Genomic DNA, 72,089 nt, shown 5'->3' with positions numbered 1-72,089 from the left:
AGCAAAGTGAGACTCATTTTTTAGGGTTGGTGGAGATGAGTGTGAAGATCCAAACAATCCCTGTCAGTGATGGAGAAGCTTTGATGGAAATATTTGGTAAAAAGTTCACCAGCATGAAGGAAATGAAGTTTCAAACTTTCCTTAGGAGGAGCCCAGCACGCCTGCTTAAAGAAAAGTGAGTGTGGCGATGTGGATGCTTGCAGCGACTGCTGTATAGAGGCCATCCTGCTACACATGAAACACATCAGAGTCATAATTGTTATTTTAGTCATGTGTTTGTTTGCTATATAAATAAAGTTTTGGTTAGATGAGTCAGGCAATTTGTTTTTGTCTTACATCCCTTTCTAATACATTTTAAGGACAGAGAATATAACTGTCAAAATAATTAGAATTAATGTTACAGTAAAAAATATGTAATCATTGATGAACACAGATCACAGCTGCTTGAAATGAACTGATCCTCTGGATCTCTCTGCTCAGTGATGCAGCAAGAAAAACAGGATGAAGACAAGGCAGACATGATTCCAATAAAAATGGTAATGTTGTCAGACTGTTATTATGTTATACATGGGTGACAGCAGTGTTGGTTTGTGTGTTTGCAATTTAGGAACCAATTTACCTGCAATTACACCTGTCTACTACTCGAAGGTTATTGGCTTGTCTGGTCAGGACGCTCCAACGGCTGATTTAGACTTCCGCTGTAGAGCCTTCGATGCGGCCAATGCTATTACCAGCACTGATGGTTGTGTGCAGTGCATTATGGGCTAATAATCTTGTGCCTGAGTCCAAGTGTTTTATATGTAGCGCCAGCCACAACAGAAGCAAATAAAATGCTGAAAAACATTTTCTTCTTCTTTGTAAATCTGCTTACATCCATCTGATGGTTTTGGCAATCCTCCATGAATTTGCTGACATCTGTGATTCCTTATATTGAGGATATGTTTATTATTAAAAATCTTGGCCAAAATTGAGTAATATAAAAATCAAAAATCATTTAATATTGTTTATATAATTTTTAGACTGTACTGGTAATCTCAGGGTACTTTAAATGTACTGTAACACTCTGCTTTAGCTAACTGTAGTACTGGTAAGCTAGCTTGGATAGCAAGTTATAAACTTTGGGAAAAGCCAGAATGGATGAACTGGAAAAACTAGAAAGCTGACACATAAAATACAGCTGTGATGGATGGATCGAAAACTAACCTCTATGCAAACTATCGAGATCACAACTGTTTTGTACGAGGTTGTAATTATGTTTATGTATTTTTATCCATTCACTTCCACTTATCAGGGGCGCTGGAGCCTATCCCAGCTGTCATAGGGCGAGAGGCGGGGTACACCCTGGACAGGTCGCCAGTCTGTCGCCGGGACAGACAGCCATTTGCGCTCACATTCACACCTATGGGCAATTTGGATTGATCAATTAACCTATCCCCACTAACTGCATGTCTTTGGATAGTGGGAGGAAGCCGGAGTACCCAGGGAGATCCCACACTAACACGGGGAGAACATGCTCCACACAGAAAGACCCCGGCCTGATGGTAGAACTCAGGACCTTCGTGCTGTGCGGCAACAGTGCAAACCACCGTGCCACCGTGCTGCCGTGCTATTTATTTTCAGTCATGCTAAAATCTTCAACATTTTTTGGCACTTCTCCCAATTTTAATGGACTGTAGAGAGGTTTTAATTCAATTCAGTTTTATTTATTTAGTGCCAAATCTCAACAGCTTGCTTTAGAAAGTAATGTGAAATTACAATAATAGGTGGACACAAAAGCATTTTGTAAAGTGAGTGGACAGACCTCCATTATAACGGTAAACACACATACACAATGGGAAGTAGTGCAGTGCAGCCTGTGACAGGAGCTCCTCCTAGCAGTGAGGAACAGTGCTGCACACACAACAAGATGTGTGAGGGAAAGAGAAATATCTATAGTCACCAAAGGGCTAAGATTACAGAAGCAAGCACTTTCCACTCTAACCAAACCGCAGGGTCCAGTGTCACAGACGACAAGACTCAGCATCAATATGGATGAAGAGGAGAGCTGTTGTGGCGCTGGAGCTGGAGCGAGGCCACCCGGTCACTGCAGCAGCAGCAGTCACAAACTTTCCTCGGTAGCCACCAGTGCAGCCAAATCAATCCACTCAGTTGAATACAAGGACTGTGTGTGTGTGTGTGTGTGTGTGTGTGTGTGTGTGTGTGTGTGTGTGTGTGTGTGTGTGTGTGTGCGTGTGTGAGAGCTCCAGCTGGTCGATTTGTGATGTAGAGAGTGAGACTTTCAAACAATGACAGTTATTAGCCCAGCTGACTAGCAGGGTAATGACTTCAACATCGGTTGGCTAATCTGGAAAGTGAATGCAATCAATCAGAACTTCAATAAACTCGATTTTTCACCTGTTCCTTTTTACATTAATGTGACGACAGCACCATACCCCTTCATGGTACCAGGGAGTTTTGTTCCTCAGGTAGAATGCTGGGTAAGCAGTTGCAATATTGACATATTAATAAAAATGTGAAGATTTCTACCAGCTGAATACAGCAGCGAGGAATGTATGTGTATATCTGTAAACCTTCAACCTCATTACAGACTTGACTCCTTTGCAGTCTGTGTCTGCGACCTTCCTGTTTCTCTCCATTTATTTCATGTATCACTGCCTCAGAAGTGACTACAGTCTGTAGGACATGGAGCTTCTCTGGTTACTGGCTGCAGCAGTTCATACTCAAGCTTCTTCCTGAATCTGGCCTCAGAGTCACGGTGCTTTAATATTCCACAGCTGGAGTTCAAGAACACACTGCAGGTCAGCTACAAGCAGCTTTTAAACGAAGTAATGTTAATAAAGACGTGTGGCTTACTTATTAAACAATGCTTCTTTATTATTGTGGCTTTTATTTTAATATTAATGAGTGTTCAGCTAGAGAGACTCAGTTTTAGAAAAAGATCGACTGTAAAAACTGTGAGAGGATAAATTGTTCTCAGCACACAGGCTGAAGATGGACACATTTTGGAAATAATGTACCAGGAGTACATATGGGACTGTTCCAGTTATCACTTTGAAGTGTTTCTCTTCACTTTCAACTTTTCTGTTGTACATGTGTCAAGAAATGCTGTCTCACTTCTTATTAGTACAGACGTGATGCTCACTACACCCATGAATCTTCTCTGTGTTTAGGGTTAGGGTATAGAATAGAGTTACAGTACATTGAAACCAAGCACACCATAGTTTTTCTTGTGACCAATAAGTTTGATGTGTCACATGACCCTCTTCCTATTGAAAAAACAAAAGTTGTATCCAAGATGGCCGACTTCTAAATGGCCACCATGGTCACCACCCATCTTGAGGAGTTTGCCCCTCACATATACTAATGTGCCACAAACAGGACTTTAATATCACCAACCATTCCCATGTTATTACGGTGTATCCATATAAATGGCCCACCCTGTACTATTATTATTATTATTATTATTATTATTATTATTATTATTATTATTATTATTATGATTATGATTGACAGTTTTCCGAAACACCATGTGCCACAGAAACTGTCTCTGCTCTCATACCACCAATAATAAGGAATTATAAGGATAAAATTAACAAAGAAAGCACGGGGGTCACGTGACGTCAATGGCGGAGTAGCTGTGTTTCTCGCCCGCTCCCGCAGCTTGGCATTTGTATAGGCCTTTATATGTCTTATTTGGTTAAAGTCTCTGTTTATTTCGACTTTTAAACTTCGTACGATGCCAAGCACCCAGAAGAAGCTCAACCTTGGGTCGAAACCGGGCAAATCCGGAGGAAATCACCCTCCGCTCAGCGATCATGCTGTAGCGGTTATGGCGGAGGCCCAGTCGCTCCCACTTCTCGACCGAATGGACGTCGACAAATTGGTGGAGAGGATATCGGCGGAGGTGCTGAGGGCGGTGGAGGCCTCCTTTGAGAAGAAGATTGATCCAGTTCTGAAAAGACTGGAAACATGCGCAGCTAACATTTCTGCATTGGATGTTAAAATGAAGGAGGCAGAGGCACGTATATCAACGCAGGAAGATGTTACAGCGGGATATGGCGCCAAGATTTCTGAAGTGGAGCTTAAGCTGGAGGCCGCTTTGGATAAGATTGATGACTTGGAGAACAGGAGCCGACGGTGTAACATACGTGTTATTGGGCTACCAGAAGGCAGTGAAGGTACCAACCCTGTGTCTTTTTTCAAAACGTGGTTACCGGAGTTGGTGGCTGTGAGTTTCAAGGGCGGCGCTGTTAAAATCGATCGCTGCCACCGGGTGCTTGCACGCCTCCCTTCCAGTGCCCAGCGACCCCGCGCGGTCATCATAAAGCTCCACAACTTCCAGGATAAAGCACGGATCATGCAAGCGGCTAGGAGGAAGCAGTCCTTATTTCATAATGGCATTCCTATTATGATATTCGAGGACTTCTCCGCCGCTGTTCTGAAGAAACGCCAGGGATTCTACCACGTCAAACAACGCCTTAGGGAGATGGGTGTCCCCTTCGCTATGATGTACCCGGCTGTCCTTAGGATCAAGATCGATGGCCAGGGGCGGGGCCGCGCTCATCCTCGGTGGCTCCAGTGGACTGTTGATCTGTGCTCCTGTCCCATACGTGAGGCATTCGCCAATCCCTCGTCTCCTCCTCCTCCTTTTTTTTTTTTTTTTTTTTTTCTTCCTTCCCTGTTTATTATTATTGTTATTTTTTCTGTTTGGTTTCTTTTTTTCTTTTCGGGTCTGCGCGGAGATAATAACCCCATACACATAGACTATTTTATTTAGCCATTTATAATCCGAATCCTTGTTTTAGCTGCGGGCGGGCAGCTGTTTCACGTTACTGATTAAGAAAAGACTCGTACTCTGGTCCAGCATCGTTCTATGTCCAAGTTGGAAAGTTTGCTTGCGCCCCCTGCTGGGCGTTGGAGACCTTTGTCTGACCTCCATACTCACTGGTTTCTTGACGGTTCTGTTTCTTGTAAATAGTTTTTTGTTAATTGTTAGCAAAGCAGTACGTTTGTTTTTCTATGTGTATTTTACTTGCCACTGGTGTTGTAGAGCAGTGTTTGGGAGCCCTACATATCAGCTATGCTTTGGTCACCTGAGCGTGGTTCCATGCTTATTTAAAATGTTGTATGATAAGTGATAATTCAATGTTAAATGTTTGTTCCTGGAATGTAGGAGGTATACATAACCCTATTAAACGGAAAAAAATATTGAGCTTTCTTAAGAGGGAGAATGTACATGTTGCCTTGTTGCAAGAAACTCACCTGTCTCCTCGGGAGCATCTAAAACTGAAACGTGATTGGGTCGGTCAAGTTTTTAGTTCCTCCTTTACGAGTAAGAGTCGCGGTGCAGCCGTTTTAATACATAAACACCTACCGCTGACAGTTGACCAAACAATTTGTGATAAGTCTGGTAGATATGTTTCCTTAAAAGGCACCCTAGGTGGTCAGGCGGTGTCATTTCTGAATATTTACTTTCCGCCAGTACAGTCTAGCGACTTTATTGCTCATATTTTCTCTTCCTTTTCTGATTGGGTTTGTGATAATTCTGTGATAGCCGGTGATTTTAACTGTTATTTTTCTACAACTAAGGACAGATCCCCTCCTAAACAAATTCAAATGTCTACAAGGGCCAAAGCACTTTTAGATACTTGTAACGAACTTGATCTGGTTGATACCTGGCGGACTCTTCATCCTAACGATAAAGAATTTACTTTTTTTTCCGGTGTTCATAGAACAAGTAGTAGGATCGATCTCGTTTTCACCCCCAAACGATCACTGGGAAACATTTTGAGATGTACAATAGGCGATATTATTATATCAGATCATGCGCCGGTTTTTGTTCAGCTAAGCGATCTAAATCCTGTCCCTCGGTCTCATACCTGGAGATTTGACAATTTTTTGATTCACGACCCAAGGTTCGAAACATTTTTAAATGATCAGCTTGAACATTTTTTAAAGGTCAATGCAACCCCTGAAGTTTCTCCAGGCCTGCTTTGGGACACCCTGAAGGCTTACACCCGTGGACTGATTATATCATATTCAGCAGGCCTGAAGCGGAAAAATCAGATGGAACAACGGAAATTAGAACTGGAATTGCACGAACTGCAAGCTAAACATAATGAATCACCTTCAGAGCAATTAAGGAATGAAATTCAGGTGGTTAAAACAGCTTTGGAGGCACTATTAACAAGAAAGGCTGAGAAATCTCTTTTCTTCATGAGGCAGAGGTTGTATGAGTTTGCTAATAAACCTAACCGCTATCTGGCCAATCTTCTTCATAATAAGGGTGCTGGTTGTAATATCCCATGTGTTAGAGACTCATCTGGTTTACCTAAATATGACAATTTAATTATTAATGATACTTTTAAAACTTTTTACAAGCAGTTATATACCTCCCAGTTTAAATCAACATTGGAACAAGGTATGCATCACTTCTTCTTAGGACTAAATTTACCTAAAGTTACTGAAATCCAAAGGGATGATTTATGTAAACCTATAACGCAAAGTGAAATTTTGAAAGTTATTCAGATGCTTCCAAATAACAAAGCCCCGGGTCCAGACGGGTTCACGGGGGAATTCTTTAAGAAATTTAGTAAGATTCTGACTTCCCCACTGTATAAGATGCTTCTGTCCTCTTTTGAGGCAGGCACTCTCCCCCCCTCCTTAATGGAGGCTAATATTTCGCTAATTCTGAAGAAGGGGAAACCTCCAGAAGAATGCGCCTCCTATAGGCCTATATCTGTTTTAAATCTTGATTTGAAGATACTTGCTAAAGTCCTGGCTGTACGTCTTGAGCCAATACTACCTTCGATCGTTGAGAATGATCAAACTGGTTTTATACGGGGGCGGTATTCCACACATAGCGTGAGGCGCCTACTTAACATTATTCAGCACTCATCTTTGTTCAACCCTGAGGCTCTAGTCATCTCACTTGATGCTGAAAAGGCCTTTGACCGTCTGGAATGGCCGTTTCTTCTTTTCACACTTCAAGAATTTGGTTTAGGTGACAACTTCGTTAAATGGATCCAGATCCTTTATACTTCCCCTCTTTCGGCAGTGATTACCAATGGTTATAGGTCGGACAATTTCAGTATTGAACGTGGCAGTCGGCAGGGCTGTCCGCTGAGCCCTTTGTTATTCGCCCTGGCTATGGAACCCCTTGCCACAGCCATTAGGAAGGATGCTGCTATTGAAGGACTCTGTTTGAACAATTCTCAACATAAGATTTCACTTTATGCAGATGACGTCTTAATTTTTCTAAATTCTCCTGCTCACTCAATTCCTAGATTAGTTGCGTTAATTTCCCAATACAGCTCCTTCTCAGGCTACAAGATCAATTTTTCTAAAAGTGAGGCTATGCCCCTCTCTGTTCTAAATGAGGTTGATCCAAACATTTCTCAGCCTTTTCGTTGGTCTCCCTCCGGTTTCACTTATTTAGGGGTAAAGATTTCACCGAATCTAAAAGAAATGTATAGTCTGAACTACACCCCTATAATTCAGACCATCAATCGCGATTTGGGTAGGTGGTGCAGCCTCCCTCTGTCTCTCTTAGGTCGTATTCATCTGGTCAAGATGAATATCCTCCCTCGCCTCTTGTATTTATTCCAGATGTTACCGCTTGCTCTGTCCAAAAAGGTTTTGTCAAAATTAAATGGTTCAATTATTTCTTTTATATGGCGTAAGAAAAGACCTAGGCTGAGATACAGTTTTCTGTGTTTGCCTGTTCAGAAAGGTGGTCTTGCCGCTCCCTCCTTCCCACAATACCTCTTGGCTGCACAGTTTAAATTTCTTACAGAATGGTTTATGGACGATCCGGATTCCATTTACCTCAGCGCTGAGTCCGCTTCTTTAAAGGGCATTCTGTTGCGGAACCTGCTATATATTTCCTCAGGTAAAGCCACAGTTCTAACACAAGATAATATGGTGCTAAAGAATATGCTCGTTATTTGGCGCAAAGTCAGGCGCCTGGAAGGATATTATAATTGTTTCTCCCTTCTTACTCCTATTCATGAAAACCCTGACTTCTTACCTGGTCTTCGGGCTGGTTTTGAGGACTGGTCTCAAAAAGGGATTAATACAGTGGGTGATCTTGTTCATGAGAACTCTCTTCTTACTTTTAATCAACTGAAAAGCAAGTTTGGTCTGACCAATAAGGATTTTTTGAAGTACTTTCAGGTAAAGCACTATATTACTTCTAAATTGAAGGATTTGAATGGAGGGTTTGGTCTTTCTCCTATAGAATCACTCATGGTAAAAACTACCCAACTAAAATGTATCACTAAAAAGATTTATAACATTCTCTCTGATCTTAGAATGGATAACTCTAACAAAATCAAGGGCCAATGGGAATCAGACGTAGGCGCTATAGATGCTGAAGCTTGGGATGAGTTGTGTTGTCGTCCTTTTAAAGCCTTGGCATCTAATTCTATTTGGGAAAGGCAGTTTAAACTTATAAATAGGCTTTATATTACACCCGAGAAGAGACACATAATGTATCCAGCTTTGCCTAATCTCTGTAACAAATGTCAGTCTGCTGTTGGTTCCTTTTTTCATTGTCTGTGGAGCTGCCCTGTTATTCTACAGTTTTGGAGATCACTTATAGACAAGCTATGTACTATATTTAATTGCCGACTGCATCTGGGTCCAAGGACTTGCCTGTTAGGACTGAACGATGAGCTACCTGCCGGCTTTCGCAGCAAAGATCTCCTTCACATACTGCTACACTACGCTCGAAAGTGCATTATGGTACTGTGGATTTCTGATAAGGCCCCATCTGTCAACCAGTGGCTACAGTCTGTGATATGTATCATGCCAATGGAAGCCTTCTCTACAGCACTTAAGGACAAACCTTTCCTTTTCTATCGCATATGGGACCCTTTTTTGGCCCACTTGAACACTCCTTCTGCTCAGAGGTTGAAATCGGGCTTACGGGATTTAGCCTGGCAACAAAGGGACGATTGTTAACCTTTTTCATTGTTTATGAATATTGCTGTTGGCTTTCTCTTTCTGCCTCCCACGTCCTGCTATACATGTAGATGCATCTTTGTCCTGTGTGTGTATATGCTGGTGACTGCTGTTTCCCTGCTTTGCAATTAAAAGTTCAAAAAACAAAAAAACAAAAAAAACAAAACAAAAAAAAACAAACAAAGAAAGCACAATGTAGCATCCTCAGCTGCCCCAAAGACTGAAGCAGTTAAATGTGGATTAATGAAAACTGTGTCTCTCCTCAGAGTCCCTGTTAGTAGCTCATTTAATAATTGATCAACAAATTGATTTGGTGTGCCTTACAGAGACCTGGTTTAAACAGGATGAATATGTTAGTTTAAATGAATTAATACCCACGAGTCAAACTAACTGAGCTCTGATCAAATTGATGCCTCCGGGCTGTTTACAGAGTTTGAAATCCTGACAGTTGTATTGTTGGAGTCAAATTGTTAAATGTTGTAATTGTGTTACTTAAATTTGTAAGTCTTGGTTCAAACTATAGGATCAAAGACATTCTTCTGTTCCTGTTGACCTCCCCAGCCTGTGTTTTATTATAGGCACATCCTATGTGAGGGTTCTGTTTTCTTGCTTAGTAAACTTCCTGCCTTTATGACCCTTTTGTGGGCAGGAGATCACACAAACGCACCCCTATACACAAACACACACTCACACACACACACACACGTGCTTACACGTGCACACACATATAGGGGGGTTTTATAATGGGTGGTGCTTGTGTGTACTGTACCTGTTTTCAATAAAAGGCAGCAAGCGTAAGCTGGTTCTTCGAAGTGGTCCGACCGAGGGCAGAAGGGCTGCTCTCAGATCCTTGCGCAAGTAAAAAAGCTGGTTGTCTTGGTTGTCTTGCTTCGTTAACGGGAATACGTTCCTAAACCAGCGGGGCCTATGGAAGCGCAGACCCAACAGTATTGTTAAAGACACAAACATTTAAATGGAATCAGCATAGAAATGATATGAAATGTGACCCCAGTAAAAGACTGAATAAAGGAATAATGTAGAAAGAAAATATGAATGGACCCAGGACTGAACCTTGCGGAACACCCCAGCTTAGGGAAGCAAGGTGAGAATATGCTCCCTCTAACAGAGAAACTCCTCTCAGATACTTGAGGAAAAGTTTAACCTTTCAAACATATTCCAGTATTGTAATTTTACATGATCTTAATTTATCTTTCATTAAAAATATCATCACTTGTAGTCTGTTTTCTTAGCACTATCTCATGGATGCTGCAAAATCTGAATCTGTTCCTTGGTTTTTTCCCATATTGCAGTGAATGTTTCTTCACACTCATATATCAACTTTTATTCACAAACTTTTTTAACTTGAGCCACCATGAGTGCTTAAAAAACCCAAAACAAAACCCATCACTCCAGTGGAAACAACATTTTTAAATTTTTTATTAGTTATTTCTTCTTGTCATTGTCGTATCTTATCTTTTTCTGTTCTTATTTTATCTTATTATTCAAGCTGTTTTGGTAAATATATAGACAAATGTGTAAGAGTCATTTTAATGCTCAAAAAGGCACATGCTGCTACTAATAAACGTTTTTTGGCCCTTGTTGTGATATGGTCTACAGGAGTTCATGAAGAAAGATCCCAAAGATCTCACTCATGGCTCAGAGTTGTTAAAATGAAACAAAGGTACTAAAAAGCTGGTGTCCATAAGAGCAAGTCTGAAGATTATAAAAACAAAACACAAAAATACTTATGATCGTCTGGAGAACAAAAAGGCATATTACTACTTTCAGTCTCTATGCTGTAGTATTTCTCTCAGTTTTGAGGACAGGGGAAACAGTTTTCCTTTGACTGACTGTGCTATTTATATAAAGACAGGCATTCTTATCGATTAAAGTATAATAATTTCTAATAAAGAAGTTAAATCACTTAAGTTATAGTAAAATTACAGATTTACTGTAAACTATTTAAAAAATAATGAGTGAAATTACATAAGAACATTTACTTAGGAATTTGGCACAAGTTAATTGTACAGTTTATGCAGCTCTAAATGTAATGGTAACTGCTAAAACTGCAGAACAGCATATTCATGTGTACAGCTCTGCATACAGCACGACACAAGCAGGAGAATAGAGACAGTGGGGAGTTTACTGCTCGCATCAAGCACAGAGAGAAAGGAAAGTGGTTAACAATGAATGAGTTAGCCTTGATTAGTAGACATAACTGGGCAACTATCAGCCAAACAAGCAATAATAATAAATAATAACACATTATATTTGCCGCTGAGTATCTATCGTGCAGTATAAAGTATTTACCGCCAGTCAGCAGACTGGAACAGCAGACAGAGTTTCCTCCAAGCCGAGCTTTCCTTCACAGATTTCCTTGTTTCAACAGATGACATTCCCGAGGCCCCTGGCATATCTATAAAAAAAAGAAAGGTAAGTCCAATAAGTCACAAAAGCGGGTTTCTGTGCATCAACTGAAGGAAAGCTTCAGCCTTATGAAACCTGTGAGTGACAGCAAACTACACAAAGGTAATCAGCTATTAACTTCAGGTGTGTAGGCAAGGAACAGGGAAGGTGGGTGCCCCGGAAAGACTCCACCTTTGGAATGCACGACGGAGCAAAAGACAATAGATTAGAAAGTCGATTGGAGCAGGAGGACCGGGGAACATGAGGTCTCCGTTCTCCATCTAGGTCAGGTTGTCTGCTTTACTAACAGTTTTCAAACTTTAAACTAATAACTCACTTCTTCTCTTTTGTCATTATGTTTTTTCAAGTTATTTTTGTTGATTGTTGTGTAGCACTTTGGTCTGTGTCTGTGAAACACTGTGGGGAAGCAAGTCCTGTGCATATTCATTTTTTTTATTACTTTTAAATTCTTAGTCTGTCATTATTGGCAGGTGTACATTGAAATATGACAGATTTGTGATGTCGACTACATCAAAGTACTTTAGATGACTGTTCTGTATGTGGAAATATGATGTATAGCTATGTCAGTGTAAATGTGAATCAGAAAAAGTACATGTGTTTGTAAATTCGTGTAGTTAAAGATACACAGGCATAGCTACATGTAAAGCATATTTACATTCACAGGCAGCACTTCTTCTCTGTCTCCAACATGCAGGTGGAGCTGATTGTGCTGAGAGTCAGTTCGTTCATGTTTTCTGTGACTGTTGGCAGCTGACAATGTTCTGTTTATCATTATAATTAGTTTTGTTGTCATGCCACAGCCTCCTGTTATGCATCATGCCAATTGCTGAATAATACAGTGTACATGATACAGAGTCTCCACCTTCATCTCCACCATCTGTCTGTCTAGTTTTTAATGATCTCATGATGATGGAATTGGGCCAAACAGGAGAGTGTCTGCAGAGTGTGGCAATGATCATGTTCAGTGAATTTTAGGTGAAAAACAATCAGAAACTGCTTGAGTTATTATCACTGTTTATTATCTGTAATCACTGAATTATTCTGATACAGTTTGGCAGTAATACAATATTTTTTCTTTTTATATCCCTCCCTTCATGTTTTATTGTTTCAGCACTGCTTATATCCTGTTTTATTTTGGTAATTGCTTTTCCTTCTGTGTAGTCTTGTTCCCTTTTCCCCTCCTTCAGTGATCTCTTTTGCCAGTGTAATTAGCTCATCTGTGTCTCCTTATATTCTTGCATGTTTTTTGTGCACCTTTTGTTATTGAGCTGTGTTTCTTTCTGATGTCCAGTAAATTCCCAACACATCTCTTAGTAAAAACATCAGTCTGTTCCATACTCGCTCTACACTCTGTGTGAAGTCCAACTAGGGCTGCTGAAGAGTTTCTAAATTAAGTGGTAGGGTAAAAATACAACAGAGGTTTAAAGCCTGGCTTTTCTCTGACAGAAGTAGGACCTTACAGTCAGAATCTGTGGCAATTTAAAGCTGCATCCACATGTGTAACTAGGACCCAGGTTTTTGTGGCCCTACTGGAGCAGACACACATTCTCTTTCTCTCTCTTCCTCTTTCACACAGACACACACTGCAAGTGCCTAAATAACAGCATATAGCAGTAATCAGTAATATGAATCGCATCACATCAGCTTATTAATGGAAACTGCTCCAATCACAGGTTGGGGAATGAACACATTTATCTAAGCATATGCTATAAACACATACCATCGTCTTAAACTAGGCTAGCACAAGCCCAAGACAAGAAAGCTTTTGTAAAACAACACAAGACAACCATGATGACTGTAAGCATAGAAGAAAAGACAGAAGTCCATTAAGCACAGGTCCTTCCAGACTGATTGGCTTGGATCCCTGAACAGCACTCATTTACAGAATTCCTCATTCAACAATCGATTACAGTGGGCCAACTTCTAGATATCTCTCACACACATGTTACAATATAAGTGCATATTTTCAAGAAATATATGATAACAACATAGAATAGAATAGAATAGAATAGAATAGAATTGAGAATAGTTCTTTAGTGTCATCGTTACAAAAACCATAAAAGACAGTTTGGCATGTGTGTGAAGTACACAATAGCATAAACATTTACACAATAACACAGACGAATTTACATTTACACAAGAAAGATATGTACAAGTTATACATACACCTGCATACATTCGGATACGCCCATGCATACATACACACACATATATTTACACATACACGCTTACATGTACACACATATATATATATACATATATATATATATGTATATATATATGTATATATATATATATATATATACATATATATATATATATATATATATATATAAAAAAAATCCCCACTCGCCCCTGTGGGCGGTCAATCCTTCAAGCTCGGGTCCTCTACCAGAGGCCTGGGAGCTTGAGGGTCCTGCGCAGTATCTTAGCTGTTCCCAGGACTGCGCTCTTCTGGACAGAGATCTCCGAAGTTGTTCCCGGGATCTGCTGGAGCCACTCGCCTAGCTTGGGAGTCACCGCACCTAGTGCTCCGATTACCACGGGGACCACCGTTACCTTCACCCTCCACATCCTCTCGAGCTCTTCTCTGTGCCCTTGGTATTTCTCCAGCTTCTCGTGTTCCTTCTTCCTGATATTGCTGTCATTCGGAACCGCTACATCGATCACTACGGCCGTCTGCTTCTGTTTGTCTACCACCACTATGTCCGGTTGGTTAGCCACCACCATTTTGTCCGTCTGTATCTGGAAGTCCCACAGGATCTTAGCTCGGTCATTCTCCACCACCCTTGGGGGCATCTCCCATTTTGACCTCGGGACTTCCAGGTTATACTCGGCACAGATGTTCCTGTACACTATGCCGGCCACTTGGTTATGGCGTTCCATGTATGCCTTGCCTGCTAGCATCTTGCACCCTGCTGTTATGTGCTGGATTGTCTCTGGGGCATCTTTACACAGCCTGAACCTGGGGTCTTGCCTGGTGTGATAGACCCCAGCCTCTATGGATCTTGTGCTCAGAGCTTGTTCTTGTGCTGCCATGATTAGTGCCTCTGTGCTGTCTTTCAGTCCAGCTTTGTCCAGCCACTGGTAGGATTTCTGGATATCAGCCACCTCCTCTATCTGCCGGTGGTACATACCGTGCAGGGGCCTGTCCTTCCATGATGGTTCCTCGTCTCCCTCCTCTTTCTTGGGTTTCTGCTGCCTGAGGTAATCACTGAGCACTCGGTCAGTTGGGACCATCTTCCCAATGTATTCTTGGATGTTCGTTGTCTCATCCTGGACTGTGGTGCTGACACTCACCAGTCCCCGGCCCCCTTCCTTCCGCTTAGCGTACAGCCTCAGGGTGCTGGACTTGGGGTGAAACCCTCCATGCATGGTAAGGAGCTTTCTTGTCTTTATGTCAGTGGCTTCTATCTCCTCCTTTGGCCAGCCTATTATCCCAGCAGGGTACCTGATCACGGGCAGGGCGTGCGTGTTGATGGCCCGGATCTTGTTCTTACCATTCAGCTGACTCCTCAGGACTTGCCTGACCCTCTGCAGGTACTTGGTGGTTGCAGCTTTTCTAGCGGCCTCTTCATGGTTCCCATTCGCCTGCGGGATCCCCAGGTACTTGTAACTGTCCTCTATGTCTGCAATGTTGCCTTCTGGTAGTTCAATCCCCTCAGTTCTGACTACCTTCCCTCTCTTTGTTACCATCCGACTACACTTCTCCAGTCCGAACGACATTCCAATGTCATTGCTGTATAGCCTGGTAGTGTGGATCAGTGAATCGATGTCTCGTTCACTCTTGGCATACAGCTTGATGTCATCCATGTACAGGAGGTGGCTGACAACTGCTCCGTTCCGTAGTCGGTATCCGTAGCCAGTCTTGTTAATGATCTCACTGAGGGGGTTCAGGCCTATGCAGAACAGCAGTGGGGACAGAGCATCTCCTTGGTAGATCCCGCACTTGATGGTGACTTGTGCTATGGGCTTGGAGTTGGCCTCTAGTGTTGTACGCCACATCCCCATTGAGTTCCTGATGAAGGCTCTTAGGGTCCCATTGATCTTGTACAATTCTAGGCATTCCAGTATCCAGCTGTGGGGCATTGAGTCATAGGCCTTCTTGTAATCAATCCAGGCAGTGCACAGGTTGGTCAGTCTGGTCTTGCAGTCTCGGCTGACTGTTCTGTCTACCAGTAGCTGGTGTTTTGCGCCTCTGGTATTCTTGCCAATTCCTTTCTGTGTCCCGCTCATGTATTGACCCATGTGCCTGTTCATCTTAGCCGATATGATGCCTGACAGGAGCTTCCATGTAGTACTGAGGCAGGTTATTGGTCGGTAGTTGGAGGGGACCGTTCCCTTCTTGGGGTCCTTGGGGTTCAGGACAGTCCGACCTTTGGTTAGCCATTCCGGGTGTCTCTCATCGACTAGCAGCTGGTTCATTTGTGCTGCCAGACGCTCGTGGAGTGCAGTCAGCTTCTTCAGCCAGTAGGCGTGAACCATGTCGGGCCCTGGTGCTGTCCAACTCTTCATACTGGAGACCCTTTCTTGGATATCTGCCACTGTGATGGTTACTGGACCCTGTTCAGGGAGGTCGCTGTGGTCTGCCCTCAGATCCACTAGCCACTGAGCATTGCCGTTATGGGTTGCGTCCTTCTCCCATAAACTAACTTCAGTGTTAGTGCTTCTCAAGGTCTGGGGTAAAGCCCAGAAGTAGCCATGAATTTCCACACAGCCAACATATATCAAACACTTAAGAGCTAAATTTACAACAGAGTGATAGAGCTTCATTCTCCATCTATGCAGTGTACTGCACTCTTCACTGTTGTAGGGCCATCAGCCCATTTAAAAAGTGTAAAACACACTGTTAGACCTCTGCCTCACCACCACATATTTCAAATTGAAGAGAACGGCAAACTCAACATCGAAGTTTACCGGAAGCCCACACACACGGACCAGTACCTCCTCTTTGACTCCCATCACCCTCTGGAACACAAACCTGGAGTAATCAGGACCCTACACCACCGGGCAGAACATGTTCCCTCTAAGCCTGAAGGGAAAAGAAGGAACACACACATGTAAAGGAAGCACTCAAAACGTGCAGCTATCCTAAATGGGCGTTCTTAAAGTCAGCAAAGAGGCACAGAAAAGAAGACCAGACACCAGCGAGGGAGGATAAGAAGGACAGACGCAACAACATTGTCATCCCCTATGTAGCCGGTGTATCAGAGAAACTCAGGAGTGTTTTCTCCAAGCATGACATCCCAGTGTATTTCAGACCCAGCAACACGCTCAGACAGAAACTGGTTCACCCGAAAGACAAAACTCCAAAACACAGACTTAACAATGTGGTGTTTGCTGTACAGTGCAGTGAGGAATGCCCAGACCTCTACATCGGAGAGACCAAACAGCCACTTCACAAGCGCATGGCACAACACAGAAGAGCCACATCTTCATGCAACCTAAAGAAGTCCAGACACTTTTCTTTCCAAGCTCCTTTACAACCCTTTACAGAAACAACGAAACAAACTACACCACCATCAGAACTTTATCTTTCTGATCTTGCGTTCAGTTGAGTCACTGACAAAACTGCTTGAATTATGTAATTTTACATACCTTTTTTGTTTGAGCACCTAAAAGGCAGAGGAAGATGCTAACCATCGCACAAAAAGTTGGACTTCTGGACATGCTAAAGAAAGGTAGAAGCTACCGTATTTTTGGATTATAAGGCCAGTGTTGGGACTAACACGTTATTAAATAACGCGTTACAGTAACTACGTTATTATTGTGGTAACGAGCACGGTAACTAGTTATTATGCCAAAACCAGGAACGCGTTAGTCGTTACTAGGATTTAGAAAGGGTCGTTACTCGTTACTTCGTGTGGTGGCTATCGCGGAGCTTCCACAGATTCAGTAATATTAGCAAGTGGTGGAGGCCAGCAGTTGGAGGAGGGAAAGGGACACAGAAGGAAAAGAGACCCGAGGCGGCCGCCGGTCCAAGTGTGAACTGAACTTCAGGTAAGAAGTTATGACCTGCAGTCTCTCTGGGTCAGATATAAACCAAGTTTAGGTCGAGTTTATTTTCGCTATTCTGACTTTTTCCGTACTGCGTGCTAGCTAGCATGACGGAGTTTCTATACTGCTGGGTGGGTGCTATGTTACTGATGTTGAACTTTATTTTGTTCATAAGTTATTAGAGTTGCCAACCGTCCCGTCTGGTATTCAGAGAAAATATTACGCGTTTCTTATTGAGGTGAAAAGGAACAGTTTGTCCCGTAATTCAGCTACAATGAAAAAGGCACAAAGCTGGAGTTATTCTGTGTCTTTGCTGCACAGCTGCCTCTTCTTCTTTCATTCTCCCCCTCCCTCTCCTGTTTCTACTTCAATCATGAAAACTGATCAATGATCAGCTGATCGGCTCTCTTGTTTGTTTATCGCCCACTTTGCGCCAGAAAGAGGAAACCAGCGGATGTCGCGCTAAACAACAGCAGCATGTTTAAGCTTGATCAGCTGTTGTTAGAATGTTAGAATTTATTTAATATTAATTTCTAGTATCAGCTGATGTTTGCTGGTCATGATATGGTTTGGTTATCTGGTGAGAGGGAAACATGAAGATGAAACCAGGAGATGTCCTTACTGAATCATCAGAGCTGTGATGGAGAAACAGGTTTACCTTTTAGGTGACATGGATGAGTTGAAGTTATGAACTGTTTCTGAGAGACAAATAACACCAGGATCCTTTTTTAGGTAGCTGACAGCTGGTAACTGTGCAGGGGCGGGTCTAGCAAAGTGTGGCCAAGGGGGCAGGTAGGGCATTAACAGGGAGAGGGGGGCACAAAGAAATACTTTTCTTTTTATTCTCATTTAAAATGTCTCGCTTTTAAAAAATAATTATCTGAATCTTACAACAAACAATTGATAGATTGATGCATATATACCATCAAAACAGTGTACATCACTGTCACAACAGTGTTTATTTTCATTCAAAGGCTTTATGATTTTTCCTATAATGGCGGCCGGTCTCTAGTCAAAATGCCCGGGCCGATTTTTTTGTCCCAGTCCAGCCCTGTATGCAGCTCATCTGCAGTCTGGTGTTACCTACATCTTCCTATTCAGAAGGCAGAATTTCCGAGTTCTGAGTACAATTGAAAGCACCACGACTGCAGTTTTTGTGTTGATGTAAAAGGCGCACATGACGCTGTGACGTAGGCTAGAATCATGGCAGCAGTCAATGACGGTCCAGGCGTGGGATTTCTCTCGTGGAAATATGCACGTTATCATATCCTTTCTATTGGTAGATGGCACAGTGCACTGTGGCAAGTAAGCAAGCTAGAAGACTGGCAAAGTTATGGAAGAAACACATTAACAAGAGAATTCTGAGTAAAACCAAAGTTACTTTCCCTAGTAACTAGTTACTTTGAAAGTAACGAGTAACTTGAAGTAACTGAGTTACTTTTGAGAGAAGTAACTAGTAATGTAACTCAGTTACTATTTTAAAGTAACTTACCCAACACTGTATTAGGGAAAACAAAACAGTCCGATAAGTCAAACTTTACTCAACTCATTCTTCTTGCTTCCTCCACTTCCCTACCATTGATTCATTAATGTTGAATTCTCTTGCAGCTGCTCTATTCCCATGTTCTGGGCCTGAAAACAAGGTTTGATCTTTGCTTTCATTCTATAATACTGGACTTAATTTTCCATGAAGGTTTGAACTTTGAGAGAGTTTAAGTAGATGTCATGATCCTGGGTCATTTTGTTATTATGTTTAAGTCCTTTAGGTTTTCTAGGTTCATTCTATCATGCCTAGGTTGTCATTACACTTCTTTGTTTGTTAGTTTCCCTTTGCGTTTTCTACCCCTGTATTACGTCTCCCCTGTCGTATGTGTTTCATGTCTGCATGTCATTTGTTGTCAAGTTCATGTTGTCATGTCTGTCTCAGTATGCTTCCTGTTTTATTTTGAAGAGGTCATGTGTTCCTGTGTTCATTGTGTTTACTTTTACTCTTCTACTGTGATGTCATTATGTTCATTTGTGCCAGCTGTTTTCCCATGTGTTTCCACTTCCCCTGATCACCTCCTGTGTGCTTTTAGTCTGTGTGTGTGTTCATTCATGCCTGGCCCGAGCGTCTGCTATCCTACCTTGTCTCCATGCCATGTCTCCAAGATGATGCATTCATGCCAGGTCTCTATGTTCATGTTCCAGGGTTTTGTTATGTTTAGCTCCCCCAGTTTAGGTTATGATTTAGTTTTGTCTTTGCTAAGATCAGCCTTCAATAAACTGCTCGTTTTCAGTTAATATTAAGTCTTGTTATTTTGCGTGTACGCACTTGGGTCCAACTTCTTCACTCCCTATAGTCTGCCTCTGCCAGACTGTGACAGTAGAAGAGAGAAAAGTGTGAAAATGTTCGTGCCTGTCTGAGAAAAGTGTATAAACTATGTAGTGAGGGATTTACTGCCTTAAAACATCTATAATAATTCGTATTGAAGGCTATTCAAGCTGTCCCATATAAGAAAAAGAACGAAACAGAAAGTCCAGAACAGAAAGGTTGCAGTGAAAACAGAGGACAGAGAAGCCGAAAAGACTCACTCAAAGAAGACCGAGAGACTGCAAACAGCATAAGAGTGCAATTGCTACAACCACACAGAGGTTGTAGCAATTGCACTCTTATTGCACCACACAGAGGTGGTTGTAGCAATGCACAGGTTTTCACAAAACAACATGTGCTACTACAGGTGCTATGCTTATGAGATTCTGTAAGACAGCTACAATCTTTTGTTAATGAGTAGTGAACATCACGACTTCTAAGCACTTAGTAAAGTTCAGGGAAAAACACATGTTTCAAGCTTGCATTTAAGCTTGAAACACAGCGAGCCGTCTGCATTTTATTTGTAAAGGGGGGGGAAGGTGATCTGCAATCCACTGATGCTTGGCTGTCATAAAGCTGTGTCTAAATACTGTATAACACAGCAAGAGCACCATGCTGATAGCCAGACACAGGACCAATGTTAATCTATCGCTGTCAGTGCAGCAATTATATTACACAAATGTGCTATAATGAGCGTTATTAGCAATTCAAGTGTAGGAGGCAGTGAAGCATGCGTGTATGTAATGGTGTATCCGGGATGCATTCCTCCTCCTCATCTGTCTCTGCCTGAACACACAACCCTTACATACATCTCACCACCGACACCAAGATCCGTCACCGAACTGTGCTGAAGCTTAACAAGTCGTCTCTGCAGCTGTTCATTACAGTATCATACTGATGCTGCCGTCCTCCGAGGTACAGAGAAGATAAAACACTCTCAGAACTGGATCTTCCATCACAGGTCATGTCATGTGATGAGATCCAAACACTCGGAGCTGGGAGCAGCCTGGATACAAACCATCAGAAAAAATGGAATATCTACTTCAAAGTGAGCAACTACTCATATTCAGTCCTTGAGCTGCACACATTTGCCACAATTTGGCGTTCTTTCCTGAGGAGCTTCAACCACTGCAACAGTCAAAGTAACTTCCAAAGTCAAACTTCAGCAGGTTGTGTTAGGACAGCATCTTCTCCCCACACACTCAGTCGGTAGTCAGTACTCAAAACTGCACACAATACAAGTGCATGCAGCAGGAACAGTGGTGGTGCACTACTGAGTCTCCTCCTGTGGTCCTTGTTTTCTAAACAGACATGAATCTCTGCTCGCCTTTACATTCATACACTCATGTGCAGATTGCATTTACATTAAGTTTTTAAAATGTCACTGTGTCCCAGCATCGTGAAGCTTCAGTCACTGTCTGACTGATTAAGATTCTGATATGAAATTTGAGGTCATGATGTAACGTGCAAAGTAAGCAGCTGTAATCCATAACAATGACCAAAAACTGGGATAAGAATATTGCAAATAAGATTTAGAAAAAACTCGAATTACAGAAATAAATTAAAGGGTAAATAAAATATAATAAAACAACAAATACATCATAAAATAGGACAAAAACTGTATGATAATGAAAAAGCTCCAATAACAAAAAACATCATCTTTATTAGACATAATAAAGTTGTCAAAACTGCATTAACAATTTTAATATATAAATATATACTATTTATTTATAAATAGTATTTCTTTAAAATCATACACTGTGTTCTGAAACAGGCTTTGGTCTTGAGCCCAGAACTAACCAAACATTTGAGTTTCGAGGCCCCCGTGTTTGTTTTTCATGTCAGTGGTGATCTTATTGGAACAACAGGCTGGATCGCTAACTGATTAGCTAGTTCCAGCTAGGTTGATTGACAAGCATCATCCATAAAATATACTGTGCAAAGTAGTGCAAATTACCTGCAAGTTACTGCTAAAATACTCATAAAATACAAATAATGAGCACCAGCTTCTCAGTTTGGCTGCAGCTGCTTTACAACAGGTCATATTAGTTGGATAAGTCCATTTATAATACTCCACACGACTCCACACGACTTATAAACTAAGTCGAACCCAATAGGTGAACATGTCAGCACACCTGTAAAAGTGATCACACCTCTGACTTTAATCTTAAACACAAAACAAATTATCTGACTCTCAGGGCTGAAAAAAACAAACAAATACATTACAGATTCCCTACAGATAAGATGAAAAACTGGACACTGTGAAGCCTCTAAATTCACCTCTGCAGTTTGGTGTTCACTTGGTCTAAGGGAGTGGCTCATTGATAACAACGTTTGTCACCTGAGTGATGTATGTGGACCTCAGCTATCAGTCTGTCGGCTTCAGGTCATTTGGGTTTCTTTGAATTTTATTTATTGTTCGATTTATTTAAATAGTACATATCCACATCTACACACTACTCACATCACTGATGATCCGATTTCATATGAACTTTTTGATCTCCATATTTTGTCCTGCCTTTGAACTTGAGTCATGATAACATCTATAAATGAGTCATAATATTGAAAAACCATGTAAAATTTTCTGGATGTTTGTGTGTGTGTGTGTGTGTGTGTGTGTGTGTGTGTGTGTGTGTGTGTGTGTGTGCGCCACAGGATAACTACACTGTGTGCTAGAGGGGGGGCTCCATGCCATTTTTAATGTAATATTGCAGCACACACACTCAGGCAGACCACCACCCTGCCTCTCAGTGGGACACTCTGCCTTCCACAGAGGATCAAAGCAGATTCACTGAGCCTTTGCTGTAAAACATGACAGCGCTGTGTGCAGCCAGCTCTCACAGACAAAGGTAAATTTTTTTTGCATTTGTCATTTCCTTTGAACATGCAAACATTGCATTTCATGGAACAAGAACAAGGACACATGTTGAATTTATATTCCAGTTCTATGTCTAACAGTAATATCAGCATTTAAACAAACACATCTCAGTTTGTTGGGGGTTTGGTTTGTGGACACCAGTGTCAATAATACAAGTGTTGCCTCATCTCCACTATTCAGTACTCAGAGAATAAAAATCCTTTAATTTCGGTTTATCTAAACTTCTAACACAGGCTATCCTGTGACATATACTGGTCTTATGACAGCATTCCTCCCACAACTGTGTATTAAATTAGCAGCAAAGATGGATGAGTGGAACTATGAGTTAAACAAAACTGAATCTGAACATTAATGAATTACAGAAAATGTAGTGCAAGCAGCATATAATTTGCAGGCTTGTGCAAAATCTGCTAACCCTTTAATTCTGACATGGTACAGTGAGGGCTCTTATAAACGGCTAGCAGTGCAGCAGTGTTTGTCTTTGTCAGTCTTCAAGTGTGCCATTAATGTTTAGTGGCTGTGGAGGAAGGTCCTTGTCAGCCAGCACTTCTTGCTCTTCTTTGGTCTTCAGTAATTTCTTTAAAGCTTCGAGATTAGTTTGGGGTCCAATATCCTCCTGGACTAAGATTCAAAGCAGGGGTCGAGGAATAAGAGTTTAAGAGAGTAAAAGACCGTACCTGGACAAGAGAATGAAATATTTCTCTCCTAACCAAGCACTGGCAGCGCTGTCAGTGCTTGGTTAGTGGGCTGTATCCACAGATTGTATGTTCGCAACCCACATACCCACATCCTGTAGAGTATTCTGATAACATGGGCTGTACCACAAGGCAAGCAGTATGATTTGTGAGATAATATGATAAAAAATGCTGCAAAAGGTGCTGACACTACAGATATGCCTGAGAGATCCAGTTCAGACACTCATGTTTTCCTATGTTTTTGATCAAAATGACCAAGAGTTCTGGAAATTTTCACCAGTGTTATAAAGGCTTTAAATATAGAGACACAAAACCACCTTTGGTCACTAAAGTTGGGCATTTTAACTTGGGTGTCTATGGGGATGGCCTCATTCTGGAGCCCCCGAGTCATTAAATGCTAACTAGAAACATTTCCTCACTTGTCACTTTGAAATATTGCTGTGTCTCACCTCACTCTGAGCATTTGCACTTGTTTCCCCTCCTGAGAGCTGGAGTGGAGATGCTACTCCTCCTCTAAGACCCTTGCTAGACAGCCAAGTATTGATAGGACTTTAGCTGAAATGTGCCTTTTATTTTGTATTCAGAAAATTCTCTGTCGTGATGAAGTCATTTTTCTGAAGTGGCAAAGCTTTATGCATTGATTTTCTGATGGTGTGCTCTCTTTTGATCTGTGTGATTGCACTTTGTATCCAACTTGATCCAGTTTCCTAAAAGTGGTTTAGATTGCCGAGCGCTGCTTCCTTAGAAACCTTCAGTCTAGCCATAATTTGACACTCAGAAAACCTCCTTTGACTTCTGACGCTTTCCAAGTTCAGAAGCCGTGTTTACTTTGTCAGCAGTTCTGGAGACTTGAGCTACAGACATATTTCTACTAAGAAGGTTCTTAATAGAAAGTGAACTATAGCTGCAAGTTGATTTAGCTGAACAGGCCTCTTATTAATGCCATGAATGATGGAAGGATGCAACTCATGAACTAATGAATTAATATGGTTCCTGCAACAAATCTGATTACTGACTGTATGTGTGTATATGTGTAAGGCTGTGTTTGCCTTTAAGTCTGTGACATAAACTTCACATTTGATGCATCTCTTTGATAATTATGTCAAAAGTGAAAGTATCACACTTATCCTTGTTTGGCTTATTTTTGCCACCAGTATTTTAAACATGCCATTTGTATCATGTGCATCGAGGCTCAGCATACAACACCCACAGTTTGTGATAAAGCCATATATACATCCATAACAGCTTTTCTGAGCTATGAATATTTTTAATACAATGTGGATAAATAACCAGCCCTGTTCCAATCTTTATTAGCACCCAGTAGGAAGAGGGACAGAGAGGGAGTGACAGCATGAGCCTTTTAATAGAGGAGTTATTTATATGGAAGGAAAGGAAGAGCTTTGGATATTTACATGGAGGGGGGAGAGTGGAGGAGGAGGGAGATGAGATTATTTACATAGAAAGGAGGAGAGATTTTTAATATCAAGCTGTTTATGAGTGTGCTGTCTATATCTTGCCTGGCTCTGTGTGTATTAAAGTGCTAAATATAATGTGATACTGCTGCTAGTGTGTGGGCTGCTGCAGTATAGGGAGACAGATATGATTAGTCAGTGTGCTCTATCCCTACGCCAACAAAGCCATTACCTTTGTGAATGAAAATATCCATCCACACATTTATACATCCGTCCATCCTCTGAAACATATTCTGACCGGGATCACGGGGGCAGCAGCCTAAGCAGAGAAGCCGAGACTTTCCGCACCTCACCCACCTCCTTCAGCTCATTAGGGGGAACAACAAAGTGTTCCCAAATGAGCCAAGAAGAACTGTGTGGCATGTGTGGCTCCTTTGAGTGCAGAGGAGAAGTCGCTGTACTCTGAGTTCCTCCTGAATGACTGAAACTCCCACCCGATCCCTAAGGGAGAGATCGGCCACTCTTCAGAGACAGCTCATTTCTGCTGCTTGTATCTGCAGTCTCATTCTTCCAGTCATTACCTCATTCCCTCATGACCATAGGTGGGAGTCGGGACATAGACTGGCCGGTAAATCAGCAGCTACCCTTTTATGCTCAGCTTTTGCTTCACTACAACAGATTGTTATGTATAGCATCTGTATCACTGCAGATGCAGCCCCAATCCATTTGTCAATCTTCAGCTCCCCTCATTCGTGACTGATACCTACACTCCTCCACAGACCCAGAGTGGGCACTTCACCCTTTTCTGGCTGAGAACCATGGCCTCAGACTTGGAGGTGCTAATTCATTTCTCGCTGCTTCATTCTAATGAACTAGGAGGAAGAGGAAACCAACACCCGATGAAGCCAACAGAACCATATTACCCAGCAAAGCAGACCAAGCTCTCACTGTGAGCTACAAGGACCTAAAGGCTCAAAGCAACGTGCCAGATATACCAGAGCCCCTCCCACAGGATGGGGCATGGTCACATGCCTTCTCAGAGTTCACAAAGCACATGTGAACAGCACAAACTCCGATGCAGCCTCAAATATACTCAAGAGCATAAAGAGCAGGTCCATTGTGCACCAGCACATCTAAAACCAGCGTATCCCTCCTGAATCCAAGGTTTGACCAATGGATTCTCCTGAGTGAAAATCCTGCATAGTTCACCAGTTTACCTCTATAATTCACCAAAACATTACCACGTGTTTACGCCACTTGTCTACCACCAGAATTAAGTTATGTTTTATCAGGTTTTACAACTGACACATAACTACTAAGAGCAAATATAATAGTTAAACAAATCACCCTTAAAGGTCGTCAGTTTTATTCAGTTTTTATTTACATAATGCCACAACACAAGTCAGCTGATATTGTTAGGTCGACCCTACAATAATAAATGGATGTCGTAAAGTTCTAATAGTTGTAATAAACAACAGTAGAATTTTAAAATAAAATTAAAATTGTATATCATAAAATTAGATTATAAATGAACCCAAATGATTTTGTCTCTGTAGACATCATTATGAAGCAATCAGGATGTCATTAAATGGTTTTAAGATTTTTTGTGAACACAGTGATCAATTTTTAATCAAATTTGTGGATGTCATGGTGGATGTACATCAATCTGCCTGGGAATGAGTTTTCAAGGGAATTAATAAACTTCATTTAGTCAAATTCTATTCCACACAGGCGCCATTCAAGATGGCGCCTGTGTGTTCGGCACGCCGTCTATCGCTCTCCTTTATTTGTTTTGTTTTATTGTTTTTAGTTAACTTTGTGTTACATGTGTGTTGTACTTTTTCCTATGATCGCCAGACATTATTGGAAATAGGTTTATCCATCCGGATGTCTGACCGGCCTGAATATGACAGCCAAGGCTTTTTTCCTCCCTATCTGGAACCAATACCACCGTACTGGCGTTCCCTACCACCGTCACCAATACCACCGTACTGGCGTTCCCTACCACCGTCACCGGATCTGCGGAAGCGACGTAGGAGACAGGGTAACCGTGGAGGTCGTCTTGTGAAGCTGAAATCCTGGATTGCTCATTTTCCCCATGAGCTCCGCTGCATCCGCCGCTTTTGTCCGCAACTATTGGTGCCATTGCGTGCCTTGGATCCGGTGGACTCCTGGCTGGTTCCTGTTGTTGGGTCTTTCGAAAATGGTCCAGCAAAACTCTCTCCTCTACGGCATATGCGCTGGCGCGGAGTTGACAAGAAAAATCTTCGACCGGTGGATCTGGTTGCTAATACCTCGGAAGTTTTGGACCCAGTCCCTCTCAGGCTGGGTCTAATAAATACCAGGTCGGTGGTCAACAAGACCTTCATATTGAAGGATTTTTTTCTCTCTCGTGTTCTGGATTTACTCTTCTTGACTGAAACCTGGATATCTCCCGGTGAGTTAAGCGCTTTCATTGAACTAGTACCCGCTGACTGTACCTTTTTTAATGTTCCGAGAGCTTCTGGTCGCGGAGGAGGGCTTGCTGTTGTTTTTAAGGCTCACTTGGACTTGAAGCAGCTTTTCCCTTCGTCTCGCTACACCAGCTTTGAACTCTGTTTATGTAAACTGGGCCACTCGCCTTCGTTGTTATGTGCGATTGTTTATCGCCCGCCGAAATATAACAAGGTGTTCTTATCAGAGTTCTCCGAGTTTCTTGCAGATTGTGCATCACGATATGACCAGATCCTCCTGCTTGGTGATTTTAATATTCACGTTTGCTGTCCGGGGAAGCCCCTGGCCAAGGACTTTCTGGACTTAGTGAACTCTTTTAATTTTGTCCAATTTGTTAGTGGTGCCACTCAAGAACGTGGTCACACACTGGACTTAGTTTTATCTCATGGTTTATCTGTTTGCAATGTACGGGTTGAAGATGCAGTATTTTCTGATCATATGCCTATCTTATTTGATATTGCTCCTTCTAACGCTTTTGCAAATCAGACTGCACCTGCTCGATGTTATCGTGCCTTTGGCTCTGATTCTGCCGAACGGTTTTCTATACTGTTTGACAAATTAATGTCTTATGCCCCTGAGTTGCCCACTGCAGATGACCTACTTTTGTATTTTGACTTTGCTTGTAAATCTGTGCTTGATGTTGTTGCCCCTTTGAGAGTAAGAAAATGTAAATCTAAGACTAATCCTTGGTTAACAGATCATACCCGAGCTATTAGAAGACAATGTAGGAAATGTGAAAGACAGTGGAAAAAAGACAGATTGCATGTCTCCCTGGAAGCCCTAAAGATTAGTTGGAAAACTTATCAGAGGGCAGTTAAGGCCGATAAACACTCCTACTTTTCTCAACTTATTTCGGCCAACTCTCATAACCCTCATGTTTTATACAATACGATTAATTCTGTACTTAACTTGGAGGGTTACAACCTTTTGCCGTCCTCTGAGGCTATGTGCAATAAGTTTATCACCTTTTTTGTGGACAAAATTGCTAGCCTGAGGCCTCTGATTCCACCTATTGTTGATCCGGCCATGCATTCTCCTTGCTCAAGCTTATTCCCTGCTTTTGCACCGATTTCTCTGCGTGACTTAGAGGAGTTGGTGCTACATGCTAAGCCCTGTGGCTCCCCAAATGATGTTGTTACTCCCCGCTTTCTCCAAAAAGTATTTCCCATCCTTGGACCTTATATCCTGAAAATTATCAATACTAGTCTGTTAACCGGTCAAGTTCCTAGTGGGTTTAAACATGCAGTCATACACCCCTTACTTAAGAAACCTGGCCTTGATAGTTCTACTATGTCAAATTTTAGACCTATCTCCAAACTTCCCTTTTTAAGCAAGATCTTGGAGAGGATTGTACATACCCAACTGTTGGATTATTTGAGCGACTCGCAATTGTCTGAAATTTTCCAATCTGGTTTTAAGCCCTTTCACAGTACGGAGACAGCTCTTGTTAAAGTTATGAATGACATTCTTGTTGCTACTGATCGTGGTAAATATGCTGTGCTTGTCTTATTGGATATGACAGCTGCATTTGACACAGTGGACCACGACCTGCTGATCTCCCGCTTACATCACTGTGTGGGAATTTCTGATCTGGCATTGTCATGGATAAAATCATATCTTTCCGAAAGGAGTTTTTGTGTCAAGCTGGGGTTGGCCGCTTCCTCTGTGGCCCCTCTGCTTTGGGGTGTGCCCCAGGGACCTATCCTTGGGCCATTACTTTTCTCGCTGTATTTACTCCCCCTTGGTGCGATTTTTCGTAAACACGGAGTGTCATTTCATTTGTATGCCGGTGACTGTCAGCTTTACTTACCTTTTAGTCATTTGGATACCTCCCCATGTCAATCACTGCTTGACTGTCTTAGCGATATTAAATTATGGATGGCAAATAATTCTTTGAATTTTAATGGTTGCAAAACGGAAGCAATTTTATATGGCCCGCATCGTTCTACTGATTCTCCAGATGTTGATTTTGGTGATTTGACCTCTCATCTGAAAAGTTCAGTCACTAATCTTGGTGTTAAACTTGATTCTGCGCTTACTTTTGAAGGTCATGTAAGTGGGGTGGTAAAATCAGCTTTTTATCACCTCAGACGCCTGTCGAAGGTTAAGCCTTTCCTTTCCAAACCCAATTTGGAAACTCTTATTCATGCTTTTATCACCTCACGTCTGGACTATTGTAATTCCCTTTTAATAGGGGTCGGGTCGGGCACCTTGTCACGCCTGCAGTTAGTGCAAAACGCGGCGGCGCGATTTTTAACCGGTAGTAGGAAATTCGATCACATCACTCCGGTTCTGGCTTCCTTGCATTGGCTTCCCATTGATTTTAGGGTTCGTTTTAAGGTCCTTTTATTGGTTTTTAAATCTTTAAATGGTCTGGCTCCTGTGTACTTAACTGACTTGCTGAAGCCACATGTTCCTCCTCGCTCGCTCCGTTCAGCTGAGCAGCTGCTGCTGTCGGTCCCTAAGTCGCGGCTGAAATGCAGAGGAGACCGTGCCTTTTCAATTGCGGCTCCGATGCTCTGGAATAACCTTCCCCTCCAAATTAGACAAGCGTCATCAGTGCAGGTCTTTAAGTCCAGATTGAAAACCTATTTTTATTCCCTGGCTTTTAACTCTGTAGGAAACTGACACCTTCTTATTTATTTTATTGTTTGTAATGATTTTATGGTATTTTTAATTTGGTTGTTGTTTTGATCTGTGTTGTTCAGCACTTTGGTCTGCCTGGTGTGTTCTTAAAGTGCTATACAAATAAACGATGATGATGATGATGATGATGAAATTCTGCATTTTTAATAACCAGGGGAGAAAAAGCACTACTGAATGTTGCAAAGGATCTTCTCTGAGACTCATTTCTGTGCTTATATGCTTGTCCTGCTAGACCTCAATGCAGTCTACAGTACTACTGACCACAATATTTCATTACAGAGATTATAAGGACTAAGGACATCAAAGCCCTCCTCAACAACAAGAAGAGGGCTTTCAGAGGGGGCAACAAAGAGGAGGTGAGGAAGATCCAGGTGTTACTAAAGGACAAGATCAGAGAGGCTAAGGACAATTACAGGAGGAAGCTGGAGTGGAAACTCCAGCAGAACAGCATGAGAGAGGTGTGGAGGGGCATGAATACCATCACTGGATTCAGGCCAACCAACAGCAGGGGAGCTGAGGGAGGTGAGAACAGAGCCAACGAGTTGAATCTGTTTTTCAATAGATTCGACACCACAGTGTCTGCTCCCACCCCCACAACCTCACCTGCAGTCAGCCTGGAATCCAGAGCCACACCACTGTGCCAGCCTCTCTCTTCACATGTTGCCTCCTGTGAGAGTCCTGACACCCCTCCCCCACCCATCACCTTCACTCAATACCAGGTTGAGATGCAAATGAGGAGACTTCACTCAGGCAAGTCTGCTGGACCAGACGGAGTGAGTCCCCTTGTCCTCAAGGCCTGTGCCCCCCAGCTGTGTGGAGTCTTTCATAAACTGTTTATGCTGAGTCTGAGTCTGCAGAGGGTCCCGGTGATGTGGAAGACATCATGCCTCGTCCCTGTACCAAAGACGCCTCGTCCCAGTGGCCCCCAGGATTACAGGCCCGTGGCACTGACCTCCCACATCATGAAGACCCTGGAAAGGCTCATCCTGGACCAGCTGCGACCCATAGTAAGACCACATCTGGATCCCCTTCAGTTCGCTTATCAGCCTCGTCTCGGAACTGAGGACGCCATCATCTACCTGCTCAATCGTGTCTACACCCATCTGGACCAGCCGGCGAGCACTGTGAGGGTCATGTTTTTTGACTTTTCCAGTGCTTTCAACACCATCAGGCCGACCCTCCTGGGTGATAAGTTAGCAGCGATGCAGGTGGATGCTTCTCTGGTGTCCTGGATTGTTGATTACCTGACAGGAAGACCACAATATGTACGTCTCCCACAGTGTGTGTCTGACAAGGTGATTAGCAACACAGGGGCACCACAGGGGACTGTCCTCTCCCCCTTCCTCTTCACCCTCTACACCACAGACTTCAGCCACTGCACAGAGACCTGCCATCTTCAGAAGTTTTCTGATGACTCTGCGGTGGTTGGATGCATCAGCAGGGATGATGAGACAGAGTACCGGGCTGTGGTCGACTCCTTTGTCACGTGGTGTGAGCAGAATCATCTGCAGCTCAACGTGGCAAAGACCAAGGAACTGATCGTGGACTTCAGGAAGACCAGGAAACACTTGACCCCTGTTTCAATCCAGGGGGTCAGTGTTGACATTGTGGAGGACTATAAATACCTTGGAGTACACATTGACAATAAACTGGACTGGGCTAAAAACACCACAGCACTTTACAGGAAGGGCCAGAGTCGTCTCTATTTTTTGAGGCGACTGAGGTCCTTCAACATCTGCCAGAAAATGCTGAGGATTTTCTATGAGTCTGTTGTGGCCAGTGCGATCCTCTATGCTGTTGCATGCTGGGGGAGCAGGCTGAGGGTCGCAGATGCCAACAGACTTAATAAACTGATCCGTAAGGCCAGCAATGTTGTGGGGATGGAGCTGGACTCCCTCAAGGTGGTGTCGGAGAGGCGGATGCTGTCCAAGATAAAGACAATGTTGGATAACACCTCCCACCCACTCCATGACATGCTGGTCAGTCACAGGAGCTCGTTCAGTGAGAGACTGAGATTACCGAAAAGCACCACTGAACGACACAGGAAATCATTCCTGCCTGTGGCCATCTCCCTGTACAACGCATCCACTTAACACACTGTTTGCTGCTACAACTACACATGTTTCTTTTCCAACTATTTATTTATAAGTGACTTATGTATGTATGTATGTATATATATGTATATATTGTACTATTCTTAGTTAGTGTATTGTCTGTCTTGTCTCAATGTTGGTTTATAATGGAGCACTGTAACAAAAAATAATTTCCCCCAGGGATCAATAAAGTATTCTGATTCTGATAGCACACTGCAGGTATTACAGGTTCTGCACCACAGTGATCTAAATGATATGTTTGTAATAGACTCCAATTTGTTTATTTGTAAATGAACAAAAACAGACATATCACCAATTTCTGAAGTAAACATATTACTAAAGGTGGTATTGATGTGAAATTGTCTCCAGATGTTGGTAACAACCCAACCAATCTACACATGCAAACAAATGAAATTATAGATGTCCACAAAATAAGTTATAATAATGAGAAACGGCACCGTTTATTTAAAATTTAATCAATTCAAAGCCTCTGTTGGTGACAACAGCTCCTAGATGCAAAAACAGTTTTGAATATTAAAATATGAACATTTTTAACATACAACTGGCAAATTAGCCAATGCCAATGCAAAACTTTATCTGCCTATTAAAAAAAGAAGATACTCTTCTCACAAACTGGTGTTTGATTTTGAAACAGGAAAAAAGGAGCTCTCTGCTTCTGGTTGTATTTTAGCCTTCTTAAGGAAGAAATTCTCAATATTTTGAGATCTTTTCTGTTCTTTTATCTCTACTGGTTGGCCCTGAAGTAATAAAGCAAAAACTTATGTCACAAACAACAACTTTCCTGATGTATGTACCTTGACTAGAAGTCAGGGATGTCAAATTCTGGCCCTCATGGACACCTATCCTGCACGTTTTAGATGTTACCTATACCAACAGAGCCCGTTTAAATCAAATAATCCCCAAACACCTAGTTGTGCACAAGTCTGTAAATGATTCTTTAAATCAGCTGTTTTGAAGTATGGAAACATCTGAAACCAGGAGGACAGGAGCCTTGAGAACCAGAACTGCACATCCCTGCATTGAACATGGCACAGGGGTGATTTACACTCTATTCATAACATGGAGCTGGAAGATAGGATAAGTAATGAGAGAAATTAGCTAAACCGCACAGTGTAGTGTAAGTGCTGCCTCATGGTAAACTTTGGTTTATTGATGTATAAAGAACAACACTGAAGTACAGTCAGCTGGCATGGTGACACTGCCAGTATTAAGCAACCAAATCTGCAGCTCCACACAGCAATGTTACGACTTGGATTATATCTTATAACTCATAACTCTTGTGCTAGCTCCCCTCAGCAGCCTACTGTCTGAAATATTTGACGGTTGCAATAATTCTTTGAGTGTTATTTTTTCCTTGGTATTCTAATTTCGCCAAAGTTTACTAAACTCAACAAACTTAATATTACTTACCGGGACATTTATTCTCTCCTCATTTTCCTTCACTGAAAAACTGTTTTCTGCGGTGCCGTCTTTCGTGCTTGGCTCTCCTTCCTTTGCTAACGTAATGCTCATAGTGCACAAGCCGATGCTGCATTCACTTGCACTCGAATCCCTGAGCTCCACTGCGAAAACATAATCGTACATTTCACATTTGATTCGGGGTGGCACCTGGGGTGGCCAGTCTGGTTGGGGGGGTGGCCTGTGCCCTCCCAGGCCACCCCGCTGGACATGCCACAGGTATGGAGAAACAAGTAGCATTGATCAGGTGGGATTTTGTCCGATTCTTTCGCACAATCAGTATTCCTGACGGTTCCATCGGCACGTCCTATAGATCTTTAGTTCATTCCATAGATTTTCACTTGTATCCAGGTCAGCTGATTGGCCGGGTCATTCTATTTGCCTCATTTCTCTGAAACCAAGTGAGTTTCATTGAACGTGTGTCTGGGATCAGTGTCTTACTGAAAAATCCACCCTCATTTCAGCTATATCATCCTGGCAGCAGATTTTTTATCAAGGTCCTTTCAAAGTTATAAAGCGTCCCAGTACCATATGGTGAAAAATAGCCCCACACCATGTTGTTCGCACCTCCAAACTTCACTGTTGGTATGGAGTTTTTGGGGAGATATGCAGTGTCTTTTGACCTGCACAACTGATGTGTATTATAACATTAAATCTGTGCCTCATCTGACCAGACTTATATTCTCCCAATATTTTGCAGCTTTGTCTAAATGTTGTTTAGCACATGTTAAACGTGCTTCAACGTGCTTTTTGTTCAGCAATGGAGACTTGAGTGATGCATGCAGGTCTCGGCAGCTGCATTATTTATTGTTTTCTCCGAAACAGTTGTTACCTGCTGATGCCAGATCTTTCTCTAGCTCTCTCCATAAGTGGTCCTTGGCTCTTGGACAACTCTTCTGACAATTCCTGTTCCTGTCTGAAATCAGTGCTGCAAAGGTCTTGAGAGAGCTCACTGATTTTAGCTACCGTGAGATGTTTCTTCTGTAACACCCTGGTAATGACAAACCATCAGCTGGGACTAACATGTGTATATCATCATGGCTGTGGATCTTGACATAAGTAGAAAGTATAAGGTGGCAGTAGCAAGATGCCCTGTACAGAAGAAAGCAGGCAAAACTGAAATAAATCAAAAAGAGTCAGAAAATCAAAGAAGAAGACATCTGATCCCTTATTGTCTCTCTAATCTTGTAGGGCCTTGAAAATGACTTGTGAGTCAGCACGGTATAAATTGAAGTTTTTCTCGTTATGATCTGATTAAGGATCCATTATAATTTTTTGTTTTATTTATTTTAATTTTATTTTTCTCCTTGTTATTATGTGGAGTGGTATATTCTGATTGTAAATTTGTTGTTTGGTTTGGGTTAGGACCGGAGATAAATGTTAATGTTAGTTTGTTCCCTGATTCCCTGAAACAGTCTGCCAGCCACCTGGGTTGGCTGGCAGACTGTTTACTTAGCCTGTTAGTGCGAAGGACACTGTCTCCGCTGAACTCTGGACACACACACACACTTACACTGACAAGCACTCACTCATCCCCCTCCCTTTCCAACGCCTTCGATGCTTGTGCCCTACCGGGGATGATAGCAGTCAACTGGACCAGCGCAGATGCTGCAGGACCGGATGCGCTGTCTACGCTGGCTCTCTCTTACCCTTTACCCGCCCCTGTTGCTTGTCTCGTGTTTCTATGGTGTATTGATAGTCATGTGCTTTTGTGCTGAGGTGTTTTTTCTGTTATCAAACTGTTCTCCCACCAGGAGCTCAGTCTGAGTGGAGTTTTTTTTCTCCTCCTCTTACCTCATGTAGTGTATTTTCGTTGTTTTTTTCCTATCAGCCTACCTTTCTGACATGTCTCCCCAATGTGATGTTTGTGTAAAGTTGGTCAGAAGGTTCCTTTGTGAGTGCGCATGCGCCATTAGCGTGCTGCCTGCTGTAACCCCTAATTTCCCTCGGGATGAATAAAGTATTCTGATTCTGATTGATTCTGATTTTTGGTGCCCACTTGTAATATAAATTGGATTGTAGATAGGGGGCAGGGTTTAATAAGAATATTTTCTTCTTCCTGCTCCTTTTCACACATGGTTGTAGTGCTTTTTGATAGAAAGTGTGGTTGGTTTGTTTGAATTGTTGTACCAAGTGTGAAATAAATAAATAAATGAAATGAAAATGAAATGAAATGAAATTGCCGGTACAGACAACTAAAAATCACGTGAGCCACAATAGACACAGAGATAGTTGAGTTAGTGTAAATCGGGCTTTCATGGCTGGGTTGAACTGTATGAACAGCATTCAGAACTGCTGAAAATCATTTACACTATATTGAATTAAAATCCTTCACTTTTACTCCTATTCATAAAGAGGAGAATAAAATGTGTCAGAGAGCTCCAAAACAACCTTTGAAATCTTCTGACTTAAATAACAGACTAGCACTGCTCTATTCTTAATTATACTTTTTCAGAGCCTCTATTATGGTGACAGAGAAAAAGGAGGCCTTCTTTATATAAACATTAGAGGCCTTGGCAACTCTAAAATCTTTTCTTTTCAGTTTTTGGGTAGAAGCACAATTGAAGGATTTTTCTTTTTGTCTTCCCCTGTAATCCAAAAATGTTACTCCTTGTAGTTTGTGAAACAGGACACCAAGGACGAGCAAAGAAACAGCAAGTGTCAACTCCAGGCTCATTGCAGACTTTTAATTAGGACCACCTTTTAAGAGGAGAACACACCTAATAAACTAATAGGAATGTAATTAGTCAGTGACAGACAGTGCCAGTGAAACCATCCAGCTAATGAGCTGACATTTGGATGCAGGGCTCAGCCCCGATTGCCTGAAAGCAGAGTGTGAATTATATTTACAAGATGTAAGAGCTGTGAGAGTCACCTTGATAAGATGTAATCGCACGGAAAGTTTTACATTTTTCTGCTGACTGACAAATGGCAGTAACACACCAACATATTTTTATTTTTATTTCGGCTGTTCCTTTTAGGAGTCACCACATTGGATCCTTCACCCTGTCGTCCTATTTAGTCCACACCAATGCTCTGCATGTCCTCCTCTGTGGTCTTCCTCTTTTCCTCATACCTAGATGCTCTATCTTCAACATTCTCATTATTTTATAGCACATTTTTGTTTAGATATGCTACAGGCTTTAAAATGTTAATTTGCAGGATGAACTAAAGATAGAAAATGACAATAATAAAGAGGATGCTTCGTATAGTTCTACATCACTATTATCCCTCTCTCCTTGTGTTTCTTTAGCATGTTGTTGGTACTAACTGATGAAGTTGAGCTGATACAGAAATGATATGACTGTGTATGTGTACAAATGTGAATTTCTGCCTCCAGCAGCCAATAAATAAAAAACTTACTTTAGAAAACTGACTTCATGGCATGAATTTTAAAGCGGCAGACTGTTTACTACATGTCAGGCTTGAATTTCAGACTTGCTATTAAGTATTAAAATTTGTGTTGTTCACCACACGATACTTTATCATGAATATTTCTAAAATATACCTATGATTAAAAAATTAGGAAGTAACTGTAACATACGTTCAACATCATTTATACCTGTAATAATGAGTTCAGACTTTTTAGAAAAAAAGGACTTAAATATTTATAACAGATGTTCTCATAAATCTTATCAAAAACATATATATTTAAAAAAAATAACCTGATGAATGGATTAAAAGTTTCATCCTACAGCAGTTAAAAATTACATAATGGAAAAGTTTCAATCAGTACTAAATAACACAAAACCTTATAACGAACATTTATGCCCCGACCTCTACATCGGAGAGACCAAACAGCCACTTCACAAGAGCATGGCACAACACAGAAGAGCCACCTCCACAGGACAAGACTCAGCAGTCCATCTGCATCTAAAGGTCAAAGGTCACTCTTTCGAGGATGCCAATGTTCACATTTTGGACAGAGAGGACAGATGGTTTGAAAGAGGAGTGAAAGAAGCCATCTATGTCCACTGTGAGCGACCATCTTTGAACAGAGGCGGGGTTTACGACACCAATCTCTGCCATCTATAATCCAGCTTTGAGATCCTTCCCAGACGCCTTAACGCCCACTCACATCCTGGGCCATCTGACCTCAGGAAATCACATGATAGGGTGGGGCCAGGTTTCACAATGAACACACCCGAAACTCTGGCTGATTGGGACCCACACCCATCTTCACACCTCGGCTCATGTGATTAGATAGAGGATCATCAGGGGGTCCTTTGTCCCTCTTTGGGGGGAAACTCCCACTGGGTTTAAATCCGGTACTCCCCACCAGTTGACCCTTAGAACTGATGAAGCTCCTTGGATGAGAGGTGAAACGTCTTCAAGCAACTTAATCAAGTCCAGACGCTTTTCTTTCCAAGCTCCTTAGACTACGATGACCTGGATGACTGAGAACCTTCACAGACATCAGAAGACATAGCATACATTTACACTGCTATGCAGATGACACCCAGCTCTATCTGTCCATGAAGCCAGATAACACACACCAATGAGTTAAACTGCAGGAATGTCTTAAAGACATAAAGACCTGGATGGCCGCTAACTTTCTGCTTCTTCATTCAGATCAAACTGAGGTTATTGTACTCGGCCCTGAAAAGCTTAGAAATATGGTATCTAAGCAGATTCTTACTCTGGATGGCATTACCTTGGCCTCCAGTAACGCTGTGAGAAACCTTGGAGTCATTTTTGACCAGGACATGTCCTTCAATGCACATATTAAACAAATATGTAAGACTGCGTTCTTCCATTTGTGCAACATCTCTAAAGTTAGAAATATCCTGTCTCAGAGTGACGCTGAAAAACTAGTTCATGCATTTATTACTTCCAGGCTGGACGACTGTAATTCATTATTATCAGGAAGTCCTAAAAACTCCCTGAAAAGCCTTCAGCTGATCCAAAATGCTGCAGCAAGAGTCCTGACAGGGACTAGAAAGAGAGAGCAGATTTCTCCTGTTTTGGCTTCCCTTCATTGGCTTCCTGTTAAATCCAGAATTCAAAATCCTGCTCCTCACATACAAGGTCTTAAATAATCAGGCCCCATCTTATCTTAATGACCTTGTAGTACCATATCACCCTATTAGAGCACTTCGCTCTCGCTCTGCAGGCCTACTTGTTGTTCCTAGAGTATTTAAAGTAGAATGGGAGGCAGAGCCTTCAGTTTTCAGGCCCCTCTTCTGTGGAACCAGCTTCCAGTTTGGATTCAGGAGACAGACACTATGTCTACTTTCAAGATTAGGCTTCAAACTTTCCTCTTTGCTAAAGCATATAGTTAGGGCTGGACCAGGTGACCCTGAATCCTCCCTTAGTTATGCTGCAATAGACGTAGGCTGCCGGGGGATTCCCATGATGCATTGAGTTTTTCCTTTCCAGTCACCTTTCTCACTCACTATGTATTAACAGACCTCTCTGCATAGAATCATATCTGTTATTAATCTCTGTCTCTCTTCCACAGCATGTCTTTTATCCTGTCTTCCTTCTCTCACCCCGACCGGTCGCAGCAGATGGCCCCGCCCCTCCCTGAGCCTGGTTCTGCCGGAGGTTTCTTCCTGTTTCTTCTCACTGTCGCCAAAGTGCTTCCTCATAGAGGGTCATATGATTGTTGGGTTTTTCTCTGTATTTATTATTGTACGATCTACTGTACAATATTAAGCGCCTTGAGGTGACTGCTGTTGTGATTTGGCGCTATATAAATACTCTCTGGATGCCATAATATACATCATGTCAGGAAGGCAAAAGGCACAGCATATCATCCCAAAACACCATACCAACAGTGAAGTTTGGAGCTGGGGACATCATGGTTTCAGAGAAAGAAATCAAGCTCTTAGAATGGCCCAGCCAGAAATAATTTCTAGTTACTCATAGATTCCAGCTGGTGTCTAGTCTTCCATGTCTTTTTGCATCTCTGTGTTCAGTAGTTTAATACTGTATACTTTAATACTGGGTTGTTACCAGCGTCTGCACACTCACTCCTCTGGTGTGAGTTTCATGTCAATAGCAACTTAAATTGGTGACATCTTCAATGCTTATTTTTGTTTGTGGTGTTTACACTTGTTTGTGAAAGATTCACCTTTGCTTTGTGATGACATGATCATTCATGGTTAGTTTAAATGAAGATGTTTCAGTATACTTAAAGTATCCTTTGCCTCCAGCCGCTCACGTGTCTCTGTCTTCACTCTACAAACTCAGACTTACAGACGGTCCTACTTACATTTCAGAAAAATGTTAGGTGAGTGATTTTTGCATCATGCAAAAATGTATTTGTATCTCTGGTAACACTTTGTGCTTTGTCCTTTTTCCTTTTTTGTGGGGAAGATAGCTAAAATTTGTTTGAATCTTAAGTAATTGATGCCATAAAGAATTAGGACAATTTGAAGGCGCAATGAAGTCTGTCCATTTACTGAAAAGTGAACAGTGAGTGTATAGTCCATAAATTAAAAAGGACAAAATGAAACACTCATCACACTGAGATGAGTTGCTCATCCTTTTCACTATATGCTTTCTGCTCCTGTTGAAGAAATGATCAAATGTAACTCTGCCTTATTAAAGCTTTCTTTACTGCAGAAGCCACAGCTGAGTGGGGGGATTTAAGCCTGACACTTAATCTTGTTTATATTGAATAAACGTCTCCAGAGTACATTTGACTTTTCAGTATCAACCCTCTGTAACTCTGCTAAATGTTGATATAAAAAGAATGCCCCCTTATTACACACACACACACTTAAATATACTAAGCTCTTTGCATTTGCAAGCATTCACATCAAAATCTTCAGCGTGCTTAGCAGAGCTCTTTCAGACCTTTTTCCCCACACATATCACCATTCTTTAGCTCAGCTTTGTAGCATCATTCACACAATACTTTCATCAGCTCTCAACACAATGTGCACCTTTAATCATTCATCCAAATAACAATTTTACACGCTTCATTTATACATTCACACATTTATATAACAGAAACTGCTACTGACTGCCAAGATAAGATATTTCCATTACCATATCACATCTTCACTTCATCTTCAAAACCTTAGTACCGGTACACCTAACTTTTCGACTAATTTAAAAGCTTCTAAGGCCCAGGTTCGCCCACCTTGCTGGTCAATCAACCCGCTTCGGGAACGCCCTCACTGATAGCGGTCAAATTTCTAGGCCCTAATTAATTTATAAGCGCTCCCCGCAGCTTGACAGGAAGCCCCACTTATCGGCGTATAAACTTACGCCTTAAAGCTTTACTTAAGGCTCACCTCTCAGCCATGTTGAATGGTCACGCCCGAGTCTAACTCTTCACTCAAACAGCGCGGTAACACATGCCTCTACTCTCTCCCTCTTATTGAATAGCTGTGGCGAACCCTGACTGGTCCCAGGTGTGTCAGGTTAATGATCAGGAGGGGCGGTGGAATGAGTATCCCCCCGGAACAAATCACATATCAAAACAAAAAGCATGCAATAACCCCACAAAAATAAAACACTACACACTAATAAAAGATCAAAAAATAAAACACAGCACTACATGCAAGGAAATAAAAACACCAAGTTAAACTTCTCCATTCCACCCTGTGAAACTTGCCCCAAGGAGCCACATCTGTTTTAGTGGAATGAGGACAACCTCCACAATATTAAAGCTATTTTTATTTATTTTAGTGTTGCAGATGATCGATTGTGGATGTTTTTAACCCCCAGGCAGTTATTGATTTTTGCTTTTGGAGTTTCCTCCTTTATGGCAGTTGTGAAAAAAAGGTTAAGGTCATGTTTCAGGTGTTGACGCTAAGAAGTACATCTAAGCAGGCTAGCCGGGTGAAACTCATTGCAGAGATTCCTGAACAGGCCATAGAGGAGATCATCTCCATCAGGATTTGTGGAGGTGTCTGTGCATTTTTTATTCAGAAGTTGGAGCTGCAAGTTTGACACCACATGAACGAAGAAACTGAACAATCATTGAAACATGTAGAAATGTTACTGAATCTCTGGCATGTTTATCCCTTAAGCAATTCAGTCTGAAGTTTCTCTGAAAAGAGGAAGCTTGCTTCACTGTGCTCCCTTAAACTAAAAAAATATATATTTAAATATATATATATTAAAAATTCTCAAAAAAGAAAGAGCCTCATATTTATGATAAAAAAATTACTGCTGCAGATGTGCTCTTGACTATGTGTGCATTGGTGGGCCTCATCAGCTCTCACACATAAAGTGATTCAGCGTATCAGGATTTCATTTTCGAGTGTCTCTATGGGTATCAGCCCCGAAGACACAGTGGTGAAGGACACAGATCAGCAACTAGACAACATGGGATCAAACAGCAGTGCAGTGCAGAACTGGAAAGGCAACAATGTGCAAATAAACATAAATATGTATAAAACATAGTTAAAGTTTATGGATATAAATTTAATTGTGTTCTTTTTATGAGCAGGACAGGAAACAGTCGATTAGTGATGTGTCGGTCGCGAACGAAATGGCTCTTAGAGCCGGATCTTTGACGTGAACCTCGCGAACTGTGGGGGTTTTTTTGTCTTTCTCTCACCCTCTCTCGCACTTTTTTCCGCTTCACTCAGCACGCGAGCCCTGTGCTTTATGCTGGGCAGGGGGGGTAGTTACACTCAGTAGCACAGGAACAGAGCGGGAGGGAGAGAGAGAGAGCCAGGGACAACAATGTCACATTAGAAAGGTATAGTAATCATCCACAACTATATTCAGTTGCAGATGATAAAGGATTCGGAAAGTTTATTCATGCAGGCCCATATGACAGAGAATGTGCATGTTCTTTTTGTTTTCATATTTTCATTTATATTTAATTGTGTTGTGGTTTGCAGAGTTTTGTGTTGTTTCACTTTAAATTAGTTTAAAAGGAAAAAGCTGAAAATTTAAATAGTTAAAAGTTGAACTGTGACTAGTTGGTTTTTGTATTATATGATTTATTTATGACATTTTATGTGGAGTGAATAAATAAAAGTATATTTACGGTGGCCCCTACAGACAAAGCACATACAAACTCCAAAACACAACAGAAGTCCTCCAGGATGCTAGGGGGCAGTGTTGAGCTTTTGTTACCTAGTGGCTACACAAGCCAGCAAGTACCAACGACCGGATTTGGTGTGTGGTAGTAACAGGTAAATGAACATTTATTTTTAATTATTTGAATATATATGAGTGCTTGTGTATAAATACACAAACAATACACACATGCTTTCAATTGTGTAATTTAGGTGATCTAAGTAGCTCTGTTTGGAAGTTCAGTTCATGCTAGAAATGTGCTTTGGAGTTTGTACGTGTTTTGTCTCTAGGGGCCACCGCATATACTTATGTATAAACATATATAAATAAAACCACTTTTTTTTACATTAGTAATTCCTTTTGTGCATAATTTTATATTATTGTTAATAATACATTAATTAAAGCAACAAAACAACCTGAAGAGCCGGTTCTCTAAAAACAGCCGGAAATCCCATCACTACGATCAGTGGCGGTCCTAGCCTGTTTGGCGCCCTGGGCGAGCACTCCCTCTGGCACCCCCCCTCCGGACACACACAGACAAAACATATTAATGATTGTACATTAACATAAAACTGTTGTACACACACAGATATGCACTCCAGTATGAACACAAATCCCCCAACTCAAGGATCACCACAACATAACCTAACACACCTACATCTTAGTTCACAGATTCACTTTATCTAAGGTTTATTTCTGAGATTTCACACAACCCAGGATTCAAATCATGAATACATGATGGGCTTGGATTTACAACATTATGAATGAAATGTGCTCTATTTGGAAGCAGCAGGTCTTCCTCCCCGTTCGACGGGTTGTATGTGAGACCTTAAATCATCAAACTGTAAATTTTAAATTGTTATTGATCCTTTACTCTGAGTCCTAAAGTGTATATTTATTTTCTTACTCTTCTTATATTTATTGTTTGTTTACTTGCACTGCTGTAACTGGAGCCTCGTTGTCTCGTCTCTCTATATACTGGACTGTATGTAGCGGAGATGACAATAAAGTTTACTTTGACTTCAGCAGCGAGCAGGTGCACCGAGGGCTCTCGCGCTCACTTTTCGTGTACAGAATTTCGAAAAAACATCGGTGCAAATTATAAGTCTGTATCATGATGTCTGGTGATTTCGTGTTTGTTGTTTTGTTTTTATTTTGTTTTATTTTGCGAGTTGGTTATTAGATGCTGCTCCAGCCAGCCAGTGAATCCCCCGCCGCCCCGCCCTCTCCTCACTGTGCCGCAAGCAGCAGGCGCACCTCGCAAACGAAGGGCGCCCTTACTCCCAGCAAATGGGCGATAGAAAACCGATCGGTGCCTATGCCATTCCCAATATGCGCTGGCTGACGTCGGGGCAGCACGAGTACAAGCATTTTTTTAAATTTGTTTTTGCCGATGCCCGTGATGCCGCCCCCCACCACGATGTTGCCCCAGGCAACCGCCCGTGTCACCCGAGTTTCACCATTTGCTCCAGGAGCTGCACCTGGACGACGGCTGCTTTCAGCGATATCGCCGTCTTTCACTCGCCCAGTTTGAGGACCTGCTGTCCCGCGTTGGTCCCAGCATCGCCCGCCTAGACACCAACTACAGGTGCTCAATCCCACCTGCAGAGCGCCTGTCCGTCTGCCTGAGGTTAGTAATAGTGTTTAATACGGTAGTCCTTTTTTTGATACCTGTGCTAATATGTGCTAATCTATCGTTTATACACTGGTAACATGGATGTGCTATGCTAACAGTGAATGCCGTCTGTGTTTACTGATAGCAAACTGTGGTACAGAGACGACTGCGTATAATATTTCTAGTGATGCTCAGAAGGTCTCATCAAGTCCCGATTTAAATCGATTTATGCTGTTATCTGTGTTTGCAATGACAGCATGGCTGTGGTGTCTATCAGTGTATGCTCTCGGTGTTTGCTGATATCAAACTGGTACGAGGACCACAGGGTTAATCTTTGTAGTGATACTCACTCCTTTTTATTTAGACCTGGTTTGATTCTGGGATAGTTGAATATTTGTATATAATCCCTGCAGCTGTCAGACTCTATAGCAGGGGTCACCAGCCTTTATTAAAACAGAGTTAGATAAAACTGTGAACTGTTTGGTTCATCTCTAGTTACATGGCTCTATCTTGATAAGCTGTCTTATCACAGATTAATTTTTCAAAAATATTAACAATGATTTAAGCAAGGAAAGGGCTACATGTCAACACTCAACTCTTTATTTCTATTAATGTCTTACTTCATTCCTACCTGATTGACATGTTTAGGAATTATGAGTGATTGGCTCACTGTAGGGGTAAAAGTTGTTACCAATCAAATTATGATATGTTAAAGTTAAAATAAAACACAACTGACTATTTTATATTATAACTAATATATCTCATGTAAGATTTATGTTTTGTGATTTAAATCTGACTCCTTCACGACCAAGCATTCAGTTACAGAGTCGGTGTGTCCACGGTGAGCCAGATCACCCCCCAGGTACCAATGGCCATCTGGGACTGTCTAGTGCAGACCTTGCCAAAGTGTGGGGCCCGCCCCCTAGAGGGGGCGCAGAGCCATGGCAGGGGGGGTGCGGGGTGAAAAGAGGGGGGGGAACAAAACACTTGGACACTGCTAGCACGGGGCGCCCACAGAAACGCAAAACAGGAGATGAAGCTGAATATGTTTCCAAACCAACTTCATTCTAAGCCAAAGACTAGAAAATATGGTGAAGCAAATCTTCCCTTTGGCTTCACCTGCACAAGTGCCGAAGTAGGTCTCCCTGCAGGATTGGTTTCCCCTTCGTCGGGAGCAGCGCTGGGCTGTTCAAATCACGGACAAACAGGATCCCACAGCTGTTTGTGTTTTTAAACCCATTTTGCACAGAGAGGCATTTTTTGAAAATGTATTGACAGCAATGTTGAACATTATTACACAGGAAAAAACAACTACATGTAAAATAATGACACCGTGACGCCTCTGCCTTTGTAAATGGAGGGACAGTAACTGCGTGTAAAACCTGCAGACAGTCAGATTAACAGTATTTTGTCTCTATCATTCTGCAGTTCATCTCATGTAAACAATAACGTGGCCACAGCGTGGCGTAAAAAAGGCACATACTTTTGATGTTGTGTGACGAACTCTGTATTCCTCGTCCACACGTAAACGCAAAAAAGGAGTTTTGAAAAATCTCAGTTTTCGGTGATTGGAAACGCCGTTTACGTGGACGAAACAGCTGCGCATTCAAAAATACCCGTGTAGGTGCGGACGCAGCGTAAAAGAGTTAGTAGTTTCTTTTATTACCACCTGTAATTTATTGCAGATTACTTGTATTTGCTTAATTGTTTACTAAATGTTTGAGGTGTGAAATAAATCGCAATGGAGCAAAATATGGGCGTGTGTGGTTGGAGGATGTCTGCGTGCGTGCGCGCGGGGGGCGCGAACATTTTTCTTGTAAAACAAAGGGGGGGCCAGCAAAAAAAGTTTGGGAACCTGTCATGAATCGCTGTGTGGCAGGCAAGCAGGAGTGGTGGACCCAAAATGCAGAACTCAGACACGGAAGTGAAACTTAAGGCGCAGCTTTATTGCTGGGAAAAACCTCGTACAAACTAAACTCACCAAAAGAAAACCAAAAGTCAGAACAGAGGAACCAAGGACTGAAACACTGGAAGGAAACACTAAACTGGAGCCGGAGACCAAACACTAGGGACATAGAAGCAGAACACACAGCTAGTTGAGGGTACGACGCGACACTGACACAGAGAAACACAGGGCTTAAATACACAGACGGCAGTAATCAAGGGATGAGAGACAGAAGGGGAACACACCTGGGAGAAATCACAGCTGACGAGACAGGGGAAACGTAACTGAGCACACTCACATATGACACAAACCTTCACAATAAAACAGGAAACTCAGACACATGGAACCAGGCAAGACATTGAACTAAACAGACAGATTCACAAACAGATGGGGTGACACCATAGACAGAGACAGACTCAAAGGCAGACCAAATATAACACACAGAACTCAAACAATAATAATCATCATCATCATAAACTAGAAAATGATAACTAAAAGCGCTGGGTCACCGACCCAGGACCATGACAGAACCGCTGGTCTAGTGGACAACTTCATGGCTGTGCCTTCATCTGGAGACAATGTTGCCAACTTAGCGACTTTGTCGCTATATTTAGCGGGTTTTCAGACCCCTTAGTGACTTTTTTTTTCTAAAAAGCGACTAGCGACAAATCTGGCGACTTTTTCTGGTGTTATTGGAGACTTATTTATGACGACTTTTTGACATGAAAGGGCGTGTTGCTCTTACTCTCAACAAGCAGCGGTGCTGCCGTGGGCACCTCACCCGTGCTAAAGCGCTCACGGGCAGAGGATAGTCCTCCCCCAGCTGCAGGAGATGTTCACACCTGTGCGTCCAAACTGCAAATGAACAGTGCATGAGCGAAGCCGGTGCTCCCGTTTACTGTTATGCTGTTTTGTGGATCACAAGGTTTAAAACTACTTCTAAACACACACACACACATAACGTAACTACACCAGAGTGCTTATTTCGGGTCACTTTTGCCGGTCCAAGCCCGGGTAAAGGAGCAGGGTTGGAATTGTGACATTAAAAAACAATAATTGCTAAAAGAAATTTAATTTGTGGTTCTAAATAAATTCTAAATGCATTTAGGACATTTTTTGCTCACTTTATGTCTCTTCCACGATGTTATTTCTCTCTCCAACAACGTAGGTTACAATTAGATTAGCATGACCAATTATGCAAATTAGGTGATGACGTCATTTAGCGACTTCTAGCAACTTTAGGACAACCAATAGCGATTTTCCTTACTGAGGAGTTGGCAACACTGCCTGGAGACTGGCGGTCCATCACAGAGGGATTTCAGGAGTGCTGGAACTTCCCTCTGTGCTGTGCAGCTCTGGATGGGAAGCACGTCCAGACAAAGGCACCCCATATATCATATAGGAGACACACACATTGATATACACTAAATATTTATTTCATTTCTTTTTTTTGTGGTGCCCAAATTTATGCAGCTGCTTGATTTTGTTTAAACAATTATTGCACACTTTCTGTAAATCCAGTAAACTTCTTTTCACTTCTCAAGTATCACTGTGTGTGTCTCCTGTATGATATTTAACTGACATTTTTTATTGTAACAACCAACGATTTATACAGGAAAATAATGTCTATTAACAAGGTTGCCCAAACCTTTGCATCCCACTGTATCAGTATATTTTGTCATTAGTTTAATATGAAATAAATTCTACATGTGTCAAGTCGTGTGCCAACATTTGCTGTGTAGTAGAACTGAGACATTAGTCATTATAAAAATTTATTTGAAATAATATTAGAATTCTCAAACAGAAAAACATTAAACATAAATATATAAAATATAAGTATTTACAGAGAGACAGGAATAAAAAGGACCAGCTGCTCTCCAGAGCAGGAACAAGGCTGAGGAGGAAATGCTCCATTGGAGACTGGTGTGGCCTCTTCAGGGACTCCAGGATGGCCAGCTCCACCACCGATGGACCGTCCTGGGACCCGTCCCTCATCTGCCTCGGAGCCGTCCTCCTCTGTGGGCCTGTAAAACAGCACAAAACACAAAGAAATGAGAAGGCTGCTACTAGATTTTAATTTCAACATTGAAAAAACCCCCACAAAAACAGGATATAATCAGATTGGTTGTAGATATTTAGTAAAGGTGATCACAAGGCAATCCCACTGACTAAAAAGGTATCAGTGCTTGCTGTACATACCTGTGGGTGCAGCAGCAGGAGCTCAGGGACTGGGGAGCCAGGAGAAGCAACTGCGGATGCTCTGCTGCAGAATCAGTTGGTTCTATCAATACAGTATTAAATGTTACCAGGTTGGATATAATAATCGTAGAGTAGACAGTGGTCCCTCATTTACTGCAGCAGGGGTTCTCAGAATAACTAGCCCCTGGCCACGCACTTTATACACTTTTTTCCCCACACACACATGAACATTGGTCACAGTTCTCACAACTGATTCTCAAAGTGCAAACCTTTGTAGATTGCAAAACGTAAAAGTATTATTATGCCGCGGTTTGTCTTCATCTGCCTGCCACTTTCGTGCGCCTTTTCCCCTCACGGTGCAGGTGTCTATTTCCGAATGAGGCTCATAGTTATGGGTGTTTTTGTGCTGTTTTTTCTATTGAACGTGATGGTTATCAAAACCAAACATGATAAATTTGGCAAGCGCAGGAGACACGGCACGGAGCAGATTTGTCAATCAGGCTGCAGAATGCAATGCTGTACGGTGCAATAAAAAAATCAGCGAAAAAGCAAAGCAGTGACGGATGAACAGCGGGACCACTGTGTGCTGTTTATTAATAAACAATAAAATATATTCCTAAATGACAACATGCATAAAAGCAGAACGGTATTTGTACATCAGTGGGAAAATAGCGGTGGCTTGCTAGCTTTTGTGAGGCTTCCCCGTGTCAGTGAAAACTTTCAAAAGAGAAATGAATGAACTTACCAGGTTGCCCGATCTCTTCACATATCTTCCTCCAAGCTCGGTCCTTTTTATTCCTGTCTCGGTACAGAAAGCAGCTGGTGTCGTACAGCTCCGAGTTGTTTTCTACCGCGTTGATTAGCCTTTCCTCCATATTGAATGAAGAATGAAGGGCTTTGGCTGGACCTGCCCCTTTGACCTAGGTCAGAGCCACGTCAGCAGGCTCCTGATTGGTTGTCGCGGCGCGAATTGACGCTGGAGTTCAGATTTTTCCAACTCGAGCGGTAGACGCGTAACGTGCGTATGCACAAAATGCAACACAAAACCTGACGCGCGTGGCTTTATTCGCGGGTCAAACACACCAGACGCGGTACACTGACGCACGTTTCACACGTTTTCACGACGCAAATCTGCTTCCGAATTTTCGCGGGACCCGCAATCGCATGTCATCGCGCTTTTCCATTGACAAAAACAAAACAAAACACAAGTGCAATCAGGATTCAACTTTATGATTTGTTTAAGCCTATGCACCTGATAGGAATGTTCTTGTTGATCAGTGTCTCTAATAACGCAACTAAAACTTCAGGCTGGGTCAAAAAACGCATAATGCAAACAGAATATTTAAATGCTGTGAGGAATAACTAAGAAAGTGCATGTGGGTGAGCAGAGAAGATCAAGAAGTAATGTGGTGGGGAAAAAAGCAGGTGAAATGTTTTATAGACAAGTGTCTGAACTATATATACATTCAAAACCTACAAACAGCACAATGACAAACAAAGCAAGCAATGCCAAGACAGGGTCAGAATAACTTTTGAAGAGGCTCTATGTAGTGACATTTGCACTGCAAAGGCCAAAAAGGAGGGAAAAAAGCACAGAGTTTGGCTGAGATCCTGGATAAAGAGGCATGTGGGATTGTAGAGCCTAAAGCGAAACTGGAGTTGAGCCTATTTGGAAAAACAAAGCTCTTGGTTGGTCCAAAAGAGGTAAGATAAGATAAGATAAGATAAGATAAGATAGAACTTTATTAATCCCTCGGGTGGGTACCTCTGGGAAATTCGATTTCCAAAAAAAGCACAGCAACGACCGAAGTTACAGTTACAGAATTGTTATATATATATATATACACACACACACACACACACACACACACACACACACACACACACACACACACATATAAATACAGAAACAAATATAAATAAAATATACAAAGGGGATAAATAGAATAAATAGGAATAAAAAATAAAAATACAAGTGAATTGCACATTTCAAGTATTGAGTCTGTTGACTATTTACAAAAAGTATTGCACAAGGTATTGTACAGTGAGGTGAAGAGGCTCTACAGCTTAGTTGTTCCCCCCTCCTTTGTCCTCCTGTTTCCCCTCCCTCTCCCCTCCAGAGAGGAGTTAAACAGTCTGATGGCGTGTGGGACAAAGGAGTTTTTAAGTCTGTTAGTTCTTGTCTTGGGGAGAAGCAACCTGTCACTGAACAGACTCTTCTGGTTGTTTATGGCCGTGTGCAGAGGATGCCCAGCATTGTCCATAATGTCCATCAGTTTCTTTAGTGTCCTTTTCTCTGCCACTGTCACCAGAGTGTCCAGCTTCATGCCGACCACAGAGCTAGCCCTCCTGATCAGTTTCTCCAGCCTGGATGAGTCATTCTTTGCTGTGCTGCTCCCCCAGCACACCACAGCATAGAAAAGTACTCCAGCAACCACTGACTGGTAAAACATCCTCAGGAGCTTCCTGCAGATGTTAAAAGACCTCAGCCTCCTGAGGAAGTACAGTCGGCTTTGGGCTTTTTTGTACAGGTGCTCTGTGTTGCATGACCAGTCCAGTTTATTGTCCACCCACAGCCCGAGGTACTTGTACTTGTTGACCACCTCCACCTCCACCTCCTCCCCCTCTATCTGAACCGGCAGTGGACCTTCTCTGGACCTCCCGAAGTCCACAACCAGTTCCTTAGTCTTTGAGGTGTTGAGTTGCAGGTGGTTTGTGTGACTCCATGCGACAAAGTTCCTCACCAGACTTCTGTACTCCTCTTCCTGATCATCCCAGATACACCCCATGATGGCCGTGTCATCTGCAAACTTCTGAATGTGGCATAATTCAGAGTTGTAGCAGAAGTCAGAGGTGTACAGGGTGAAGAGAAGAGGGGACAGCACAGTTCCCTGTGGTGCTCCTGTGCTGCTGACCACTGTGTCAGACGTGATGTCCTTCAGCCTGACGTACTGTGGTCTGTCGGTGAGGTAGTTGGAGATCCAAGCCACCAGGCAGGGGTCCACCTCCATCCTGTTCAGTTTTTCCTGAAGCATACAGGGCCGGATGGTATTAAAGGCACTGGAAAAGTCAAGAAACAGGATCCTGACCGTGCCTTTTCCCCCATCCAGGTGTGAGTGGGCTCTGTGTAGGAGGTACAGGATGGCATCCTCCACTCCGACACCCGCCTTGTATGCAAACTGTAGTGGGTCCTGGGCATGTTGTACCTGTGGTCGGAGGAGGTTGAGGAAGAGCCGCTCTAGAGTCTTCATAAGATGTGACATCAGTGCCACCGGTAGGAAGTCATTCAGCTCATTGGGCCGGTTCTTTTTGGGGACCGGGACGATGCAGGATGTCTTCCATAGGGCGGGCACTCTCCCCAGTCGCAGACTGAGGTTGAAGACTCATTGTAGCGGCTCCCCAAGTTCAGCAGCACACGCTTTAAGCATCCTAGGACACACCTTGTCTGGGCCTGCTGCCTTTCTGGGGCGAAGCTTCCTCAGTTGCCTCCTGACCTGATCCACTGTGACACTGGGAGATGTTTGGGAGGAGGGGAGGGGGGGAGATGTCTTGTTGCTGAGAGAGGGATTGGAGGAGGGGGGTGTCATGGTGTCAGGAAGGGGGGGAAGCGAGGGAGGCAGGAGAGTGGGGAGAGGACTCTGTAGTGAAGGTGAGGGTGGGGGGGTTGTGGGCTGGTCAAACCTGTTGAAGAAGTTGTTGAGTTCGTTTGCCTTCTCCACAGTCCCCCCCACTGTGCTTTTCTTGGTGTTGTGGCCTGTGATGGTTTTCACACCATTCCAGACCTCCCTCATATTGTTCCTCTCCAACTTCTGCTCCACCTTCCTCCTGTAGGTGTCCTTTGCTTCCCTCAGGCAGCGTTTCACCTCCCGCTGTGCTGCTTTCATCTCCTCCTTCACTTTGCTCCTGAAAGCCTTCTTCTTCATGTTGAGGACAGCTTTGACTTCCTGTGTTACCCACGGTTTGTTATTAGGATAACACCGTACCGTCTTAGCAGGGGCGACCGTGTCCACACAAAAGTTGAGGTAGTCTGTAAGACAGTGTGTCGCCCCCTCTATGTCCTCACCATGTGGGCTCAGGAGCACATCCCAGTCTGTGGTGTCATAGCAGTCTCTCAGAGCATCCTCCTTTTCTGGGGTCCATCTCCGGATGGAGCGCGTTGTGACCGGCTGCCTTTGGACGAGGGGTGTGTATTGTGGCTGTAGGTAAACCAGGTTGTGGTCTGACTTCCCTAGTGGGGGGAGGGGGGTGGCTCTGTATGCATCTCTCACATTAGCATACAGTAGGTCAATTGTCTTGTTGCTCCTTGTGGGACAATTCACAAACTGGTGAAAAGCAGCCAGAGTAGAGTCCAGTGTGGCATGGTTAAAGTCTCCAGATATAATAATGAAAGCCTCGGGGTTTTGTGTCTGAAGTCTTGCTGTGACTGTGTGTATTTTCTCACAGGCAGCTGTTGCGTCGGCCCTCGGAGGGATGTAAACACACACACAGATCACATGACTGAACTCCCGAGGTAGATAATATGGCCGCAAGCTAACAGCTAGCAGCTCCAGGTCCGAACGACATACAGATACTTTAACGGAAACGTGTCCAGGGTTACAGTATCTGTTGTTAACGTAGACAATGAGTCCCCCACCTCTGCTTTTTCCGCTGGCCTGCGTGTCCCTATCGGCTCTCACGGATGTGAAACCACATAGGTCTACGTTAGCCTGCGGCGTTAGCTCGGTTAGCCACGTCTCCGTGAAGATAAACAAGCTGCACTCACGGTATAGTCTGTGGTTGTTCAGAGCGCACAGTTCGTCAATCTTATTCTGTAACGAGTTCACGTTGCCCATGATCACTGTCGGGATTGATGGTTTGAATCGCCTCCGGTGATCCGCTCTCCTCGCTCCAGCTTTGCAGCCTCTGTAGCTCCTCTTTAGCTCAGCCGGGATGTTGTGTCGCATGCCGGTCTGTCCCTTTGTTCTTAGTGCCAGCAGCTCCACTCTCGAATAGATGAAGGAGCTGGTTCCAGAAGTTTTGAAAAGTGCATTATCCATCTTGTATCGCTATATCTAAGAGGTATAAGTAGAGGAAGGTGAAAAAAAATTTGAAAAGCCTAGTCTAAAAAGTTAAAGTTAACAAAAAAGGTGCGGTGTTGCAGAGCTACTTGGAAAGGCTGCCGTCTCTCCAGCGCCATCTTGTACTGGTGTGAAGGTGTGAAGCTTGTGAAGCTTTGTGTTTTTAAAATTCAAACAAAAACCTGTAAAATGTTAAGTCTCCTCCTGTTGGCCCTTTTATATCATAGCTAAGTGATAATATGCACCGTAGTCCAGTAATTGCACTGTAAGTCTTACTCTTCTGTTTTATGATTTTTCTTCCTGATTTTCTCTTCTACTTTATTTAAATTTAGATATATACTAAGCTTTTTTAAATGAGCTCTGTAAGTAAGCCCTGAATTCTTGAGCATGTACTGAGTGCTAATAGTGTTAGTAGTACATTTCATGAATGTATGTATTACTATATACAGTGTGACCTCAGATTCTACAGGAGCCACTCTTCCAGTTTGGATTTTTAATCGCTAGCTGCTAATACCAGTGGAACTACTTTAGACATTGCTTTCCACATATGTTCCATTTGTTCTTTAGGCCCCAGAGGGCTGGAGGTCAGTGTGAGTGATTTCACCACATAAAACTAAAGCTGCCAGGAAAAAAACAAAATTGCAATCTCCTCAATCTTGTGCTCGTTCTTTCTGATATTGTTGTCATCTGGGATTGGCGCTGCTGTCTTTTTCTCCTTGCTAACCAGCACTATTTGTGGTTGGTTAGCCACAAGCTAGTCAGTCTGGAAGTTGTCAGCTGGAACTGAAAGTCCCAGTGGATCTCAGCCCTGTCATTCATGACTACCTTTGGGCATGTGTTCCATTGGGACTCAGAGTTTTGTAATCCGTAAACGGCACAGATGTTTCTGTACACTATCCCAGCCACTTGTGTCTGTGCAAACTGTCCAAGCTTGCATGTTGCATCCTGCTGCGATGTGCTTGACCATCTCAGAGGTACAATGAAAATATTTAATTGTATATTCATCCACCGAGACTGAAATCAAAAGAGATTGCAAGTGCAAATGTTTTTTGTCAGAAATGTGATTCTGATTTTTGAAGCTGCTTCCATTAACAATTATTGGAGTGTTCATTTGGGATGGACTTTTTATTGAAACAAAGGCTCTGTGGGCTTTGTGGTTATTTTTCCCATGATCTGATTGAGTGCATTGCATGACTTCTTTTTCATCATCAGCTGCTATCTGATCAAAGCTTCGGCCAGAATTACACTGTATCATATACAATGTAGTGTCTGTGCAAAGTAATTCAGGTAAACTGAATGCTGTTGAATATTTAGAGTGCTCCTTCAAAAGCATCCTGCAAACAGTGGCCAGGATGAAGAGCCTTTTTTCCCCTTAACTTTATTGGTACTATTATTTACTCTAATAAATCATCTGATTACTTCCACCACTAGAGCTTACGCAGTATTTATTTATTTTTTTACATAAAGTATATACACAGGATAATGTAGCTATTGCTTTCCCATGGCCATTTTCTAACATATTCTATGACTCCAGCTGAGACTGGAGCAAATTTATTTACTGTCAAATGTAGCTCGTGGCTTTATTTTGGATGTGTTGACATTGATTATAACCTTTAAATCTCCACAGCACAGCAGCATAGGTATTACACTGGGCAGACAAAGGCAAGGCAGAGCCAGACCAGGTAATAAACATTGTGCAAAAAATTCAAGTCAGGCAAAATAAATCAACAGGTACAAAAGAGAGATTTGCTTGTTCCAACCAGGAGCTGTAGGTCGACTCTGCTTCCACACTTCAAGCACTGTTTGATGGAAAATCTAGCTTGAAATGGCAACTATGAACGTATGCTGCTCATAGACACACACACACACACACACACACACACACACACACACACATACATACTGGCTGATTTGGGTTGTCACCGTGACAGAAGGATCACCTGTGACAGGGGCCACCTGAATTAAAGCTTAACAGGCCAGCAACCTGAAGTAGACACAGAGAGAGGTTGTGTCACCTATTGTAGCCAACCTTTATATGGAGAAAGTGGAAAGGAAGGCTCTTGGCTCTTTCAAAGGGAGAGTACTCAGCCACTGGTACAGGTATATAGACGACACCTGGGTCAAAATCAAGACACAAGAAGTGGAATCCTTCACTGCGCACATTAACGCTGTGGATAAAAACATCAAGTTCACCAGGAAGACACAAAGGACGACTGTTTGCCTTTCCTGGACTGCGCTGTGCACATTGAAGAGAACGGCAACCTCATTCACCTCGACCCTCTTGGAAGACACTCCCACAGGGCTTAAATCTGGGACTCTCCACCATTTGACCTTAGAACTGCAGAAACTTCTCGAATGAGAGGTGAAACATCTTCAAGCAACTTAAAGAAGTCCAGAGGCTTTTCTTTACAAGCTCCTTAGACTAGTGTCAGGGTTACAATTAGGTTATGGTTAGGTTTAGGGTAAGGGGTAGGGAAACCATTATGTCAATGACGATCCTCACTAACATAGCTGAACGGGCTTGTGTGTGTGCGTGTGTGTGTAAGCGCATGACAGAGATACACAGTGTGTGTCTCACAGTCACAGGAGCCCCCCTCCTTGCTTTACCCCCTCCTGCTACTGTTTGACCAAGCTTGTAGTGATCTTCCCTCGGGGACAGCAAGGCTTCAGATGTTGCAGGTCTCCTGTTTGGTGTACTTAATTATACCAAACTGCTTCTGTAGGATGGAATAACAGCCGCAGTATTGTAATGTCGTGCACGATAAACTGTTATGTGCATTAGCACAGCTCTTATTTCACAGGCAACGCCAGAGCCTTGTCATTTCAAGAATTTTAAATACTGCCAGTCTGTTAAAGGCGCTGGCTTGTCAGAGATGAGAATAAAGTGTCCTTTGGTATCATGTCAGTGACATGACAGATTATGGAAATACTGAGACAGTTTTTAGTCACAACTCATCACACATGGATGCTTTAGCATTAGCATCCCATTTAAACACACTATTTTGTGTTGGACTGATGTTGTTTCCTAAACTTAGTCAAGTTATTTTTGGTTTCTAAGTATTAATGAATCAAAGCAAATGTAAAATGTGAGTCAGAACAAAGTTTAAAACAGAAGTCCCAATTGGGACATGATGCATGGTCTCCCAATGCCTCGTAATATCGACTGTTATTCTGAAACAGGACTGTCTCACTATCCAAAAAATCAGTGGATGCTGTACCAGTGCATTAATGCCGAACCACACCTCATGTGTTTTTCTGTGACATCAGGGTCTTGTCCTATGAAGTGAGTCCACTGTTCCTGGTAATCAGAATCTGGCCTTTAAGTGATGACGTGATGAATCCTACTTCCGGGCCTAAAGTAGTCTGCGTTTAATATGGCTTTTGTGTTGTTAACATGTTTAATGTTTTGTATCTTCTTCTATTTAATTTCAAAAAGCCCCTAAAATCAGTCAGTGATCACTGTCGGCCTCTCTCGGTTTTTATTGCCGCTGTTCATTTTACAGCTCAGTTTATAAAACCTTCCAATGTAACTGCAGCCCAGCCCAGCAGCAGTATATGAATGACTAACCTCGTATTGTGGATGGATTATCTCAGTTGTTCTCCTGGCTGAAGTTTGGTCCTTTTACAGCATCTTGCCATGCGATTGCATTTGTTCCTGACCACCGAGAACACTCACGTTAACTTTTATCGAGTGTATTCAAACCTACCTCTGGCGCCGGTGCCCACCTCTCAATTTTAAATCCATGTAGACATTGAGGGTTCTCGGGAGTGGCCGTGCTAACACCTGCTGCTCTCTGGCAGCAGCACCATGCTCTCCCTTGTTTTAAATGCACTTTAGAGCAACACGCAGCAACACTACACATCAGCGGGAGGAGGGAGGTATGGGGTCTTCACACACCCCCGTTCTCTACTAGCCATCGGGGCGGGGGGGCTGGGAGGAGATGTTGGGAGATGTTTGCTGTCCGATTGGCCTCCCTGCTGCTGCGGAGCCTGGGATGGTCTGCTTGCCTCCACCCTGGGGGGAGGGGTAACATCTCTTGGGTCTGGGTTCTGGGGGCGAGGGTACCTGGACCCGGGGTATAGAGTATGTTTGGGGAGTGTGATTGTGTGTACATGTCCATTTATGTCAATCCTTACGTTGGGTGAGTGCTGAGTGTTTGTATATGTGTGCATGAGGGTTCTTGGTGTCCGGGGCTGGGCACTCAGGTATGTACCGGCTCACTCCCAGTGGCTACTGGCGCCTGTTGCTCGGTCAGGCCTCCTCCGGGGTGCGGGGGGCCCTCGGGCCTCCGGCCTCTGGGCCTGCGGCTCGGTTCACTCTGGCACAGCTGGCTGCCGGCAGAGCCGGCGGGCACGCCGGTGCAGCCCCCTCTAGCTTCTGCTCGGTGGCTACTGGGTGACGCCTCGTCTGGGGATCCTCAGCCCTTCCCATGAGGGTGGCACGGATGCCCCTCCGGTGGTCCTCCTTGGGCTCTCGCACTCTGGGGCCTCTGGATGTCTGGGGCCTGGATCTCCTCCATGCCTGCTTCATGCCCTGGGGGGCGGGGCTATGGCTCTCTACATCCTCTTGCAGACCATTACATGTGGAAACCTTTTGAATACAAGCGCACTGATCCACACAGGTGTGCACACGGGTGTTCACTGTCCGTAGACTTAAATTACACCTTTCTTGGCTGCTACTTCAAAGCACATTGTGCGCTGTCTGTCCTGCGTGCTGCACAACAACATTGAATATTTAGTATTTACTGCTGTTTACACTTAGCTAGATTAATGCGATGGTGTTGTGTTTAGTATGTTGCTTTGTTTTCTTTTTTCGATTCTTTTTCTCTCAACAGGTGATCCAGGAGATTTTTTTTCCCTTTCTCACTGTCCCTCTCCCCTTCTGTTTTTCTTTTCCTTCCTCTTCCTCTCTCCCTTTCCTATCCCTCACTCATGTCTGTCCCGTCTGTAACAACTGAAAATAAAATTAAATAAATAATAAAAACAAAGGTCAATCAAATGGACCAATACGGCAATGCCACGATGATCCATTTGGCAAAATAAATCCATTGGGTATCCTTGTTGGTCTTCAGACAACAATTCTGACAGCTAAAGAACCAAATGGGACAGGCAAAAAAAACAAAAAAAACAAAAACAAAAAAAAAACTTTTATCGAGTGGAAAAAAAGTTAGTGTGTTTATATTATGCTAACATAGTTGTGTCGCTAGCGGTCATGTAGCACATCGTTATATACCTGCTAGCCAAATTTCAGTAACCCTACAAACGTCACTGCTGTTTCTGTCTTCATTTATGTCGGTAGTGATAGCAGAGCTGTACATTTGAATTTTTTAGAAATCCATCAGTCAGGACATGCTATATTCTATTTAAATGGAAGCTAGCAAGCTAACTTCCTGCTAACTTCTAACTCCGTTAAAGGTAATAAATCCTGTTTTCATGGATGCCTGGATGTTAAACTTCATAGTTACACCTGGTAAAGCAGCAACGCTGATCATTTTATTCCAGATGAAAGACTTTAGACAGTTTTTAACTCTCAGTGATGCCGCAGTGATCGTTTGATTTATGGACCTGCAGCGGAGTTTGAGCCCAGACAAGGCTAGTGACGTCAGACTTAAAGACCGGATAAGTGGTCACACAATGCCAGTTATCTACTGGTTACATTAATCCAGGGTTTCCCTAGTGCATTCACTTAAAAGTTATGATGTTAGCAGCATCTAACCAAGCCAAAAGGGACATTACACAAATCACAAGACTCACAGAAAATGATCCCTATGAGTGCTACCTATTCAAATTACAGGTTGCTAAGAAAGGTGGGATTAAATGAGATTGAAGTCCCTTCGACTGTGAAAAAGGGCTATAAAGCCCCTATTCTATTAGTGCCTACTTGGACCGACTCAGCATTGTTCACCACGGTTTTCCATTAGGTCAGAGTACCTGCTTGCCCAGGGTTCCAGGTGATTTGAGCAGGTACTAAAATGTGATGTCATCAGACTGCATGCCACTGATTGGCTGGTCAGTAGTCTCATTCAATGAGTCATTAGAGCGGCTCATTTACGAAAATTTAAAACCCTAACCCACCAACAAGGAAAATGGCTACAACCCTGTGGTCCCGGAGTCTGACGAAGAGCCAGAGATCGAGCAGCAGGTATATTCTCGCCTTGACGTCCACCATTTTTGTAGCATTCGTTTTGCATATTAATTACGTCACGGGATGCACGTTGCTACAACAACAACCACGCAGGTTAGGTAGTACTGGATTGCAATGGAAAACCAGTCGATCTGTGTCGAAGTGTGGCGATCCGTGGTGAGTTGATCCGAGTAGGTACTAATGGAAAAGGGGCTTAAGTTACCATGGCTACATATATAGCGAGGGTTTATCCTGATGTTACCTGGATAAGACAAAATCCAGCTTAGTACAGGCCTCAGATGGTAGTATAAGAGTTCTGTGGTCATGTTCTTCATTTAATAGCTGGTTTAAAAAAATGATGTGGAAGCTTGTCCATGAAATTTCAAGTGGATCTAAATGATCTTGCATATAAAATACAGCTGTAATGTGAACGTTCAACCATTAACCCTTTACAGCCGATCGGAGCGGGCACGCTCTGTTTTGCGTAACTATTTTTAAATCCCGGTAGCTCTGCAACCAAGTAAGCTAGCGCAATAATTTTTTTTTGCATATGAAACTGGAGGAGTTGTACTTACATCTTATGCCATCAGCTTGTCCTCGGTCACAGTTTCCTTCCACATATAGCTTTGGAAAAACTGCATAAAAATCACTTGCAGCAACAAAAACATGATATTCCAGAAACACGCTTCGCCGATCCATCAACTGTTTGTAACACTTCCTACGTCCATCAGCGCGAACTATCACATGACCGCATGACCTGCCCGAAACCGGAAGTGACGTCATTTTGCGGAAATGTAGTTTTTTACGATCGGGGCCTTATGAGCTTGTGTTTTACTTGTTATGTGTTTTAAAAAGTTATGTTTGACTTTATGACTTTCTGTGTCGTTTCTGGGATGCTTAAGACTCATATTGCACTGCTGGAAATAGTTTATTTTGATGCATATGCTGTTATTTTGCAAATTTGCACTATAATATTTATTTTCGTTTTTCCTGCAGTATATAAAAATTGGTGTATTTCAAAAATAAAACTATGAAGACACTCAAAATAAATTTCCTGTGGTGGGAAACTAGTTTGTGTAACTTTTTTGTATTTACAGTTTTGAGGGATAAGCCTCTTAAATTTCTCTAACTAGAAATATATGTTAAAAAAACAAAAACGATTTTCAATTTTTTTGTAGTTTATTGCACTTTTTTGCAATTTATGTAATTACTATGCACCTAATGCAGACATATTATTAAAGTTTGGGCTATAATGGTTGTATTGATGTATAGCAACTTGAAATGCTCCCAAAAATGGCTCCACAGCATGTAAAAATATAATATAAGCTCTGGCGAACTTGGTTCTATGGTAAGGCAAGGCAAGGCAAGGCAAGGCAAGTTTATTTGTATAGCACAATTCAACAACAAGGTGATTCAAAGTGCTTTACAGAGACATTAGAAACAAGAACAAATAAAAAGCATGATTTAAAATTGAATAAAACAAGCAAATAAACTAACTAACTAATTAACAAACAAACAAACAAACAAACAAACAACAGTATATAAAATCAAAACAGATAAAATCAGAACAGTAGATAAAATCAGTAGTTAAATGTAAGTTTTGAAATTTAAGCTTAAAAGTGTGGATTTGGTGTTTTATTCAAATGCAGCTGAGAACAGGTGAGTCTTCAACCTGGATTTAAATAAACTGAGTGTTTCAGCTGATCTGAGGCTTTCTGGGAGTTTGTTCCAGATATAAGGAGCATAAAAGCTGAATGCAGCTTCTCCGTGTCTGGTTCTGACTCTGGGAACTGATAAAAGACCGGATCCAGATGACCTGAGGGATCTGGAAGGTTCATACTGGGTCAGGAGGTCACTGATGTATTTTGGTCCTAAACCATTCAGAGCTTTATAGGCCAGCATCAGGACTTTAAAGTCTATCCTCTGACGGACAGGCAGCCAGTGTAAAGACCTCAGAGCTGGACTGATGTGGTCCACTTTTTTGGTCTTAGTGAGGACTCGAGCAGCAGAGTTCTGAATGAGCTGTAGTTGTCTGACTGATTTTTTAGGTAGACCTGTAAAGATGCTGTTACAGTAATCAAGCCTACTAAAGATGAATGCATGGACTAGTTTTTCCAGGTCCTGTTGAGACATCAGATCTTTTATCCTTGATATATTCTTGAGGTGATAGTAAGCTGACTTTGTTATTGTCTTAATGTGTTTTTCTAAGTTTAGGTCTGCATCCATCACTACACCCAAACTTCTCGCCTGGTTTGTGGTTTTTAGATGTATAGATTGAAGTTCTCTGGTGACCTGTAATCGTTTTTCTTTGGCGCCAAAGACTATTACCTCAGTTTTGTTTTTGTTTAGCTGGAGAAAATTGTGGCACAACCAGTCATTGATTTCCTCAATGCATTTACCAAGAGCCTGTACAGGGCCTCGGTCTCCTGGTGACATTGTGATATATATTTGTGTGTCATCTGCATAGCTGTGATAGTTTATTTTGTTGTTGTTTATAATCTGTGCCAGTGGGAGCATGTAGATGTTAAACAGAAGGGGTCCCAAGATGGAACCTTGGGGAACTCCACATGTGATACTTGTCTGCTCAGATGTGAAGTTACCTATTGATACAAAGTATTTCCTGTTTTCTACGTATGTTTTGAACCAGTTTAGTACAGTTCCTGAAAGACCTGTCCAGTTCTCCAGTCGTTTGAGTAATATGTTGTGGTCAACTGTATCAAATGCTGCACTGAGATCCAGTAAAACTAGGACTGACATTTTTCCACTGTCTGTATTCAGACATATGTCATTAAACACTTTGGTCAGAGCAGTTTCAGTGCTGTGGTTCTGTCTAAAACCTGACTGGAAGGCATCGTAGCAATTATTCTGTTTTAAGAAGTAACTGAGCTGTTGAGAAACTGCTTTTTCAATGATCTTACTTAAAAAATCGGGCGATCGTGGCTCAAGAGTTGGGCGTTCGCCTTGTAATCGGAAGGTTGCCGGTTCGAGCCCCGGCTTGGACAGTCTCTGTCGTTGTGTCCTTGGGCAAGACACTTCACCCGTTGCCTACTGGTGGTGGTCAGAGGGCCCGGTGGCGCCAGTGTCCGGCAGCCTCGCCTCTGTCAGTGCGCCCCAGGGTGGCTGTGGCTACAATGTAGCTTACCATCACCAGTGTGTGAATGTGTGCGTGAATGGGTGGATGACTGGATATGTAAAGTGCTTTGGGGTCCTTAGGGACTAGAAAAGCGCTATATAAATACAGGCCATTTACAGGCCATTTTAAAAACGGGAGATTTGAGATCGGCCTGTAGTTGTTCATTTGTGTCTTGTCAAGATTGTCCTTTTTCAGTATAGGTTTGATTACAGCAGTTTTTAGTGATTCTGGAAACACACCTGATAATAAAGAAAAGTTGACGATCTGTAACAGGTCTGACTCCAAAGTCTTTGAGACCTTTTTGAAAAAACTTGTTGGCAGGACATCTAAACAGCAGGAGGAGGAGTTCAGTTGACCTAAGATGTCCTCCAGGTCTTTGCTGTTAATAGGTTGAAACTGTTTCATGGTGTTTAAACAGTTTTTTGGTGGACACAGTACATATCCTGGATCTGCTGTTGATGTACCAATTGCTTGTCTAATTTTTTGGATTTTTTTTGTGAAGAATTTGGCAAAGTCATTGCAGGCCATGGTTGAATGAAGTTCAGCTGCCACTGACACAGGAGGGTTTGTTAGCCTGTCAACTGTAGAAAATAAGACCCGAGCATTATGGCTGTTTTTAGTGATGATGTCAGAGAAGTAGGACCTCCTTGCATTCCTCAGTTGTAAATTATAATTGTGAAGTTTCTCTTTATAAATGTCATAATGAACCTGGAGGTTTGTTTTTCTCCATCTGCGCTCAGCTTTCCTACACTCTCTTTTTTCATTTTTCACCAGTGTAGAGTTTCTCCATGGAGACTTTTTCCTTCCAGAGATAACCTTCACCTTAATGGGAGCAATAGTGTCCATTACATTTAACATGTTAGCATTGAAGCTATTGACGAGCTCATTGACTGACCCTCTGGACAGGTCAGGTGTTAATGGGAAGACCTGGTTAAAAATTGCACTACTGTGTTCAGTTATACACCGTTTTGTGATCACTGTTGTTGATATATTTGTGTGGGCTGAGATTTTACTTTCAAAGAAAACACAGTAATGATCAGACAGGCCCACATCAGACACAGTAACCTTTGAAATGCTCAGGCCTTTGGAGATCAGTAGGTCAAGAGTGTGTCCTCTATTATGTGTGGCCTCTGTTACATGCTGAGTCAGCCCAAAGTTGCCCAGAGTGTTACTCAGGTCTTTAGTCCCTTTGTCCTGAGGGTTGTCCACATGAATGTTAAAATCCCCAGCAATAATTACACAGTCAAAATCAACACAGATCACAGACAGCAGTTCACTGAGGTCATTAAAAAAGTCTGTGCAGTATTTGGGAGGCCTGTAAACATTAAGAAACACAACTTTGGATGGGGCCTTCAGCTGTAAAGCCACATATTCAAAAGACTGAAAACTTCCAGGAGATAGCTGCTTACATTGAAATGATTCATTAATAAGACAGCAACCCCTCCTCCTCTCCTGCTCGCCCTGACCTCACTGATAAAACTGTAGTTAGGAGGGGTCGTCTCGATGAGAACAGCTCCACTGTTACTTTGGTCCAACCAAGTTTCAGTTAAAAACATAAAATCAAGGCTGTGCTCAGTGATTAAATCATTAATTAAAAATGTTTTCCCAGCTAGAGATCTAATGTTTAATAAAGCCAACTTAAGTGTTTTAGAGGTATTACTTGTCCCCTCGTGTTTGGGAGCAGTCTGTGGCACACAAGGTATGTTTACTATGTTTAAAGATCTTTTAGAGTGCAGCTCTCTGTGTTTTGACCAGGCCACATGTCTCCTGTCACCTAAAAGTACAGAAATTTTAAAACCTTCTAGTAAACAGGGTCCCAGCTTCTCCTGGGAAAAGTCACCACTGCCATAATCCTCGCAGCCCGGACCCTTCACACATCACGCATCAGACTGCGGAGACAGGGCATGAAGAGGAGCTAAGGGGGGCGAGGCTGGGCAATGTGACTTCGATTGCTCTGTTGAGGGTGGGGCTCGATGGCGAACCTTTGGCCGCTCTGGTGGGGGGTTTATGGGGGACAAAAAGGGATTGGGATGGGGGGTAGATCTGAGCCCAGCATTGACCCGCTCCATCATCTCCTCAGTGAATTTCAGGTGTGGGGAGGAGGGAGAAAGGGAGGGGGAGGAGGGTGATGGCCTGTCAGGGGTTTGGGGGACTGGGGAAGGTCGTGGTCCCTTGTCCTGGTCGTTGGTGTTGTTGAGAGAGTTGGAGGCAAATAGGGACCCCTCTTCTTGCCTTAGATGTCTCTCCTTTCTGAGGCTCTTCCTCAGATGCCATGGATGTCTCTCCTTTCTGAGGCTCTTCCCGGGTGGGGGCAAATGGAGCTCCTCCTCAAGGTTTCTGCTGGGCTTTGTCTGTTCTTGGAGTACTGTTTGTTCCTCTTTATGAGATAACTCCTCGTTTATCTCAGCCTTGGCACCAAGCACGGATGGATGACGTATGGAATAAAACAAGTTGGAGGTGAACAGTTTCACCCCTGACTTGTTAAAATTAAATCCATTTGCTTTGAACAGATGCCTGCGTTCCCAAAAAATATAAAAGTTGTCGATAAAGTGCACTGAGTGGTCAGCACATGCTGATATAAGCCATTTATTCAGTGTAAACAACCTGCTGAATCTCTCGTCTCCTCCTCTGACCGGCGGTACAGGTCCACTGATGAATACAGCTGCATTCAGAGAGTTTACAGTGTTTAATAATCCAGTAAAGTCCTGTTTCAGAACCTCCGACTGTTGTTTGGACACATCGTTTGACCCTGTATGCAGAACAATGTTTGTCACAGTTGGATGTTCATCTGCAATTTGAAGAATTCTCTCCTTCAGGTTGTTGACCATATCGTTAGGAAAGCAGAGGACTTTAGTGTTCTTACCGCACATCCTTTGTACATCCTTTACGGCAGAGTCACCCACAATCAGAGTTTCAGACCTAGCCTTTACCTTTCCCTGTGGCCTTTCACTTTTCAACAGATTTTCAGACCTTATTTCGCTGCTTTTAGATGGATGGTTGTCCGATATAGATCCAGGGTCCTTTGATAGTGGAGCAAATCTGTTCTGCAGGTTCACATTCAGTTGTTTTGAAGGTTTGTTGTTAACCTTCCTATTCACGGTTGTCCAGTCCTGTTTCCTCCCGTATACAGGGGTAGAAGAGCTTCTCTGTCTCGTAGGAAGTGAAGGCCAGTCGGTTTCAGAGATTTCAGCTCGCTGTGCCCTGCCTGTGATACGTCCTCCCCCTTCCAGGAGACATGATTTATGTCTTGGTTTTGCACCAAGACAGTCTAAGGGGGGATTATCACTTGAGGATTTATAATAATGCACAGAGTCTACTTTCTTGGTCATGTTATCTGTGCTCCTTAGCTGTGTACTAGCTTGCTCATCGCCATTGTTTTGAATCAAAGGCAAGGTTGTTTCATTTCCACACAGTCCATTTACCTCCACGTTTACTTCTAAGCGATGAATTTTTGTCTCCAGTACTGCAATCTTCTGCAGGAGGCTGTGGTAGTCATCTGTGGAGAGGGAAGGCATCTTGTTGCTAGTTAGCCTAGCGGTTAGCACCTTTCCAGGCTATTGAGGCTGCTCGGTGCCCAGACGCTGTAATCAGGCTTCAGCTGTGTCTAGGCCACAGACACACAGAGCGCTGAGGATAAGGTAACCATAAAATGTTGCTGTTTCTGTTAAGAACACTCTAGTCCTAATGATCTACAAGTGTCCAGAAGTTATCGCAGGTAAGCTCACACGGAAAAAAGGGAAAAAATCAGCATAAAAATCAATAAAAATCAATATAAGAAGCAAAGCATTCAAGAGCAAAGAGATGAAGCGTCCACAAGGTTAAAAGTAGTAATGTAACAAAGGTAGGTCTTAAAGGGTTAAAGCTACCATGACCACTACAGATAAAACCACATTAATAAGCTTCCCGTCACACATAAAAAAAACCCTCAACACCGACAGTTGGAGACTGAGTGCCAGCAGAACAACATTTAAGCGTTTTTGTCCATTTTTACTGTTTGTCTCGAGCTTCTGCTCCTGCCTGCTCGTCTGCTGTGCAGGCAAGTTGCAGCTTATCTCAGAACAGCGTTTGCACCATAGCAAAGGCTAAAAGGAGATGGAAGTTTCTGTCAGGTCTCGTAAAAACATCATTTTGTTGAATTTTACAGCTAAAATAAAAAACTCTGTCTTCTGCACTTTTGTTAATTGTCCAGTTTATTTACTTTCTTTTTACAGTTTTCCTGTGCCAGGTTGCCTTTATCCAAACTGAAAGCCCTACAGGGAGTCAGGTATTCACTGTTCATTTACACTTTGTATTTTTGTCTTCACAGGTGCAAAAGCTACACCTACATTAATGATGTTGGTATCAGTGCAGCATTCAGAAATCAGCTCTGCACCTGTGAACTCACATTGAAGCCTGATTTAGTCACGGTGCCAGGCATGAAGGAAAGTGAAGCAGAAAACGTCTGTACTGCACATGTGTACGTATACACAATCACAAGCTTGTTTTTTATATACACCTGTTCAACTGCTCCTTAACACAAACATCTAATGAGCCAATCACATGGTAACAACTGTCTGGGGGATATTTTCTTGGCATACTTTGGACCACTTAGTAATTGAGCATTGTTTCAACACCACAGCACACCCACAGAATATTCTTGTCAACAATACTCTGTGGGTACTACTGGCTACTTGCAGTGTGATAATACACCATGTCACAAAAATCATCTCATGGTGGTTTGTTTGAACGTGACCGTGACTTCACTGTACTGCACTGGCCTACAGAGTCATCAGATCTCAGTCTAATGGAGCACACTCACAACTGAACTCAATCGCTCACTTGATACTGGGGTGGTGTAATGTCTAACAGAGGTTTCACCCACTGGCCCCTGTGGCAGTAATAGCCCCGTCCTTTTTTCAGTCCAGTTGTTTTCTGTCTAACAGGGTTAGATTTAGCAGGGAAATTGTTGTGTGATTGAAAAAAAAAGCATTTAAAAACTAAACTTTTGCCATCTGCCTCCATCTTCTCCAACATTTCCTTGGACACCATGGTTACGCATCGTTGGCTACCATGGATACACATCCTTGGCTACCATGGTTATGCACCCTGCAACAGCGAGCTGGACACCAGCTGAACACTTGTTGGAGTCACCTTGTCTATTTTAGATGCTCAAGGGCTCCTGCTGATGTTATTGGACTGCCAGTGTACTCAGCTCTGCATAAAAAGGCGCACTGAAAAGGAGTTCTAAGATGGTGCAAGACATTTAAATCACATCGAACTAGTCTGAACTTCAAAAATGACTAAAATTAGAACAATAAAAAACTAGACCTAATCTTTTCCCCTTGTTTATTAAAACAATTATTGAAGTACAAATAATTATTGTTTGGGTAAATAAAACAAAGAGAAATTTGACTTACTTTGCTACTGTGACACACTGTAACGTGTGTCACATTATATGATTTAAATTTTGTTTTTGGATAAGTTTCAGGTGTAGTTTTGTTGAAGAAGGGCCTTAATTTGTGATTTTTGTTGGAGATCATGTCGTGTGGGCCCTAGTTACGCCACAAGGGGGCACCCTATTGAGATGGTTTAGTGTGATGCTACCGCTTGCCTTCAGATATGACAGAAGCAAGAGAGGAAAAGACACTACCTGTCGCCCATCTCATCATTTACCTGTTTTTTTCCCAGGATAGTAAGTAATAAGGCCACACATGTGGGCCACATGATTAACATGCCAAACGGGTAAAACCCGACCAGCAGTTTGTCTTGGTGGGATCTGTATTGGTTTGTTTTGCTTGTTGAAATGTGTTATGGTTAAGAGAGTAGGAGCTAACTTAGCTTCCCGCATGCTGGAGTAGCCTTCGGCTTTGCCTTTTTCTAAACTTAAGGCTCGCTCTTGTAACAACAGTACACTATGGCTCCTGTATATTTGAGTTAGTTTGTTCGCAGAGACACTTTGATGTCACTGTAATTGACTATGTTAGTGTAATAACAACTCTGATCGCTCTGCAATGTTGATGTGGAGATTTCCACTACACAAATATGCCATTAGTATATGGTACAGTGCTGGGATGTTTGTTTTATTAGTGTGGGCATGAAAGAGTGCGATTTGTAGCTCTGAGTAACAAACAACAGAGATGACTGTTTAGATTTTTGTTTATATTATTTAAAGTTTATTCTGACTTGTGAGAAAAGGAGGTTACGAAGTTTTTGAAGCTATTGTGAACACATGAATGCGTATAAATAAAGATATTGCAGAAGCAAGAGAGGAAAACACACTACCTGTTGTCCACTACCGTCAGTTACCTGTTTTTCAGGACCAGATATCATCTGTTGGCTGCTTTTCTACTAGGGGCTTGTTACACGACACTTTGGGAAAAAAGTGTTTTGAGTAGCGCATTTTTTCTAGGAAATGGGAGATAGGTGCAGAGATTTATTGAAACATGCAAACCAGCTTTATTTGCAAATTGCTACAAATGTGGCAAATAAAAAAAACATTATTTATAATATCTGAAGATCTATATGTATCATTATCATTTACTCACTGGTTCCTTTGCATACTTTAAATCCATTATACTGGCTGAGGAAAACTGCAAAAGAGGCAACTTCCATGAGTCAAACATGATACTAGATACAAACGTACTTCCCTCCTAGTATTAAATGTTTATGGTCTCATATCTATAATTTTCCCTTCTCCATAATCAAACTGTGACTGAGACCACTGACAGATTCCAGATTGCAAAGCATTCTAGGTGTGTTTACAGCAGCATTAGCATTTATTTTTCCTGATCCAGGTAAGACATGCAGACATGAACTCTATATTAACATAGTAAAAAAGGAAGCTCAATCAGAATGCTTATCTCTGCAATTAAACTTTATTCTGCAGAACAGCTAAAACATAATACAGCAGCAGTCACTAAGACTGATAGGCAAATTATTCATCATCCATGATAATGCAGACATTGTCAGAGGTGGATTGTTACAGCAGCACGGGTAAGATGTCTTTGTGCTATGAGATACAGGTTTGAAAAGCAGTCTCATTAGCGGAAGCAGTTGCTATGTGAATGAAGGTCAAGACACGGACTGCCTGCATGCTGAGACGCTGAAAAGACAATAAGGCGCGATTACCAGCCTGTTGCTCCCTCACACATTCCTCCAAGGCTGCTCATCTTAGTTGCTTGCGTGCCACCGTTTCCAAACACTGACCATGTAAAATGAAAAAGAGATGCAGTTCAGAGTTTTAGCTTGGCTGCACTTAAATTTCAATCTTCGTGTATAACCTGGAGTCAATAAAGTAGTCAGCATAAGCCCTGAATCAGATCACAACAGGGTTTCCTTCTTAGTGGCACAATCAGTGACTGCCTGTGCCTTATAGCACTCCGAGCAGGAATACGAGCCCCTCCCTGCTGTTTACCTCACAGTACTCATTTTCTGTGACGTGAAGAAATATGAGGTGCAGCCTGTCAGTCGTAACCACTGGCTGTCAGACTGATTAAGCATTCTGCTGACACTGCTGAGATTGTTTATGCACTTCAGTAAAATCCATGGCTTTATGGCAGCATAAAGATAAAGTTATAGTATCAACACATCTTTTGCGTCCCAATCAAAGAGTTGCATCATGTAAAACTCTTCATATGTTTAAACAGCAAATCTTCACATATGTTCAGTGGCAATAAAAACTAGCTGTGCATACTGTGCAGCTGCCTCACTACTGACTTGATACACATCATCAAAAACTGCCTGATAGCACCTGTAGAGAGGGACAGAAGCATGTTTTTATTAATAAATCTATGAAAACAAATGACTATCACACGGCAAGCATTGCTACATGAGTAGAAGATGATTGCAATTGCTCTCATAAATCACAGTGACTTATCTATCCAGCCCCTTTTTGCTACCTTGACAAAAATGTTATTGTGGCCATTTTCTGTGTTATTTCAATACCTGATTCCAATATTAAGAAACTGTTGTGGAACTTGAAGCCGACCACTAAAACCCAGAAGTAACCAAGATCCTGCTGCTTAGTGTGTTCAGAACTGCACATTTACATTTTGCTTCTAATGACTCACAGCCAGATTTTAGAAGTGCAATTCTGATGCTTCTCTGAGGTCATGACGAATCTGTCATTTGTGAAGTGATGGGTGTGTGGAAGATGAAATTTTGTGAGACCAAGAAAGAAACTGCATACATGCTATTTTATTAGAAATATGGAGGACATAATTCTCCATTCTTTATAACTGCTATTAGAATTAGATTCTTCAGCTTAAGTGAAAACAGTGTTTTCCCTTTTTATAAAGACCTACAGGCTCCTCTAAGGTCAGGACGCAACCCCAGAAAAATGCTCCATAGAGAGTTACATCATGCAATTATTGTTGGTCCTTACCATCAATCTGCAGAGTGTGTCCTCAGGTGTAATCAAAAAGAAAAAAAGTACAGCTCTTCAAAAAACAAGGAAGGAAGGACAAAAGGACAAACCAGAGCAAGAAAGAAAGATAGCCATCAATCAATGGCAGCAGAAAGCAGTGCAGTCTTCCCCTGCTCTGCTTGCACAGCACAAGCCACCGAGGCATGAGCACCGTGAGTAATGGCCATACTGCCCACTTATATATTGATGTATTTGTGAGGGCAATGCAATTACATTTATTCCAAAGGGGATGGTCACTACATCAGGAATGAACTAATATCATGCACCGAGTCTAAACCTGATCCTCACACTAACCCTTCTATGGCTAAATCTAAAAGGTCTTCAGGGTGAGGAACAAACAACTGTAACATCTACCAAGACAGTGTCCTCACTAGTATAAATAAATCTAACGACAAACACACCATTTCCAAAGGCAGCCAGTCAGAGTCTGACTGGAGCCAAGATGTCAAACAAAGACAACCTGGACATCAATCTCACTCTAAAGTAAGAGATGAAGAGAAGTGTGTGTGTGTGTGTTATATAAAGTATTCAGGCTAGGCATGCTGTAATGGCTTAACACAGTCAGTCAACCTGTAAGTCTCTCACATCTTCAGCCAACAGTAAGTGTGCAGCTAACCAGCCTGTCACTGCGGTCAGTGACTTGTAGCTCTGACCAGTAAAACAAAAACTCCACATCAAAAATCAGACAAACAACCAACCAAATGACACATGAAAAAATATCTTGAAACACAGTTTTAGAAAATGCATAATCCCTGAAGCAGCAGTGCTTGTCTCTTATCCTGATTTGCAAGTGCTGCAACATTTGCAGTTACATGTGACAGTGTTTCCTAATTTCCGGCTCCACATTAATTTCTTGTAGTTCCTGGAAATTTTCTCTGCTGCCTGCAACATTTTCAACTAACAGAAACAATTACAATACAATATAATGAATGTTTAGCATTATATGCACTTATATACACTTGCATGTCATTGTTTCTCTGTCAGTCAAGAATTTAATTCACATCCTTTTGGGATCTCATATTTGCATTTATTTTGTCTTTTTTTTGCCTTTGGGGATTTTTTTTCTATTTTCATTCATTTTTCTTTCGTTTTTACTCATCTTTTAGATTTAGGCAATAAAAATCACTCTTTCAGATTTACACACTACAAATGAAAAGGTTAGATTTAGTAAAATATTTCAGTTT

The 72,089-nt window shown here is 42.4% G+C and overlaps 2 long non-coding RNA genes across 2 annotated transcripts; one reads left to right on the top strand and one right to left on the bottom strand.

Moving 5' to 3' along the window:
• The first annotated feature begins 43,685 nt into the window (after nucleotides 1-43,685).
• Nucleotides 43,686-68,164, top strand: LOC143412742 (uncharacterized). The gene is made up of 3 exons (XR_013093286.1): nucleotides 43,686-44,058; nucleotides 66,808-66,957; nucleotides 67,596-68,164. It is a non-coding gene; the product is annotated as an uncharacterized LOC143412742 (long non-coding RNA).
• Nucleotides 47,717-49,057, bottom strand: LOC143412741 (uncharacterized). The gene is made up of 3 exons (XR_013093285.1): nucleotides 48,933-49,057; nucleotides 48,188-48,269; nucleotides 47,717-48,012 (listed from the first exon to the last, which is right to left on the bottom strand). It is a non-coding gene; the product is annotated as an uncharacterized LOC143412741 (long non-coding RNA).
• Nucleotides 68,165-72,089: the final 3,925 nt, after the last annotated feature.

Source organism: Maylandia zebra, linkage group LG15 (genome assembly GCF_041146795.1).
Source record: "Maylandia zebra isolate NMK-2024a linkage group LG15, Mzebra_GT3a, whole genome shotgun sequence".
NCBI classification, from domain to species: Eukaryota; Metazoa; Chordata; class Actinopteri; order Cichliformes; family Cichlidae; genus Maylandia; species Maylandia zebra.
This window is presented reverse-complemented; position numbering and strand designations above follow the sequence as displayed.